This window comes from Chiloscyllium plagiosum, chromosome 30 (genome assembly GCF_004010195.1).
Source record: "Chiloscyllium plagiosum isolate BGI_BamShark_2017 chromosome 30, ASM401019v2, whole genome shotgun sequence".
In the NCBI taxonomy this organism is placed as follows: Eukaryota; Metazoa; Chordata; class Chondrichthyes; order Orectolobiformes; family Hemiscylliidae; genus Chiloscyllium; species Chiloscyllium plagiosum.
In genome coordinates, this window is record NC_057739.1 from 13,624,026 (window position 1) to 13,696,114 (window position 72,089).

A 72,089-nucleotide genomic window follows, 5' to 3' on the forward strand; every position below is an offset into this window, starting at 1 on the left:
AACTGGAATAACATGGAACAAAAACAGAAGCTGCTGGAAAAGCTTAGCAGGTCCAGCAGTGTCTGTGAAGGAAAACCAGAAGATCTGAAATGTTAAATGATTTTTCTTCACAGATACCACCAGACCCACTGAGCCCCATTCAGCAACTCCTGCCCCTGCTTCTGATTTACAGCATCTGCAGTTCCTTCGGTTTTTATTTGACTGGAATAACATGATAGGTGTGAGAGTCGCATGCCGAGGGTCTAACCAAAGTAACTAATTAAGGTATTAAGATCATAACAATTTATCAAGGTGATGGAATAAGAATAGGACAGTAAGGAAAATTTTACACATACAGAACAGTATGGTGTGGTCACATGGAGTGTGACATGAACCAAGATCTCGATTGATGCCATCATCATGGGTATGGAGCTTGGCTATCAGGTTCTGCTCTGTGATTCTGCGTAGTTATGTATCTCAAAGGCTGACTTGGAGGATGCTTACCTGAAGATCAGAGACTGAATGTCCTAAACCACTGAAGTCTTCCCTGACTGGATGGGGACATTCCTGTCTGATGTTTGTTGCACGGTGTCCATTCATCCATTGTTGTAACATCTGCTTGGTCTCGCCAATATACCATGCCTTGGGATATCCTTGTCTGCAGCATATGAAATAGACAATATTGGCCACATCACATGAGTATCTGCCATGTACCTGGTGGGTGGTGTTCCCACGTCTGATGGTAGTATCTATGTTGATGATCTAACACGTCTTGCAAAGGTTGCCATGGTGTTGTGGTCAATGTTGTCCTGAAGGCTGGGTTGTTTGCTACAAGCAATGATCTGTTTAAGGTTTGGCAGTTGTTTGAAGGTGAGAGGTGGGGGTGTAGGAATGGTCTTGAAGAGACGCTTGTTATCATTGATGACATGTTGAAACGTGTGAAGAACATGGCATAGTTTCTCCACTCTGGGCAGCTACTGGAAAATGAAGGATATTCTCTTGGTTATCCTATTGGGCAGACACAGCATGGGTTCATGAAGGACAGGTCATGCTTAATGAATCTACTGGAATTCTAGGAAGACGTTTTGAACATGGTAGCCAACAGGGACTCAGCAGATGTGGTGTATCTAGATTTCCGAAATGTATTTGATAGGTGCCACACAAAAGACTGCTGCATAAGGTAAAGATGCAAGGTGTTATGGGTAATGTATCGACATGGATAGAGGATTGGTTAACCAACAGGAAGCAAAGAGTGGCGATAAATGAGTGCTTTTCTTGTTGGTAGTCAGTGACTAGTAGTGTGCCTCAGGGATCAGTGTTGGGACCATAATTATTTACAATTAACGTAGATGATTTGGAGTTGGGCACCATGTGTCAATGTTTGCCGATGACACTAAGATGAGTGATAGAGCAAAGTGAGCAGAGGACTGTGAAATGTAGCAAAGGGGCATAGATACTTGAAGTGAATGGGCAAACTTCTGGCAGATAGAGTAGTGTTAATAAATGTGAAGTCATCCATTTCGGTAGGAATAACAGTATAAAGGACTATTACTTGAATGGTAAAAAATTGCAGCACGTTGCTGTACAGAGGGACCTGGGTGTCCTTGTGCATAAATCACCGAAGGTTAGCCTGCAGGTGCAACAGGTAATTAAGAAGGCAAATGGAATTTTGTTCTTTATTGCAAAAGGGATTGAGTTTGAAAGCAGAGAGGTTATGTTGTAGCTGTATAGGGTTCTGGTGAGGCCACACCTGGAGTGCTGCGTGCAGTTTTGGTCTCCTGATGTGAGAAAGCATGCATTGGCAATGGAGGAGATGCAGAAGAGGTTCACTTGGTTGATTCTGGAGTTGAGGGGATTTGCTTATGAGGAGAGACTGAGTAGACTGGGATTATATTCATTGGAATTTAGAAGAATGAGAGGGGATCTTATAGAAATATATAAAATTATGAAAGAAATAGATAAGAAAGAAGTAAAGAGGATGTTTCCACTGGCAGGTGAAACTAGGACAAGCGGGCATAGTCTCAAAATTAGGGAGAAAAGATTTAGGACTGAATTGAGGTGGAACTTCTTCATCTTAGAGGAGTGTGAATATATGGAATTCCCTGCCCAGTGAAGTAGTTGAGACTTTCTCAGTAAATGCTTCCAAAGCTAAGATAAATGATTCTTTGAACATTAAAGGAATTAAGAGATATGATGAGTGGGCGGGTAAGTGGAGCTGAGGCCGTGAAAAGATCAGCCATGATCATATTGAATGGTGGAGCAGGCTTGAAGATGGCCTACTCCTGCTCCTAGTTCTTGCATTTTTATGTATTCCATGTCTATCTTCTGAGGAGGTTGTTGCGGTTTTTCACTGTGCCACGTTGGAACTTGCGATTGAGTAGTTGAACATTGTAGTCTATTCTTATGAGGGTACACTTCAAAACCTTCAGGTGTCCATCATCTTCCTCCTTAACTGAGTAGATCCCTGCATAGGGCTTGTCAGTAAGGGATTCCTTCTTTCACATGTTTGGATGGAAGCTAGAGATTGTGAGGTTATCTGTAGTTTTGCGGTACAGTGAGGTACTGAGGTATCCATCCTCGATGGAGATACTTATGTCCAAGAATGAAACTGTAGTACATGGCTAGCCTGATGATGGGATGAAACTTGTTGACATCGCTAAGTAGCCGTTTCAGTGATTCCTCACCATGAATCCAAAGGAAGAAAATGTTGTCGATGTATTTGGTGTGTGGTGTGGGTCAGATGTCCTGCACAGTGAAGAAGTCTTGCTTGAACTTGTGCATGAACATGTTGGCAGATTAGGGTTCACATTTTGTCCCCAAGGGCTATTCTGTATGTTTGGATAAAGAACTGGTTATCGAAGAGAAAGACATTTTAGTCGAGGATGAAGCGGATGGTGTCTGGAAATTGGCAGTTGTTGGTATTGACCACTGAGGTTGTTGCAGTAATGCTGTCATTATGAGGGATGCTAGTGTAGAGTGCGGAAACGTTCTGATAGGAATTGAACGATTCAATATAGGATTCTCAGCCTCTGACCTGGTCTTGTAGTCACAGAATTTTTATGTTTGATCAATTCAATCAGTTCAATTTCTGGTAAATGGTAATCCCCAAGATTCAGTGATTATCATGTCATTGAATGTCAGGAGCTAATGGTTTGTTTCTCCCTTATTGGATTGGGCCATTGCCTGATACTTGTGTGATATAAATCTTTCTTGCCATTTGTCAGCCTGAATAATGTCCACATCTTGCTTCATTTGGACACAGATCGCTTCAGAATCCAGGGAGTTGAGAATGATGCTGAACATTGTGCAATCATTGGTGAACATTCCTCACTCCTGACCTTATGACAGAGTGAAGGTGCTGAAGAAGTTGAAGATGGTTGGGCACAGGGCATCATCCTGAGGAACTCCAGCAGAGATTTCCTGGAGCTGAGATGACCAACCTCCAACAACCACAACCATTTACTTGGGGGCTCAGTATAACTTCTGTCAGTGGAAAATTTTCCCCTGATTTTCCTACTGATTCCTTTCTCCCTTGTGTGCTTAATTGACTTTCTCTTAAATGCATTTATGACTTTAACCACTTATTATAATGAGAAGTTCAACACTGCAGCTGAGGAAGTGCTTGAACTGTTGAAATAAGCACAGCAAATTAGCTCAATAATAATGTTTTATTATACAAAACATCCAAACAAACAGAGTTTACTGGAAAGAAAAAGTATTGAATATATTCTACATAGTGTAACTAGAATTACATTATCTGTGGTTTGCAGGACACCAGTTTTAAGATATCAGCAAACTAAGGCATCAAAGAAAAACTGAAGCTGGAATCCAATCTGCCTGAAACCTTCTTATTTCTAGTTTTAATAAAAGTGATATGGAATGACTAATCCATTCTATGAATATATCATTTATGTACATTAATGAGACTGCATGGCTTCATTTTAAAGTGATTCTACATTAACCACAGCTTGCTGTGGCCGGTTAATGTTTGCACTATCGTAGTTTTTGTTTGTGTTTTATGGAAAAAGTCTTAAAAGGTCCTTCATTCACCTGGAAATTCCTTTCGTTTTAAAAGTTATTGCTGCCCACCGAGATCATAACACTCTCAGGAGGTGGGGAAAGCTGTGTGTTGGGAATGCAAATTCATAAATTTTCCCTTGAAGATTCATAGCCTGGTAGCTGAATAATTTCTGCAAAACAAGATGATATTCTCTTCAGACACACTTAAGTCCATTACTTATACAGTGAAGAATTGAATAGCATATTTATTCCTCTCGGTTTTATGAACAAATGAATCATTTTGAAGATTAATGCTGCTGTCTAAACGCTAACTGCTGCTCCAATTCTCCGTTCAGGAGCACGTGCATTTCGGGTTATGACAGCTTGTGCATTGAAACTGCTCAGCACAAACAGTTAAGACACCATTAATCTCAATATCCCACTGGAATTGAACTATACAGTTTCATTGTCAAAGAGTGGAGAGCATAGGAAAATAAATATAAACAAGCTGGAAGAAAACATTTATCTTTATTACATCCATATTGAACAAATAAATATTGAAGTAACTTAGACAAATAAGACTCTAACAGGCTATCTCCCTCATGAAATACTGTCCACTTGCTTGGATTAGTTCACCAATCATAGAATCATGGAACCCCTACAGTGTGGAAACAGGCGATTTGGCCCAACAAATCGACACCGACCCTCCAAAGAGTAACCCACTCAGACCCACCCCCTTACCCTATTACTCTACATTTACCCCTGACTAATGCACCTAATCTACACATCCCTGAACACTATGGGCAATTTAGCACAGCCAATTCACCTGACCTGCACATCTTTGGATTGTGGGAGGAAACCGGAGCACCCGGAAAAACCAACACTCGAGGTGTTCATCACAGTCCAAGACAAAGCTGTTTGTTTAATTGGAACCTCATTCACCAACTTAAAATGTTGCTTCCACAACCACCACCAGTGGCGCACGGTGTCAGCAGTGCACAACATCACCAAGATGCATTGCAGCAACTCACCAAGCTTTCTAGGACATCACCTTCCATATTCAGGTCTTCTATTATCTCGATGGACAGGGACTGGAGATACGTGGGAACACTATCAATTGCAAGTTTTCCTTCAAACCACAAAACATCCTGACTTGGAATAATATTGCCATGCCGTCACTGTCACTGGATGAATCTCTTGGAACTACCTTCACTATTGGTATATCAAAATCATATAGACCAAAGTGCTCCAAGTCAGCTGCCTTCACGAGGACAGTTACAGATGGGCAATGAATAATAACTAATGCTTGCATGCCCATGAAATAAAAACTCTTGATTGCTGTCTCGGATGGACATCAGATGAAGAAAAGGTCAGCATTAATCCCCTGTCAAAGTAGCAGTGAATCAAGTTGGCTTACTCTTCAAAGAAGTTTCTGCAAGTGACTGGAATGACGCTTAACCTCTGGAACTTCAATTCAAGCACTTTTGCTTTCAAGGGAGGAAAGTCAAGAAATGAAAGTAAGTCCATTACCTTTGAAGCAGATATGATTGTTATCTGCAATACTAATCCTTAACAGTTCATGATATCATTACTCTTTGTAATGTAAATTATAAGCTTTCCCTCAGGAAAGATTGCAACCACTGCGATCTTATCATTTTTGACTAAGCAAGACTGTATGTTTGAAACTTTAAGCTGCAAAATTGAATACATAGAAAATAAAAGTGAAAAGGTCAATATAAAAACCCACTATAACCAATAAATTAGCTCAGGTAAACCTCAAGGTATAATAAGAAGTTATGTTTCTTGATGATAGAATTGCTCACACAAGGAAGGTCAATTAATCCATTGGCATCATGACATTTAAAAAAACTCTGAATCAACACAGTTTGTTGATAACCCACAGACACTAAATTTGATAATAACTGATCAATCTGTTGATATAAATCATTAATTCTGGTACTGTACAGTATAAAAGTAGTAAAGCTCAGAAAGAGGTCCATCAATTAGCTGAGTCTCTGCTCCATCTTTTGTAGAGCTACCCAGTCAGTTCCTTTGCTGGTGTGTATCCACACCATACCTATAATTCTATACCCATTTAGTGTTTAACCTTCTGAAAGCTGTAGTTGAATCTTTATCTGTTCACTACCAGGTAGTGCTTTCCAAATCCTCATGACACTTTAATCTGTTATGGATAATTTATCCTCATGTTATCTCTTGTCTTTCGGTCAAACTTTTTAAATTTATGGTCTTTGGTTATTAAACCTTCAATTATTGGAAGCAGCATCTAGCCAAATTCATCATGGGTTGAATTACTTCTGACAAATCTCTTTTTAATCTTTTCTGCTCTAAAGAGAACACTAGGGGTTAAGTGGAACTGGTTTTGGGAAATGAGCCCAGCCAAGTGAGTGAAGTTTCAGTGGGGGAGCATTTCGGGAGTAGTGACCATAATAAGAGACTCATGGATAGGGATAACAGCAGTTCTCAGGTGAAGATGTTAAATTGGGGGAAGGTAAACTAGAAGAAAGTGAAGACTGCAGATGCTGGAGATCTGAATCGAGAGTGTGGTGCCTAAAAAGCACAGCAGGTCAGCAGCTTCTGAGGAGTAGGACAATCGATGTTTCAGGGATAAGCCCTTCATCAAGAAGCTACAACAATATTAGGCAGGAACTGGACAATTTTAATTGGAGGTGGCTATTTGAAGTTAAATCCACATGAAAGATAGCTAAAGCAAATTACGTGAACCTTGGATGACCAGGGATGTTATAACCTTGGTCAGAAAGACAAACGAAGCATACATAAAGTCTAGGAGGATCGAAATTGTTGAAACCATTGAAGTATATAAGAAAAATAGGAAAGAACTTAAAGAAGGATTAGAAGGGCGAAAAGGGGGCATGAAAAATTGTTAGCAAACAGGATTAAGGAATATCGCATGGCTTTTTATTGACATATCAAAAGCAAGAGGGTAGTTAGGGAAAGAGTTAGCCCACTCAAGGACAAAGGAGGGAATCTATGTGTGGAGACAGAAGAGCTTGGTGTGGTCCTAAATGAATACTTTGTGTCAATATTCACCAAAGATAAGGAATTGGCAGAGAATGATCTCAGGGAAGGCAGTGTGGATTTTCTAAGCCAAGTAGGTATTAAAAAGGAAAAGGTATTGTGCCTCTTAAAAAGTATTAAAGTAGATAAGTTCCAGGTGCTGGTGGGATCAATCTCAGAATATTGAGGGAGGCAAGACAACAAATTGCTGGAGCATTGTCAGACATCTTTGTATCCTCTTTAGCCACAGGTGAGGTCCCAGAGGACTGGAGAATTGTTTAAGAAGGGTGACAGAGATAATCCTGGAAATTACAGGCCTGTGAGTCTCACATCAGTGGTAGGAAAATTATTGGAAAAGATTCTCAGGGATAAGATCTATACGCATTGAGAAGCAAATGGACTTAGTAGCAATAGACATCATGGTTTTGTGCAGGGGAGGTCATGCCTCACTAACCTGATTGAGTTTTTTGAGGAGGTGATGAAGATGAGTGATGAGGGAGAAGTGGTTGGTGTTGTCTATGTGGACTTCAGTAAAGCCTTTGGTCAGGTCCCTCATGGTACAAAAGGTGAAGTCATGTGGTATCAGGAGTGAGTCATCAAGATGGATACAGAACTGTATTAGTCATAGGAGACAAAGGGCAGTGGTGGAAGGATGCTTTTCGGAATGGAGGGTTGTGACTAGTAGTGTTCCACAGAGATCAGTGCTGGGACCTCTGCTGTTCGTGATCTACAGAAATGATTTGAATGAAAACATAACTGGTCTAATTAGTAAGGTTGCAGATGATACAAAGATTAGTGGAGTTGCTGACAGTGAGGACACTGTCGAAAGATACATGGAGATTGACCAGAAATGGTTTAAGCCCTTCATCAAGAAGCTACAACAATATTAGGCAGGAACTGGACAATTTTAATTAGAGGTGGCTATTTGAAGTTAAATCCACATGAAAGATAGCTAAAGCAAATTACGTGAACCTTGGATGACCAGGGATGTTATAACCTTGGTCAGAAAGACAAACGAAGCATACATAAGGTCTAGGAGGATCGAAATTGTTGAAACCATTGAAGTATATAAGAAAAATAGGAAAGAACTCAGGTGATGCATTCTGAAAGGTCAAGTCCAGGTGAAAATTATACAGTGAATGGCAGAACCCTAAGGAACATTGATATAGAGGGATCTGAAAGTGCAACTCCACAGATCACTGAACGTGGCAGCAGAGATAGATAAGGTCATAAAAAAAGCCAGTGGCATTCTTGCCATCATTGGAAGGGGCATTGAGTATAAGAATAGGTCATTTATGCTGCCATTTTATAGAACTTCAACTTGGCCTCACTTGGAATATTGCCTACAGTTCTGGTCACACGCTACCAGAAGGATGTGGATGCTTTGCAGAGGGTACAGAAAATGTTTACCAGGATGTTGACTGGTATAGGAGATTTTAACATGAAGAAAAGTTGAATAGATTGGGTTTGTTTTCACTGGAATGCAGAAGATTGAGGACGACCTGATAGAAGTTTATAAGATTGTGAATGGAATTGTAGAATGGAAAGATTGAGGCTTTTTTTCCCAGGATGGAGAGGTCAATTACGAGGGGATACAGATTCAAGGTGTGAGGAGGGACAGTTAAAAGAGATATGTGAGGCAAGTTTTTTAACACAAAGGGTGGTGAGTGCCTGGAATGCGCTGCTGGAGGAGGTGGTAGAAGCAGACACAATAGCAGCATTCAAGAAACACCTGGATGAATATATGAATAGGAAGGGAATAGAGGGATACAGATCCTGTAAGTGAAGACAGTTTTAGTATGGGAGGTCAGAATGTGTTGGTTGAGGCTTGGTGGGCCAAAGGGCCTGTTCCTGTACTGTATTGTTCTGTGTTCTAATTGCTGATGTATCAATAAACATTTAATGTCTCATTCATGAAACCACATGAATGAATATTTTCTGTATCATCTCCAAAGCATGCCATTCTGAATTGCATGAAATATTCCAAACAGATCCAAACTAGTATTTTATATTAACATAACTTCTTTCTTTTGCTCTCTATGAATAGAATCTTACCAGGAATAGGCTAAACATGTCTCATTATCTATGTATCATGCTCCTATACAGCCCAGTTCATTGTATTTTTTTATTCTGTAAAACCAAATATGCACCCTGCTGCCAGGATATCCTGGTGCCATTTTTGAAACTCAATGATGCCTCCATTCAAGATTCTGGAGTTGTCTTTCACTGTGCACATAGTGAGAGAGCAGCCAGAAAGCAAAGCTCCTCAAGGCACCTAGCTGAAGTTTTCTTGTACATAACAGTGTTCTTCCTACATCTATTGCTATTTAGGGACTAAGCCACACAAGTTTCCCATCCTTAGCTTCATCCCTTTTTACAACCCTGTCTAAGTCAGTGTTACACTTTCCCAATGCTCAATCCAGCTCAGAATCTTCATGTTGTTTAATGTGGGATCTTCATAGACTGGGGAACTCCTTTGAAAAGTTCAAAACATTCACTATTATTGTGCAACCATAAAAACTTATAAATAAAAACAGATAGAAGCTACATTAGCCCCTGGGAACAGAAGCACCCAGCTTCCATTTGCTGGAACTCTGTGTCAGTTATTTTCTTTCTGGGTTGTTGCACTTGATGCTATTGTACTCTGTAACGCAGAAGGTGATGTTCTTCCTTTTCACTGTCCTCCCCTTCCTCCTCAAAAGATGGCTGCCACTTTCCCAGCTCTTTAGCCCGTATCACACCTCCTCTTAGTTCTGCAGCATGTTAGTATTATGGAGCACACTGTGTACTGTGAGGCCCACCCCAGACCAATCAAAGCATTAGAACCTCATCTTCAGGAGGCTTATCATCTCCTCCAGTATGGCTCTGATCAAAGAATGGGTGCATTGCTTTTTAAAAAATATTCAATCACAGGACTAGGGTCTTGCTGACCAGACCAGTACCTTACGGCCACCGCAGAGGGCAGTTAAGAATAAACCACACTACTAGGGGTCTGGAGTCACATGTAGTCCAGACCAGGTAAGAATGGTAGTTCCCTTCCATAAAGGGCCTTAATGAACCAGATGGGTTTCTTTCCCAACAATTGGTAATGGATTTATGGTCATCATTAGACTCTTAATTCCAGTCTTTTTCTTTATTGAGTTCAAATTCCAAAATCTGAGGGCTCAGAAAGTTATTAACAGTCCAGCAGTAATACCTCTAGGCCATCACCTCCCAGGTAAAATAATGAGATAGCAACCTCTCAACTCACAGTAACATCCAACAAGAAGGTTAAAGTTTAAGATTCATGGGCACACCACCATCTGCACTTTTGTCTCCAAGTTGCTCATCCTGACTTGGAAACATATTGTCGTTCCTCTAGATTTCCTCGGTCAAAATCCTGGAATTACCTCGTAACCTCATTTAGGATCTACCTCCAGTACGCAGACTAGAGCAGTTCAAGATGGCTGCTCATCAGCACTTCTCAAGGGCAATCTACACTCTGCTTCAGTCAGGGATTGCCCAATGGAGATACTACCATGGTCACAATCCAAACTACAACATTCTTCCCTTGAAATAGATCAGAAACTTGGGAAGAAAGCAAAAACTCATCAGGTCTGACAGCATCAGCAGACAGAGAAACAGAGTTAACAACTCCAGTGCACTATGACTGTTCTTCGGAACTGAAAGTAGCTGGAAAATTATGTTCTTGTGGTGTAGGCAGAAGTGGTAGGAGGACCGAGTGAAACAGATTTTGAGGATGCCCAGAGCAAAAAATAAAGTCTGTGATGAAGGTGGTAAGGGAGGCATAGATGTGGAAAATAAGTGTAAATGGTAGGTGTGAAAAGCGGAAAATGAATCAATTTGCTTAAAGTAAAGCCAGCAAGACACAAGCAAAACAAGGTCATGGTCCGTCTGTCTTGCCACTTTGAAACTTTGTCACAAACGGTTTGCATTACTCCTCACCACACACTGCATTCATCAATTCATGCACACCCTTTAAACTTGCACTATTTAGGTTGTATTGTCTCCCACTATTCCGCCGGCCAAATTTCACCAGCTGAAACCTTTTTGTGTTGATTCTGCCCATTCCAACAACTTGCAAATGTCCTCATGCAGTCAAGTACCACTTTAGTATCATATGCAAATTTCAAGATTGTGTCTTGTGCCTTCAAATCAGATATGTAGCATTGGTTCAAGTACTGAAACCGGGGAATAGCAGCTGGGAATTGATCTACTTAAAAAAATGCCATTCACCACAACTCTACTTTCTATTCTTTAGCTAATTTTGTATTTGCTATGCTTCTATCACTTAAAATCCCACTGGTTTTAACTTTACTCTTAATAGTACACTAACAACGTGGGGATTTCTGCTAACTATGTCGAATGGAGCTTGTGTCCACAATTTCCTGACTGAGTACCATTAAAATACCCATGGCTGAAAAATACGAATTAAGTCACACCTTATAACCTATGGGAGAGCCACTGTGCGCATTATAGATGAGATGCATGGCAAATTTGGCACAGTGGCTGATATTTAAACGAAACTTGTGCTGGATTAATATAGGAGCATCCTATTATTATTTTGCACCACAGCTAAGTAGGTAAAGGATGCTTGTAGAAGTCTTTAGCTTTCTCTGACATAAATATGTTTCCCTTACAAATGGCAAAATCTCCTTAATGACATATAGATGAGATTTATGTGGCACACTTGCCAGTGTCAGCAATAATACTGCAGGATCTGCAGATAAGAATATTCTTCACAAGATCACAATGTCATGTACTGATTGCATTTGGCACCAGAACAATATGACATGAATGATTCTGTCTTGTAACCCCTTAAGGAACGTAAACAGGAATAAATGTTATCTTGGTTAACAACATCAACCTACGTTCATGTAATACCTTTAACAACGTGAATTGTACCAAGGAGTTTCAAAGCCAAAAACTTACACTGTTCCAAAGGATTCAATATCAAAGGCAATGAATTCCCATCACAATTGATTCCACATTGCCCATCTAGTGGGGAAAAAATGCCTGTAGGATCTGTCTTGATGCCAGTCATCTGGATGCCTGGTAATACTTGCCTCAAACTGTTGTGTTGTGGTCATGGAGTTGGCACTTGTCAGCAACATGGCAATGGGACTTAGTCTCTAAGTGGACAAGGCATCCCATTGGTATAACTGAGCTGCTGGTTGGCTCTGCTGTTTGGTTGGTTGATAGTTAAATGCCATCCCACAGAGTCATAGTTTTAACAGAAGTTTTTTTAATGTCAGGCTAGTAATCTAAATGGAATGGATAATTAAAATGTCAACAGCTTTCTGATCATTACTGACAATAAGTATGGTACTATTTCAGGTCTTTTTTTTTTCTTTATGTTCCATTATATATAAAAATACTCTTTTGCTATGTTAATTAACAAAAACCGAGGTGTGATCATGGGGAATTTAAATAAAGATATTTCTACACAGGTGCAACCACCGAGAGCAACTGCAGAATGATTCACATTGACGCACAAATGGAAAATTATTAGGAACTGGATGCACAATAATAAAGGAAATCATAACAGGCCCTTTTCGAAAATGCTTTATACAAAGAGTAAGACTATCCAATTTTATAGTGATATTCATGACCACACAGATAATAACTGGTTCCCTTCACCTCCTGAAGCAGATTTCATTTAACTTGACACCAGGCTATTAGCAATTGACCATTGATGCATATTAACGAAGGCCAATAAGAAAGGATGTATTTGGAGTTTTGTAACTTGCTGTTTTTCAGTCAACTATGCTGCACTTAATTATGAAAAATAAATCTCAAAAGATGTCCAGAATTTTCACATTAACTTCACGATCATATGATCAATAGGGCTGTAGAATTGAGCAACAATATTACAGTATCTGCAACTTATTGCTTAAAATAGTTTGGTTTAATTTTGCAGGAATGTTTCAATACGAATTGAAAGAGAAAATGTTAATACTCTCAGAAAGTGACAATTATATACAAAATCCCCTATGAATGGTGCCTGCTGAGAGACTGCATTAAGTTTCCTCTGTGTCCATCTGTCTACTAAATCTTTCAGAGGTTTCTGATACAATGCAAAGTAAGTTCTCATAGTTACAAGAAAACTCAAAGTAACCACAGAAAAGCCTGAAACATACTTACCAGTTCACATACGAACTGTGAAGTTTTATTTTTTCAGAATAGTAAGTATGGGACATTTCTCCTGAGAGTAGGTGCTGGTCAGCAGATCTGACTTTTAAATAGTTTAATCACATTGAGTGGTACATGTAATACCAATGGTTTTGCAGAATCTTTGAACAGTGAGTTGTCTGTAGAGGTCCAGCTACCTTTTGGAAATGGTGAAAATTCTCATTTTGGAGATCACAAATGAAAAACATGAGCAGATGGCGAAGTAAAGTGTTAGACAAGGTGTGCATTAAGATAATCCAGACTTTTTGTACTGTAACACTGTAACAATGGTCCAATGTCTTTCTTCACACTGGTTTGGTCACTGTGTCCGGCACCTTTGTTGTTAAACACAGTGTCATCCACTTAGCCTTTGTCTGTCAAATTACACTTTTTACTGGAATTAAGTGACATCATCAGCAGGAGTCAGAATTGTGAATCATAAGTGATCTTTCTTACAGTCCTCTGTGAATATTCAACCCAAATTCATCCCAAAGGTCCTCTCCTCTCAAATTCATTTCACACAGAGCCATATTGACCAGAAAGTAACCAGCTCTGTATTTAGTTTGTATTGAGTTTTCTTTTGTCAGATTAGCAAATGTCTTTAAGTTATGATGTGGAGCTGCTGGTGTTGGACTGGGGTGGACAAAGTTAAAAATCTTATGATCCTACTTCACTTGTTCCCTGATGAAGGAGCAGTGTTATGAAAGCTAGTACCTCCAAATAAACCTGTTGGACTATAACTTGGTGCTGCCTTTAAGTTAGCTCCAGGTTTATAAATTTAACCAGCATTCCCATTTAAACTTTATTGACAAAATGGACAACCACACCAGCAAAATATAGCAAAGGTTCATTTGGGTTTTACAAACTACAAAAGCTCATCAGTTATTTTGGAACTTTTGGACACATATTGTACTGCTCATTAGTAACTGGTTTGAGAATATGAGTGTGTGTGTCTGGTGAGGTGAGTGTGCAGGGCATTTGCCAAGTCTTGATCTTGCTTTATAAAATTCTGAAATTGTGCTCAAGAGCAGAATGTGACATTTAATTGCTAGATATGGCAAAAATGTTTATCTTACATATTGGAAACTCACAATGGTAGCAATGCCCTGCTAATGTTAATTTATCAAAGTCATCTAATTTATCACCATATGGTGAATAAATTCTGTCATCACAACAACTAACTAAAGTTTCATCACTTGTGAGGGAGATTGATAGGATTTAGGTCTCATCTCTGTCATCAGGAATACATGATTAAGAGTGAAATGAACATAATCTAGATCCTCAGGGAAATCGCTCACAGTTTGAAACTATTCCCATTTCACGGTAATTAGGAAGTGAAGCAGAATCATATCTTGATGGGTGATAAATCTTTTTTTGACATTTGACCATATACTGGAAGAGTACTGCATACACATACGTGTGGAAAAGTTCCCAAGTAGCTTATCAGCTCTTGTAGCTTGTAGAATCCAAATTAAAATTAATCATATTTTGTTGATATGGCAGTCCATTCTGTCAACAAAGTTTACATTTAGAAATGATCCCTGCTGATGATGTCACTTGTAAAAAGAGAAGTGTAATTTGATAGACTAAGATTAAGTGGATAGGACTGTGTTACAAACATATGCTAGACACAATGACCAAACCAAAATGAATAAGGATAACAGACAATTGTTTAAGGCAGTGTAATGTTATGCTTCACAAATACTAGCTCACAATTCTTGACTCTGACTTGATGAGATAGTTTCTTCATTCTTTCACTGTATCGGGGGTCACTGGGAAGACCAATATTTGCTCTGAAATTTAAGAGGTATTTCTGAGGACAGTTAAGAGTCACCCACTTTGCTGTGGATCTGGTGTTAAATGTAAGCCATACCAGGTAAGGATGGCAGATTTCCTTCTCTAAAGAATATATTGAATCAGATGGGCTTTTAAGGCATCCTTTCATGGTTACCAATATGGAGACACAACTCAAGGACTGCTATTCCTGAGGCCATGCCGTAAGTTGAAGCTTTTTAAGAGTCAAAGATTCTCCAATTTACCTTACTTTGAGACTCAGTGATAGAAGGCATGTACTTGATAAGGATTGCTATCTATTACAAATAATTAGACCCTAGCTACAGGTAAACAGTTACAAACCATTAGCTTATAACATGCCTAATTAAAATTCTAATCCCCTTATAAATGCTGCCTTCAACACACACACACAGAGAAAATAATAGCTATAGGCTATGATTGGGGGGAACAGATAGTTCAGTGATTCTTGTTCACAAGAGTTACTGAGATAATTAGATTACTTGTGTGGAAACAGGCCCCTCAGCCCAACAAGTCCACACCGACCCTCCGAAGAGCAATCCACCCAGACCCACTCCCCCACATCTACCTCTGCACCTAACACTACAGGCAATTTAGCATTGCCAATTCACCAAACCTGCATATCTTTGGACTGTGAGAGGAAACCAGAGGAAACCCACGCAGACACAGGGAGAATGTGCAAACTCCACACAGGCAGTTGCCCGAAGTGGGAATTGAACCAGGGTCCCTGGTGCTGTGAGACAGCAGTGCTAACCAGTGAGCCACTGTGTCACCCCAAGTTCTGCTGGTCAGAATGCTGTTTCTTAATAACCTTTTCCATATACTTAGTCTGATTTGCAAGAAGTACGGAGTGTTTGTCTCAGTTATTAAAAGCTCTCTGACTTATCAAATAAAAGTCACAGCTTATAGCTACCCCGATAGGAAAGATAAACTAGCTTTCTTCCTGTTTACTGGCTTGCTGCAGAGAATGGAGATAGAGATCCTGACTGCTGAAGGTCTGCACATGTCTTTACCTTGTTCCCAAACCCCAAACTGTTCAGTTATCTGAGAACCAATCACATACTTGTTGGCAGGCAAATGCCTCTGCCACCAATAAGTTGTCACTAGTCCATAGACCAATCAGCTTCTTGTTGCCAACCAAAACTCCATCTGTACACAACCCCTCAGCTCTAGTCATCTATAAACACTGTTATAACTGACAAATGTATAAATCAAATAATAGTTCTCCTCTTGGTCCACAAACGCTCGGGGGGTTGTAAAAACCATGAATATGAACTATAAGATAAAAACAGTTTCAGAGTCTCCACAAAGAGGTAAAGATTGTGAACATTGAACCTAGTGAAACTGAGCTGGGAAATTATTAATGTAAAATAGGCAGACAATTTGATTACATATATTGTATTTGTCTTCAGCATACAGGATACAAATAACATTCCAGAAGGTGCTATTAAGCTGGAAATGAAAGGGAAGGACAATTCAAGAAAAGTTCTGCAGTGATTGTAACAAGGTCAGTCAGGTGGACCTCATAGAAGATGAGTTCGCTGATTGGGGATGTTAATCTGGTTCATTTAGGGAGCCCTGGCTGAGAACTATAAACAGGAGTGTCAGAGGCTCTGTTCACACTGAGAGCTGGTTTGGTGGGAGCTGGATCAGTGTCAAAAGCTCTTCACAGGTAAATAAAGGATGACTTGGTTATGGCACACCAGCCTCTGTAATGATATTTCACTTCTGAGTTGTGAGACATAACACAACAGGTATGATAGCAGCCTTTACTGCTCAAAGCTCACCACCAATAAGATTAGAAGATTCAGTCCTTTAATGCAGAATGTAATTAGCTGAAATCCCAGCACAGAGCCTAATGGCACTCCACTTGTTGCAGCTGACCCACTTGATAATGCTATTATATTCCTGTATTCTGTTTGTGGTGCAATGGTAGTTTCCTGAACTACTGAGCCAGAGGGACTGGGTTCAAGTCTCACCTGCTCCAAAGGTTGATGGAAAATATCTATCTCCATTGACTGCATATTAGCCAATCTTCCATCCAGGGGAATATTTCAGCCCTATTTCCATGAGCACTTTTCTGTATTAACTGTAACACAGTCATTAGCACTACAGCCTCATAATGCTAGGGATCTGGGTTCAATTCTAGCATTGGACAACTGACTGTGTGGAGTTTACACATTCTCCATATCTGTGTAGCTTTCCTTTGAATGCTCTGGTTTCCTCCCACAGTCCAAAGATGTGCAGGTGTAGGTGGGTAGGACATGCTGAATTTGTCTGTAGTGTTCAGCAGTGTGTAGGCTAAGTGGATTAGTCATTGGAAATGTGGAGTTATGGGATATGGTGGGAGCCTATGTCTGGGTGGGATGCTCTTCAGTGGGTCAGTATGGGCTCAATGGCCTCCTTCTGCATTATAGGGATTCTAGTAACTCATTGAATGCCTTAAAGAATTGAAAGTTTTTTTGGGGAAAGGTTATCGCAGACTATCATTGAACAAAGCACTGGATGAAATGGCCTTGCTGACAACACCAAACTAGTCACTGAATTTGCCCTGTATTTTTAATTTCACAGTCACTGCATCCAGAAATTTTCAGCACACAAGTTCTACTCAAGTAACCAACCAATTGAAATATTAGAAATGGATGTTATCTGATGGAATCCTGAAAGCAAGACTTGTTGAATTTCACAGATTGAACTTGGATTCATCCATGTCTTCACAACTCAATCAAAGTTAAAAATCACACAACACCAGATTATATTCCAACAGTTTTATTTGGAAGCACTAGCTTTCAGAGTGTTGCTCCTTCATCAGGTTGTTGTGGAGAATACTCCATTCCTGATGAAGGAGCAGCATTCCAAAAGCTAGTGCTTCCAAACAAACCTCGTGAACAATAACCTGGTGTTGTGTGATTTTAAACTTTGTACACTCCAGTCCAACACCAGCACCTCCACAACGCAACTCAATCAATGATGATATGTTGGAATCTATTGTATCCATTCAGACTTTTTGCTAGGAGGAAAATCTTCATGAGATGTAATGCGTTTGGATGTATTTCTCACTGTCATGTTTTCAAATTGTCTGTCTTTCTCCGAGAATTGCACTTAGTCCTTTTCTTTCCTTCCTCTTTTGTCCTTTCTCCAGCTCTTTTTGTAGTTGAAATTAAAATTAAGTAAAGTAAGGATACCAATTCTTCCAATAAATATTTCATTACAATATAGCAAAGCATATACCCCACTCTCCATCATGCAGTGTGCTCGCCATGTCAAAGTACAGATTTTCTAACAAAACATATTCCCTTGTTTGTTCCATGTTACATTCATGCAAAAAAAAGGCAATAATTTGGCAGCACCAAATAAACTGCTGGCTGACACCTAATTCAATATGCATTGGTGAAGCATTAAGTGAAATTGTTTACAACAATTGTCTGTGACAGGTTTACTTTACTATTATTGTACATTTGCCAGTGAAAAGCCCTTTAGACTACAACTTCAGACAACAATATTAGATTCCTCGCAAAAGATTGCTCAGAAGGGGTTTCTAATGATATCAGCTCTGTCGGCTGACTCGACCGCTTTCAACCATTCAACTAATTTGAATGCCAAAATCTCATCTCCCCATTTACTGCATCCATCTGTCTCCCAGACACTGTCAACCAACCCATCTGCAGTTTTGTGGAGACACATGAGAAAACACCATCTGCATATTGTAGACCTTTTGGCAAAAGGAATGCGGTCACTGCCGGAACTGTGGGCATCTGTGCTAACAAACCATTAGCCCGTATCATTTTCTAGCTGAAAGAGGATTCATCCATTTTGTTACTTGTTCCAAGCTCCCCAGGAGGTGCTACTCTTTCCTGAAACCAAGCTATTTGCTTTTGATCCTTTTCCATTTTAAATAACTGTATCAGCTGTCAACATGATTCCATGGGTCGCCAGTGTTGTTTTATGGAAAGTATAGGTTATACTTTGCTCTTATGCATCTGTTTGATTCAGAAACTGAACAGGTTGTGACACCAGAGGCAGTGCAATAATAAACTGTATTTTCAAGCTATCACGGCTTTAACGAAGCAGTTTATTTAAGCAGGCTGGTAACCAACTGCATGATTTCCATGATGTTATGTTAGTTGTGAGTCTTGGCTGAGTTGAAGCAATCTGATCCCTGAGGCATAAAGTTCCGGGTTCAAGTCCCACTCCAGAAACTTAAGCCCATACTGATACTATGGTGATGTAATGAGAAGGCTCCACACTATTGGTCTTGTCAACTTTCTGATAAGATATGATACCATGTTGCAGCAGTGGTGAGAACAGGTAACTGAGGTGTTTTGGAGAGTGAATTAAACACAGGAGATTGGTGCCCCAGAAATACATATCAAAGACTGTTGGACTTGTCATTTTGATTTTTTTTGTTTTCTTGTTTATACTAAGAAGGACTTTAATGTTAATAATTACCTTATATCTTTATTTTCGACTTATTCTGTGAAGGTGTTTAATGCTTGACGTTTTAACTTTGCTTTTTTAACTACTTTGCACCTGAGTTTTTTGTACCTAGGCACCTTTGTACCTCGGATGGTACTGTGTGTGTTGACATTAAACATTTTTCGCTGTACTCCTATACTTCTATACACTTGACAATAAAATCTAAATCTATTTATCCTGAAAGATTCAGAGGCACTATTTAGAGGAGGGGCATTTTTCTGCTTTTCTCTTCAATTAACAATTGACACAATTCAATTATTTTGAAGGACACAGGAAATATTTTCTGTATTGAAATTACAAAAAAAAAACAATCATGGTCAGCTTTTTTTTGTAATTTCGATACAGAAAATATTTCCTGTGTTCTTCAAAATAATGTAATTGAATTATTTGTGTCAAAGAGGAGGTGAGGCACAGGTTTAACTTCTCATCAGTATGATAGCCCCAGACATTGCAACACTCCTCCAGGACGACACAGGAGTGTCAGCTTAGGACTTCCCCATGTACTAAGGTTTTGAGAATGAGACTGAAAACAGAGATTGGATAGATTTCAAGATGAGACCCAATTTGACACTGAATAAGACTTGCTGGGTTTGGGTTTCCCTTAAAATTTGAGCCTCATGGTGTGTGGTTAAAAAAAACCCTCCAAAATAATATCAAGTCACGTTTAGAACACACGCAGCAGATTTTCTTTAAACGATGGCAAACTCAAAAACTAAAGAGTATGGGCCAAATGCTGGCAAATGGGACTAGCTGGTCGGCATGGATGGGTTGGACTGAAGGGTCTATTTCCATGCTGTTCAACTCTATGAATCTATTTATTACCCTGGATTAGAAGTTTTACTTATATATGAACAAATAGGGGTGCAATACACACCACAGGAACTTAGATTCTCAGCCAACCACACCAAAACGAATTATTAACCTGCATAATTTTGGGTTAACTGAGACATAGATTTTTCTGAGAGGTGTGATAAGTTGCTAAAGGGTAAGTAGGATGGAGCCAGCTGGATGAAACCTTCCTTTGACTCTGTATGGTATTGGCTGACTCAACAGCAGTATTTTACATACACACACAGGATATTTTGTTATGCAATGTTATACTGAGGCTGCTTAAACATGTATAAGTGGGTTTTTTCTTCTTATTGGTGAAGGACATGGAGTGTTTGTTGCATAAAGTGTATGTTTCTGATTAGAATGATTTGGAGATTCTTAATTTCAATGACATTTGTCTAAGCATGCCATGTGATGAACTCAAAGTATTAAGTTTAAGACAAAATATATACTTTTCACTATCAGTGGCGCTCTATGTCATGTCAGTTGCTGAGTCCAGTGCTGACTACATTAGGGAGAAAAAAGTGGTTAAATTATCTCAGAATCAGGCAATTTGCATAGATGTTCTAGAAATCTGATTGATCAAGCTATAATAAAAACTAATTACTTTTTTTCGTTCCATTTTCTAAACTCCCTAAATCAGAGTGTTTTTTGATGAAAATAAAAGACCATGCTCTGCGATTGTCTTGAACTAAATGATGCTAATCTCTTATAACTCTCTTATAACTCTGCCAAAGAAAAACTCATAAAGGCAGATGATCTGAACTTCTGACACATTTCTAATTTAACTTTCAGAACAGATGCAGGCAGTCAGAACAAATTCAGAATCCTATCCTTTTGCTGAAAATACTCATGAGGCTCATTTCTCATGAGACCATGTTGGAGAATCAACATTTCATAATGTACACCGATGAACATAATTCCTATATCTGATCTTTTTAGCACGAGAAAAGTAACTATTTTCCCCAGAAACTACAATTGGATTTGTAGGCAAAAACATTGAAGTAAAATACCCTGATCTTTATGTTTGGTGTGTCCCCAACAAGACATATGAAATATGCCAAGTGTCTCATGGCAATTAACATAGGGAATTCCTTATTTGCCATTGAGTGCAGTTCCATGCATTGTTCATGTTTCCTCAATCCAGTGCAACTATTATGGAAAACAGAAAGGTTTGGAAAGCCCCTGTATGTTCTAATTGTTTATCATGGCATCTCAAAATTTTGGAGAAAGTAGCTCTTCTTTTAAAAGTACAAAAATATCATATTGTTAAGCTTAAGGATTCAAACGTTTACTAGGACAATGGAAAAAAATATCATCAAGGTCCAGCTAGTAATTTAGATCTAGATGCAGGAACCAGTGAATATATTTTATTCTCCCTCTCTCCTTGGAAGAGGTAAGCTGGTATTTATCACATTGCCGCTTCTGTAACCCGGTTGTACTCCTATGTTACAACATGATCGCACAGAAGTCATTTTGGATGTCCTTGACATTGCGAAAGGTGCAAAAGTAATACAAGTGCTTTCCTTCAAGCCTACAACTCTCCGAAGATTTGCACTGCATTTAACAAGCTTTGATATCACCTTTAAAAGATTAGATTAGACTCCCTACAGTGTGGCCCTTGGGCTCAACAAGTCCATACCAACCCTCCGAAGAGCAACCCACCCAGACCTATTCCCCTACATTTGCCCCTGATTAATGTATCTAACACCATGGGCAATTTAGCATGACCAATTCACCTGACCTGCACATCTTGGACTGTGGGAGAAAACCCACACAGACACAGGGAGAATGTGTAAACTCCACACACACAGTTGCCCGAGGTGGGAATTGAACCCGGGTCCCTTTACTGTGAGGCAGCAGTGCTAACCACTGAGCCACCCTGCTGCCTCTGACAGTCACTTAAGTGTAGTCAGGCATGTTGCATGGCCATGCTCGCTCACTACAGCATATGAGTTGCTGCTCATGATGAGCTTTTCTGCTAGCCCCTCTTTAAGTGTAGAACATGTCAGTCCACATAAAGTGTGGTTTAGAAACAATCTCTTCCTGGGCTAAATAGTAATGAACAAGATATCATTTATCGAATACTAGTAACTAGTTTTTCTTAATTCATAGAATCATACAGCATGGCAATAGAGCCTTCAGTCCAATTCATCCATGCCAATCACGTAGTCCAACCTAATCTAGTCTCATTTACCACCACCTGGCCCATATCCCTCCAAACCGTTCCTATTCATATTCCCATCCAGATGCCTTTTAAATGCTGAAATTGTACCAGTCTCCACCACTTTCTCTGGCAGCTCATTCCACACACGCACCACCCTATGTGTGAAAATGTTGCCCCTTAGGTCCCCTTTTACATCTTTCTCCTCTTACCCTCAACCTATGCTCTCTAATTCTGGATTACTCCACACCAGGGAAAAGGCCTTGTATATTTATCCTATCCATGTCTGTCATGATTGTATAAATCTCTATAAGGTCACCCCTCAACCTTCGATGCTCCAGGGACTACAGCCCCAGCCTATTCAGACTCTCCTTATAGCTCAAATGCTCCAACCCTGGCAACATCCTTGTAAATCTTTTCTGAACCATTTCAAGTTTCACAACATCCTTCTGATAGGAAGGAGACCAGAATTGCACACAATGTTCCAAAATGGCCAAACCAATGTCCTATACAACCACAATATGACCTCTTAATGTCTACACTCAATACTCTGGCCAATAAAGGAAAGCATACAAAACGTCTTCTTCACTATCCTATCTACCTGCTACTCCACTTTCAAGGAACTATGAACCTGCACTCCAAGGTCTCTTTGTTCAGCAACACTTCCCAGGACTTTACATTTAAGTGTAAATGTCCTGCTCTGATTTGCCTTTCTAAAATTCCAAAACTCACATTTATCTAAATTAAACTCCCATCTGCCACTTGTCAGCCCATTGGCCCATCTGATCACTCAACCTATGCCCTCTAATTATGGATTACTCCACACCAGGGAAAAGGCCTTGTCTATTTATCCTATCCATGTCTGTCATGCTTGTATAAATCTCTATAAGGTCACCCCTCAGCCTTCGATACTCTAGGGACAACAGCCCCAGCCTATTCAGACTCTCCTTATAGCTCAAATGCTCCAACCTTGGCAACATCCTTGTAAATCTTTTCTGAATCGTTTCAAGTTTCACAGCATCTTTCCGATAGGAAGGAGACCAGAATTGCACACAATGTTCCAAAATGGCCAAACCAATATCCTATACAACCGCAATATAACCTCTCAATGTCTACACTCAATACTCTGGCCAATAAAGGAAAGCATACAAAGCGTCTTCTTCACTATTCTATCTACCTGCTACTCCACTTTCAAGGAACTATGAACCTGCACTCCAAGGTCTCTTTGTTCAGCAACACTTCCCAGGACTTTACATTTAAGTGTAAATGTCCTGCTCTGATTTGCCTTTCTAAAATTCCAAAACTGACATTTATCTAAATTAAACTCCCATCTGCCACTTGTCAGCCCATTGGCCCATCTGATCAATGCTCTGAGGTAACTTTGATCGCTGTCCACTACATCTCCAATTTTGGCATCATTTGCAAACTTACTAATTATACATCCTAGGTTCACAACCAATCATTTATATAAATTACAAAAAACAGTGGGCAGCAGCACTGATCCTTGTGGTATACCACAGTCTGAAAAGCAGCCCTCCACCACCACTCTCTGTCTTCTATCTTCAAGCTAGTTCTGTATCCAAATGGCTAGTTCTCCCTGTATTCCATGAGATCTGACCTTGCAAACCAGTCTACTATGAGTAACCTTGTCGAACACCTTACCAAAGTCCATCTAGATTACATCTACCACCCCCCCTCATCAGTGCTCTTTGTTACTTCTTCAAAAAACTCAATCAGGTTCATAGGTCATGATTTCCCGTGCACAAAGCCATGCTGGCTATCCCTAATCAGTCCTTGCCTTTCCAAATACATATAAATCCTGTCCCTCAGGATTCCCTCCAACAATTCAATGATGTGCAGGTTAGGTGAATTGGCTTTGCTAAATTGCCCATAGTCAGGGGTAAATACAGGGTAGGGTAATGAGTCTGGGTGGGTTACTCTTCAGAGGATCGGTGTGGACTTGTTGGGCTCAAGGGTCTGTTTCCATTCTGTATGGAATCTAAACTAACCTAAAACCTGCCCACCACCGATGTCAGGCTCACTGGCCTATAGTTCCCTGACATTTCCTTACCATCTTTCTTCAATAATGGTACCATATTAGCCAACCTCCAGCCTTCCAACACCTCACCTGTGACTTTCAATGATCCAAATATCTCAGCAAGGGGCCAGCAATCACTTCCCTAGCTTCTCACAGAGTTCAAGGGTACAGCTGATCAGGTCCTGGGGATTCATCTACTTTTGTGCATTTCAAGACATCCAGCACCTCCTCCTCTGTAATATGGACATTTTTCAAGATGTCATCATCTATTTCCCCACATTCTGTATCTTCCATGTCCTTTTCCACAGTTAACACCGATGCAAAATACTTGTTTAGTATCTTCCACATCTCCTGCAGTTCCACACAAAGGCTGTTTCGTTTCTCTTTGAGGGGCCTTATTCTTCTCTAGTTATCCTTTTGTCCTTAATGTAATTGTCAAATCCCTTTATTTGCCAAAGCTATCTCATGTCCCCTTTTTGCCCTCCTGATTTTCCTCTTATACTCCCAGTGCCTTTTTATTCTTCTCAGGATTCACTCAATCTCTGCTGTCTGTACCTGACATATGCTTCCTTCTTCTTCTGAACCAAAACCTCAATTTCTCTAGTCATCCAACATTTCCTACACCTACCAGCCTTGCATTTCATCCTTAACAGGAGTATACTGTCTCTGGACTCTTGTTATCTCATTTTGACAGCTTCTTATTTTCCCGCAGACCCTTTGACTGCGGGCATCTGCTCCCAATCAGCTTTTGAAAGTTTTTGTCTAATACCACCAAAATTAGCCTTCCTCCAATTTAGAACTTCAACTTTTAGATCCGGTCTTTCCTTTTCCATCACTATTATAAAACTAATAGAATTATGGTCGCTGGCCCCGAAGTACTCCCCCACTGACACTTCAGTTACCTGCCCTGCCTTATTTCCCAAGAGTAGGTCAAATTTTGTACCTTCTCTAGTAGGTACATCCACATACTGAATCAGAAAATATCCTTGTACAAACTTAACAAATTCCTCTCCATCTAAAACCTTAACACTGTGGCAGTCCCAGTCTATGTTTGGAAAGTTAAAATCCCCTACCATAACCACTCTATTATTTTTACAGATAACTGAAATCTCCTTGCAAACTTGTTTCTCAATTTCCCACTGACGATTGGGAGGGTCCACAATACAATCCCAATAAGGTGATCATCCCTTTCTTATTTCTCAGTTCCACCCAAATAACATCCCTGGATTTATTCCCAGAAATATCCTCCCTAAGTATAGCAGTAATATTATCCTTTATCAAAAACGCCACTCCCCCTCTTCTCTTTCTCCCTTTTCTATCCTTCCTATTCCATTTGGATCCTGGAACATTAAGCTGCCAGTCCTGCCCATCCCTGAATCATGTTTCTGTAATTGCTATGATATCCCAATCCCACATTCAAACCACGCCCTGAATTCATCTGCCTTCCCTGTTCGGCCCCTTGCATTGAAAGAAATGCAGTTTAATTTATCAGTCTACCTTGTTCTTTGCGTTGTTCCTCCCTGTTCTGACTGTTTTGCTCACTCCTTTTCCCACCTGTACCAGTCTCAGATTGATCTCTTTCCTCACTATTTCCCTGGTTCCCACCCCTTACTAGTTTAAACTCTCCCGAGCAGCTCTAGCAATTCTCCTGAACGTATCTTAGTCCCCTTCTAATTCAGGTGCAATCCGTCCTTCTTGTACAGGTCACATCTACCCCAGAAGAGATTCCAATAATCCAAAAATGTGAATTCTTCACCCCTGTACCAGCTACTCCGCCATGCCATGCATGCACGTGCGTGCGTGTGTGTGTGTGTGTGAGAGAGAGAGAGAGAGAGAAGGGGGAGGCTCAATGACTTACTCCTCAGATGTCACCATGGTATCCTCCCTCAGAGTGAGGGGGACTTCACAAGCCCAGGCTGAAGCGTGCAGTGGTGGCTCTATCCTCCTATTTTGCCACTATGTGTCACTGATGAAAGGGAGTGAATGTTGAAGGTGGTGGATGAAATCCTAATCAAGCCAACTGTTTCTTCTGGGTGGTGTCAAGCAGCTTCAACTTTATTGGAGCTGAACTCATCCAGATAAATGGAGAATACTACGTCACACTCCTTACTTGATGGTGGGCAGGCACTGGGGAAATGAAAGATGAATTACTCTTTGCAGAATTCCTGGACTCTGACCCAGAATTTGTGAAGGAAAACAAGCAATGAGATAGCCACTGAACGTTATCTCCTATTAAACCAATTGATGAATTTATAATGGACGTAAAGTGGAAAGCAGTCTTTGTGAACAAATCTGTGACACATTCAAGTCTCATATTAGATGCTGATGTGACCCAGAACAGGCAAGTTCAGGCAGGATATTTGATTCACTTATCTTCCTTGGAAAAATCTTCAGTAACTGTAACAGAGATAATGAAAAGCAAGAATCAATTCTCAAACAGCAGAACTGAGGAAGAGAACATGGTGCTGAATATGGTGCAGTCAATGGCAAGCTTCCCAGTACTGATTTTCAAATGGAGGGAAGATCATTGATGAAGCAAACTGTCGATGATTGGGCTTATGACACTGCAGTTATGAATTACAATGATACATAGAAGAGATTTAAAAATTTAGGTCTCAATCATTTGATATCATAAGCTGTTCTGTCCACAAATACTAATTTGAACATTATAATGGCCGATGCTGATGACATGCCTCAGTATTAACCCTTTCAGATGAGTTTAGACTGTTGTATTCTAAAATGACACTGCAACAGGATATGATTGCTGGTTCAAACAAGAGAAATATTTATTATACAAGCATACACAGTGGAAACAGCAGTCTGAGTAACTGTTTTGCTGATTGTAACTTATGTCACATTGTTTTATATCTTGCAATCACATTGGTTACATGGACTTCCTGATCATCCTCACAATCAATGATGTGCAGTAATTACATTTACCACAACCCATTTCCCCCAAGCCACTGCCTTTAAAACTAATCAGAAGATTTAGAGGTTTCAATATTCTCCCAGAATACTTTCTCTTCCTACTTGGAAAGCTAATAATTTACTGAGTGAACGACTATTAACTTTGATTCTCTTCCTGATCGTCTGAGGTGGGCAAGACTTTTAAAACTGGAGAATGTTTACATTCTGGCTTTCCTTTGCAGTTCCTTTCCTTCCCTGTTAACACAGGCAATTTCTTCTTTGTGGTGTGTGTTGGTTTTTAAATCTCTTTGATTATCTTCGTAGAAGATATGTTTCTAGCTACAAAGGTATTTTTTACTTTGCAGTATCTTGAATCATTAGGCAGCAGCTATCCCTTCTCAGTGTTAACTTCCATGGAGTTTCATGCACCACAACTTCAGCAAAATTTTATTCTCAATCCATCTGTAGATTCTGAGATATTGATTGGTTTGAACTCTTTTTTTTATCACCTCTTTAATTGCATTATTGCTGAAGTTACCATGTTCTCTTCCTCAGTTCTGCTGTTTGAGAATTGATTCTTGCTTTTCATGATCTCTGTTACAGTTACTGAAGATTTTTCCATGGAAGATAAGTGAATCAAATATCCTGCCTGAACTTGCCTGTTCTGGGTCACATCAGCATCTAATATGAGACTTGAATGTGTCACAGATTTGTTCACAAAGACTGCTTTCCACTTTACGTCCATTATAAATTCATCAATTGGTTTAATAGGAGATAACCTTCAGTGGCTATCTCATTGCTTGTTTTCCTTCACAAATTCTGCTGCATCTCGCAATTAGAGTGGTCTTCAATATTTATAGAGTTGGAAACATTTTTGCTGATCCGGTATGGCCACATCTTCCTATTTCCTTGACAGTATGAAACAAATGTGTTATGCTAACATAGCTAACCTGAATGAATTCTGACTTTTGCTTTGGTTTCAATGTAAATTTATGGAGCCCTATGAAATCTTTTACCAACTGACCTTCAATTAGTTGTTCCTTGAAAGGCTGTTGTCTGGCCTACTGTTCCTCCTGCATTTTGAAGGACACAGTGATCAAAACATGTTTTCTTAATCAGCAGGCAGAACTTTGAATTTTGATTTATGTTTAGTTTTTTTCACTATTTGTCATCTCCTATACTGGAAAGTTGGTTGTAGCTTGTGGCATACCTTTAATCTTAAGTGCTATGCTTTCTGGATCCTACTTGCACTGTTATTAGCCTTAGACCGTGTTTTCTTAACCATTTGATAATATAGTGTGTTTAATATATTATATATATATATATATATATGTGTGTGTATGTGTGTGTAGATAATATATAATACATTTGCCTTGGTGTCTAACTATTAACAAATATCAGTTTGGCAAAATCTCACTCTGGATTACCAATTTCCCATTGGGACATCTTAGGCTTTCTTCTTTTATAGACTATTCTGTATCATTAAATCCCCTTTCAGTAGGTGACCATTTCATTTCTCACTGTTCTGAAACTGCTCCATTTCTGCATATTTTTGAAAGTGACCCATTTTGTAAGTGATTAAGCATACACTTTTAATAGTTGGGCAGCGTTTATTCCTGTGAAGTTTCTTTGTTCCATTGGCACTTGCGATGAATTTATTATCTGGTGTCTTTCTTAATCACATGTGACATTTTGCTGTTCGGTACCCGAGTGAATGAATGGACTATTCTGATCTCCTGTTCCAAGGCTGTTCCTCTCTCTTTAAGATTGATCACTATTGCTTCTAGATTTCTGCTTCTGAGTGACTTTTTCTAGAGTCAGGACTTCTTTAAACTGACACAAATCGAGCAGACTCATCATCAGTTCTTACAAAAATTCCGCTCCTTGTGAATGCGGGGTTGAGGTCATCATTGTTGCATTTTTCCAATACTCTGTAGAGATCATGGATGAAATCATTTGTTCTGGATGCTTACTGTCAAACTTTTATTTATTCAGAGGTTGAGGCAATTGTCAAGAGCTTTTGGTACCTCTTCAAAAATATCTGTTGCTTTTTTCTTAACCTTTGAGTAACATCAGCAGATACACTCCAAATTGTTTACAGAAGTTAATTTAGTTGTTCTTTCTGCTGGACAAAGGATTTTCTCACATTTTCCAACTAAAATTGAGGATTCCTTTCTTTTTTGGGGGGACAGTGGAGCATGGTCTTCACAAAGAAAGTGAAGGATTCCCACCTTTTTGCAGCTTTGTTCCACAATCCTTGCTGCTCAGGGCTTTAATAATTTATCCCTGTTGCTTTAACAGTTTGTTTGAACGATTCCCACTCCTTGTAGTTTAAATAAATTATTCTTGTCTTTATCGCAGCTGTTATGAAAGATCTCCTGAATAGAGTCTCACAAACTTTCTTTCTGTGAGGCCTAATGAGTTTTCAATCTTCCCTTCATAATGTCCTGGGTCTGTAAACCTGGATTAGTATCTCTTTCACAGATCTTTACTTCTGTTTCTGTAAACATACTTCATCCTATTGGGGGCAGGGATGCCCAATCTGAGATGAAAGTATAACTTTTCCAACCTGGATTATCGCATCTTTTTATTTTTTTCTCTGGTTCACCAGAGACATAAGTTTGATTCATGGAACTTTGGATGTCTACTTGCACACTGATAAATTCTGACTTAGAAGTGTTCTCAAAGGCTACTGCCTGGCGATACAGTATTTATTTGTTTAAGTGTCACCATGAGGGTTTTGTCTGTAGAGGTCTTAAATTCTTATCTCTTCTCTGTTGCTAGCTGTATTGTCTGAGCAGGGGACTTAAGACTGAGTCTGAACATCTCTCCCCACTGCTCACCATGTAGTCTGAGCAGTCAAATCAAATCAGCATTGCTGTTCACTGTGTGTTGGATGGAAGTACAGGTAGACAACCCTTTATCCGAAATCCAAAAAGCTCCGAAATCCAAAGGCTTTTGCATAATTTTTTTTCTCATTAACAAGGTTGTTTGGTGTGCAAACAGTTAACCCAACACCACACCCACTCAATGCATGTCACTCAGTTGTGATGTGGAGTGGCGTGGCCCAGCATGGTCTGTTTTACTCACAGTGAGTCTGCTCTTCGGTAAGATTTTAAAAATTTTTTAAAACTGTCACTTATTCTGAAAATTGAAAAATTATGAATTCCGAAAACCAGCTGGTCCCGAGTATTTCGGATAAAGGATTGTACACCTGTACTAACGTACTACACTGTGTGAGTTGTAGTTCATGATTGGAAGCTTTTGCCACCATGCTGTTGTACGTGTAGTGAACTATGTGGCCTTCTTGGTCTAGCATGGCATTAAGCCATAAAATCATAAGACTGATGAGCAAAAGAAAGCTACTCAGCCACTTGAGTGTACTGTGCCATTCAATGAGATCATGACTGATTATAGTAGAGGGAAACTGCCCCCTGGTTGAACTGATAGTTAACAAACATAGTTTATTGCATGTTATCACTGTAATCTGTAGCTCCAGTTATAGAGATGTTGAACCAGACCTCAAGCTCTTCCACTTCAATGTCCATAAGAAATTATCACGGTGGGGGAGTACTCTTGATAATTCTCGCTATTAACCCATTTCGGACCCATATAAAACAAGACAGTCTCATAAACTCTTTGAGGAATATGTTTTAAAAAAGTTAAGAAGATAACTTCTTTATAGAGTAAAGACATTTAGTGCTTTTTTTTTCAATTCCATTCAATTAGAAAACAAGATGTCTGTGGGACATCCATCCACATAATCTTTGATTATTCTAATCACTTGAGGTAGAAGCAAGTAGTGAAATGAAAATCAAGAAATCGTACTGTAAGTATATAGTAAAAAGAATGACTGACATGGGAAGGATGCAACCATTTAATTGAATATTTTAATCCTCTTAATTGCTAAGCATTCAGAAATCTTACTCTTCTACAGCCTCATGAGCTGCTAATGAACAGACCTGGACTTGTAATGCTCAGGGACAGAGATATCACCCCTGTGGATTGTTCAGTTCTCTTCCCCATGATTAAGAGCTTTGTTCAGGGCCAGCAGCCATGCCTGATTTGCATGGAGATTGCTAATGGAATCAAAGCTGATGGTTGTCATGGAGTGCTGGCTACCTGACAGATTTTTCACAGGAGATCTCAATGGCTTAGGGATTAGACAAGCCACCTGCTTCTTTAACAGAAAAGAAAGACTTACAATATCCTCAACGGAGCAAAGCAGATGGGAAACATAATAGAAACCTTGTGCAGGTGTGCGTACGTGCTGCTAATTGAGTTTCGCATTCACAATCAATTTACATCAAGGAAAAAGACAAGTGAGCAAGTCTCGAAATACATTTTAAGGGAATGTAATTGAAAATTACCTTGCAGAAGCCCAGGGGTGAGAAACTGGGATTTAAAAAAAAAAATTGGACATTAAGAGTGCCCAAAGAATTTCAAAAAGATGTCTGCTGTGCAGAAACACAACTTGGGGGTGAAACATGCCAGACGCCATATTGGTAAAGGTGGTAGTGGTGAGCAGCTGGCTAACATGTAATTAACAGGCAGGGCACGGCATCAGTGTGCAATGCTGATTTCATACCAAGAACACAATTTTCCAGTTAAACTCCTTCTTGTAACTTCACATAGTTGAATGACAGATCTGCAATAAGGACACACACTGCATCCAACCCCGCCTCAGCACTGTTATTACTACTTGGGTTCCACTAACGTATAGATTACTTGATAAATTAATTTTTCCTTGCCATTGCTTTGAAGTTCCACATGTTTAATATATATTCTACAGTTGAATTGAAAGAGTCTGGCCTGATATCAAGGGTTTTGCATATGCCAGTTACTTTCTCATCACAGGTGCACCAATGAACCTATTCCTTTGAATACTGCACAAGTTGCATTCTGACAGAGGTCTTGTAGAGCAGGGCAAACTGTCAGAAGCAAGTGGAAAAGGAGAAGGAGGCAAAGAAGATTAAAATAGGAAGTCAAATCCATCCAGCATGGTCAGGGATCTTCTCCCCAGCCTATACCTCAGCAAGTAACAATCTGTGAGACAACTATGCTTCAATAAAGATGGCCTCACTGAAATCTGCAACCGCCACAATGTATTAAAAAAAGGATTGTTAAAAATGATATTAAATGCATTGAGGAGTATGGCGAGAATATGGAAATATGTGTTGAGGTAGAAGATGAGCCATGATCACATTGAATGGTGGTGTAGGCTTTAAGAGTCAAATGGCCTACTCTTGCTTCGAGCTTCTACGTTTGTATGAAGTTTTATTGTGAAATGATCATTCTGGAGCTGAAGATATTTGCAGCACTGTATCATTTACGTATCACTGATGCTGAATACCAGCTTGCTACATTTAGTTTGCTGTTGCTAGTGGAAAGTATGGTTCCATTTTTGAGATGGTCCTGCTGTGTGGACCACCCTGGAGAAGCTGTACTCAACAAAACCAGAATTTATGGTGGTCTGCTGCAGAACATGGAAATCATGAGAGGCTAGCTCTTGTAACCAGCCGTAGAGTGAGCAGTTAGTTTGCAGGAACATGGGGAAGGGTCGAGGCCAGCTAGATAGGCCTTTCCTGCCTGCTAAAATCTCATGCAAATGCAATACAATTAAAAGAGACTGATCAATTAGCAACAGTGGAAATATATTTCATCACAGTCTGAAATGTCATGGCCTTGTATATTCCACATTCTTCAATTATTAACAAGCTAGGGGCCCAACTCTAAATCATGAACAGGCAGGAGCAGCACCAGGCATTCGTAAAAATCAGGTTTTTACCTGTTGACATTACTAACCAGGAGAAAGTGAAGACTGCAGGTGGTGGAGAGTCAGAGTCAAAAATTGTGACACTGGAAAAGCACAGCAGGTCAGGCAGCATCTGAGGAGCAGAAGAATTGATGTTTTGAGCATAAGCCCTTCATCAGGATACTGTCAACTCTTCTGTTCATCGGATGCTGCCTGACCTGCTGTACTTTTCTAGTGCCACACTTTTCAAAATTGCAAACCAGTCCTGCATTCACATTAAATAGCCAATGTGATAGACAGTGTTAATTAATTCCACAACCAATTGATCACATCAAACCTCTGTTTTCTGTTGCACCCAGCCATGAAAGTTAAGGGAAAAATAAACAACTGGCTGGAGAATGACCCTTGTATGTCAATGAAAAAGACAATGCTGCAGCACTTGCAATAATCTTCAGCCAGAAATGTTGAGGCAATGCTCATATTGGCCTTTTCCTGAAATCCCTGGCAATACAGGTACTAATCTTCAGCAAGTCCAATTTACTCCAGGTGATACTAAGAAATGGTTAAAGGGAATGTATACTGCAAGAACTATGGAAGTTGAAAATATTCCAATCACAATATTGAAGATTTGTGCTCCAGGACAAGCCAAGCTCCTACTCAAGCTGTTCCAGAATAGTTATAATAGAGGCAATAAAGAAAATTCTGGATTAGTGGTGCTGGAATTCCTGATGAAGGGCTTTTGCCCGAAACATCGATTTTACTGCTCCTCGGATGCTGCCTGAACTGCTGTGCTCTTCCAGCACCACCGATCCAAAATCTGGTTTCCAGCATCTGCACTCATTGTTTTTACCCATTAAAGAAAATTGTCAAGGTATATCCTTGACAAGCAGCAGGAAAAATCCAACCTGACCAACTACCATTCCATCAGTTGACTCTCGATTATCAATAAAATGATGTGAAGCATCATTCACAGAGCAATCAAGTGAAACTTAATAGCGATAAACTAGCCATCTATGCTTAGTTTGAATTCTGCCAGAGCCTCTCAGCTTCAGAATGCATTGCAGCATTGGTTCACATGGAGAAAAGAGCTAAGAGTTCTCGAGCTGAGGTGACATTGACTACCTTTGACATCAAGTAACATTTGATTGAAGTGGCATCAAGCAGCTGGAATAAAATTGAAATCAATGTGAATCTCTGCTACCTAGTACCAGGAAAGATGGTTATGGTTATTGAAAACTAATCATCTCCACCCCAGGACATCATTTCAGGAGTTCATCATAGTGTCCTAGTCCTAGCTATCATTAGCTGCTTCATCAATGGCCTTTCTCTGTCTTAAAATCAGAAGTGTTCACTGATGATTGCACAATGTTCAGTATCATTTACATTTCCTCAGATTCTGAAGCAGTGCATGCCCATATATAGCAAGATCTGGATACCCTTCAGGCTTGAGTTGATAAGTGTTGTGTAGCATTCATAGCAGACAATTGCCAGACCAAGACCATCTGTAACATGATATAAAAAAATAAGCATCTAACTCTGATATTCAATAGCACATTATCAACATTCTGAGGATTAAAATATGACAGACACTCATCTGGACCTGCCATATAAATACATAGCTACAAGTACAGGTAACAGGATGTGAATTCTGTTGTGAGCAACTCACTTCCTGACTTTCCAAAACCTGTCCACCATCTACAGGGCAAAAATCAAAAGTCTGGAGTTGTTGTATAGGACTTTGGTTAGGCCACAGCTAGAGTACTGTGCAGTTCTGATCTCCATACTATAAGAAAGATATGATTGCGTTGGAGGAGGTGCAGGCGAGATCACTATAATACTACCTGTGATGGACCATTTCAGCCATGTAGAGAGGTTGAATAAACTCCAATTGTTTGCTTTGGAATAGAGGAGGTTAAAGGGGATCCTGATAGAGGTGCATAAGATTATGAGGGGCATGTTGCAGATGAGCAGAAGACAGCTCTTACGTTCTTATAACCCGCAAACACTCCACAACCACTTGATGAAGGAGCAGCGCTCCGAAAGCTAGTGCTTCCAAATAAACCTGTTGGACTATAACCTGGTGTTGTGTGATTTTTAACCTCAGAAGATAGTTTAGGTAGATAACCTCTTAATCTTTAAAAAGAACGTGGGTGATCACTTGAAATATAATATTCACCGGTTTTGGCCTAGTGCTTTTGGCACTACAGACTTGATGGACCTGTGTCCTGATGGATTTAATCATCAAATCAGGGAACAAGTGGCTAGTGAGATAGTTAATACATTTATTTGATGTTTCCAAAACTTCTTTTATTCAGGGAAGGTCCCATTAGTTTGGAAAATAGTAAAAGTAACTCCTTTTTCATAAAGAAGAGAGAAAAAATCAGGAAACTACAGGCCTGTTAACATCTGTAGTTATAAGGTACTGCTAAAGATGTTAGAGCAGGGCACTTAGAAAAGTTCAAGGTTATCAGGCAGAGTCAACATGGTTGGTGAAAGGGTTTTAACCAATCTACTGGGGAAGTGACATGTGTTGATAAATGTGAACCGATGATGCTCTTGTTTAAATTTCCAAAAGACACTTGCAAAGGTGACAGATCAAAGATTACAGTCAAAAATAAAGTATCATAGTACAAGGTGTGGTATATTAGCATGGAGAGAACATTGGCTGACTAACAGGAAATAAAAAGTAGATGTAACTGTTTTTTTTAGCTTGGCAAGATATAAAGAATGGTGTACCAGAGGTATTGGCTGCTAGAGCTGAATTATTTGCAACTCGCATAAATGAATTACATGAAGAGCAGAAGATAAATTATCAAAGTTGCTGATGATACAAAGTTAGATGGGAGCACAAGTTGTGAGGGGGCCATAATCATAGAATCATAAAATCATAGGATTCCTACAGTGTGGAAGCAAGCTATTTGGCCCATTGAGTCCACACCAACCCTCCAAAAAGCATCCCACTAAATCCAGCCCCCTACTCTATTCTGGTAATCTTTCATTTCCCATGGCTAAACCATCTCACCTGCACAAAGAATCTGTCCAGTGTGGAAGCAGGCCATTTGGTCCATCGAGACCACACCAACCCTCCAAAGAACATCCCACTCGGAGCCATCTCATAACCCTGCATTTCCCATGGCCAATCGCCGTAGCCTGCACATCCCTGAACACTACAGGCAATTTAGTCTGACCAATCCACCTAACCTGCATATCTTTGTATACTGTGGGAAGAAACCGGAGCACCAGGAAGAAATCCATGCAGTCAGAGGGAGAACGTGTAAAGTTCACACAGTCACCTGAGGGTGGGATTGAACCTGGTTACCTGGTACTGTGAAGCAGCATGCTTCCCTACTAAGCCACCATGCTGTCCCTACATCTTTGGACGATGGAGGTTAAGGATATAAGGGAACTTCAAAAATATATAGTTAGACAAAGTGAGAAGGTAAAGATGTAGCAAAGTTACTATAATATGAGAAAATGTGAAACTCTCCATTTTGACAAGAGCAATAAAACTGAAGCAAGTTTAAAAAATGGTGAGAGACTGCAGGGTTCTCAGATATAGTGGGATCTAAGTGTCTTTATGAATGAGTCATAAAAGATTAGCATGTGGGGTACAGTAAGCAATTGGAAAGCTAATAGAATGTAATGATTTATAGGAAGGGGAATTGAATACAGAAGTCAGGAAGGTATGCTTCAGCTGCAGGGAATAGATGAGATCAAATTTTGAGTATCATGCACAGTATTGGTATTTTATCTAAGGAAGGATACAAATGCTTTGAAGGCAGCTCAGAGAGGGTTTAATCAGACGAAGACCTAGACTAAGAGGATTATCATATGAGAGTTTGGACAGGCTTGGCTTGTATCTGCTAGAGTTTAGAAGAGAAAGAGGCAACTTGTTGAAAACAAACAAGGTCCTGACAGGTGTTAGAAGTATAATTATGGAGAGAATGTTTCCTCTTATGGAAGAATCTAAACTAGAACCTAAACTGTTTTAAAATTAGGGTTAGCCAACCTAACAAAAAGATCATGAGATTTATTTTTTCCTCTGAGGGTCAGGGGTCTTTGGAACTCTCCTCCTGAAAAAATGGTAGACACAGAGAATTTCAATATTTTGGCAGCCTAGATAGATCAACTCTTGTTAAACAAGAGGATGAGAGTTTAGCAAGGGTAAGATGAGTTGCAAATTTGAGTTTACAATCAGATTAGCCTGATCTTATTGCTTAGCAGAGCAGGGTTATGGGGCCAAATTGTATACTCCTGCTCCAAATTTGTACATCTGTATCTCCAAATATATTGAAAATTTCACAGTGACCGTGAACCCTGTGCAATTCACAGGCTACAGTAACAAAGGCCACTGATACCCGTCATGCTCTGCAGCCAAACATGGGAATGTATGGGCACAAACCCATTCAGTTTTGACAGAAGCTCTTCTCCTTGTGCTATTGATTATTTCTCATGATGAATGGAAATTAGGAAGCTGCATATCACAAGTACTAGTCCACCTTGGAGTATGGTGATCTGTGACTTAGAAATGCTGTATAGAAATCAACATGTTTCTTCCAAAGTGACTCAATGCTTTGCTTCTCCACTCATTTAGAATCATAGAATCCCTACAGTGTGGAGAGAGGCTGCACTGACTACGTCCAAATAGCATCCCATCCTAACCCAATAATCCTCTTAACCACGGCTGAATTACTTAGCCTACACATCCCTGGACACTACGGGGTCCTGAGTTTTGCATGAGCTATTTGAACTCAATGCATTGCTGAGATGCTTTTTTCAGACAAATTTGTTAGTGAGTGCTTCAGCTAACTTCCAGCCATCTCTGGATTTGAATGAGTCACAAGTTCACTGAAATGCTCACCGCATGGGTGCAAAGTGGCTCAGTAGTTAGCACTGCTGCCTGATAGCACTTAGGGACCCAAATTCAATTCCAGCCTCAGGCATCTGTCTATGTAGAGTTTGTATGTTCTCCCCGTGTCTGCAATGGTTTCCTCCGGGTGCTCCCACAGTCCATAGATGTGCTGTTAGGTGGATTGGCCATGCTAAATTGCCCCGTAGTGTCCAGGGATGTGTAGGCTAAGTAATTCAGCCGTGGTTAAGAGGATTATTGGGTTAGGATGGGATGCTATTTGGACGTAGTCAGTGCAGCCTCTCTCCACACTGTAGGGATTCTATGATTCTAAATGAGTGGAGAAGCAAAGCATTGAGTCACTTTGGAAGAAACGTGTTGATTTCTATACAGCATTTCTAAGTCACAGATCACCATACTCCAAGGTGGACTAGTATCATCAGAGTCACTGATGGACAGCAAGGTAAAGACTCAGTGCCTTAGCTTACAAAGAAGATGCCTGCACATGTACAACCAAAGGACTATCAACATGAAGGTAGAAGGGAGCAGTCCTACTGTATGTAGCTGGTCACACATTATAACTGTCATTACTTTGTGAGACAGTTGGACTTGATCAATAAGTATGGATAATGAATCTTAACAGGACGGGTAGGGTCATCCAAAGAGCGCCACTCAGCAGGGGCTGTGTATGTTCAAACAGCAGAAAACGTCATACAAAGGAAGCAAGTAAACCTCATATGATTATGGATTAATTATCAACCACTACTTCCACTGCGACAACTACAATGAGGAACATGATAACACAAGGAAACTTCGGAATTCACACTGTTCAGAGATGAACAGAACATATTCTGGGAAAATATTGTTATGGACGAGTCCAGACCCCCTCAAAACATTTCATGAAAGTAGCCCAAACCCTAACTTTGATAATTGTTTTAGCAGGTCTAACATGGATATTCCAGGAGAGATGCAGTTGCTCAAACCACTTAGTTTTAAACAAAAGATAATTTATTTACAAGATTACTGAATGAAACACAAACAAAAGACCATAGAATACCAAATTACTTAATGTATTCAAAACCCCAACAGATCATCGCAACTTAATAATGCTATTCCAATACTTGTAACAATCCTCATAAACACCCCTTCGCACAAAAGGTAACATCAAACACAGGGTCTTATAGGAGAGAGAGAGAGAGGGAGAGAGGCCAATATGGAGCACCCTCTTCAATGTAGCTGTTTCTTGGATCAGCAGTCTAAAAACCTGCCTGCCTCTTTCAGTGAATAGCCAGACAGCCAAAACCAAATCAATCCAGAGTTAACCTGAGCTGGGAGAACTGGCCACTCCCCTTTCATTGTCAAGTGTCTTTATTAAACCTAAAAGCCCTTTGCCTGAGGCAGTCTCTGTTAGCTATAATCAAATTGGCCTTAAAGCCTTTCAGGGAGGAGAAAGTGAGGACTGCAGATGCTGGAGATTAGAGCTTAAAAATGTGTTGCTGGAAAAGCGCAGCAAGTCAGGCAGCATCAAAGGAACAGGAGCCTTTCAGACTTAGACTTTTCAGAGTCTACGTCTTTTACGACCTCTCTGAAAAAAAGGCCAAGGACAACATAACCTTGTTAAATGAATAGCTCCACACAATAGGTGAAACCTCCAAAATTCAGAACCTGCCTGAATTTGTGAAGTCAAAAAAACTAGGGGAACGGGATTAGTGGCAAGTGTAAATATATACACATATGTATAATACTGATAATGAAAAAAAGAAGGCTTAGCTATGGATGAATGTTTAGGATCCAATGCTGAGTTGTGCCTTAAGCACAAAATATGATGTCAAATGAACTTGTGGGCAAAACAGTTAAAGATCTCAAAGGTGTAAAATTTAATGTGCGAGTCCCCTGCATAGCCTCTGGAACAAGATCAGTCAAAACAACATAACCAGTGACTTGTTGTTAATAAATGAAAAACTATTTGTTTAACAGAAGAACTTCCTAGTTATTCCAATAAGTGCTTTACCTGTTCCCCAGTAGACCAAGTTAGATGTAGACCCCTTTGTTTAAAGAGGATTATGGCTGCAATCTTACCCAAGCATACTCGTCTGCTGTTTCCAATTGTACAGCTTCAAACAATGGTTTTATTTAATTGTGGTGCAATAAATGGAACAGCCCCGTTTGATTAGCTGACAGTGTGTATAAGTTGAGAAATGTAGGTGTGTAGCTTGCAGCTCTGTTAAGTATGGAAGTGTGTGAGGGGAGCAGATGATCTCAGATAAGAGTGATCATTAATAGAGGTGTTTGGGGGGTTAGTGACAAGGGGTGGTATATTGAAGAGTGCCTCTGGTCAGCAGTGTATTTGCATTCACTTACTTTGACTAGATTCCCTACAGTGTGGAGACAGGCCCTTCGGCCCAACAAGTCCACACTGACCCTCCACCTAACCCACCCAGACCCATTTACCTCTAACTAATGCATCTAACACTATGGGCAATTTAGCATGGCTATTTCACATGACCCGTACATCTTTGGATGGTGGGAGGAAATTGGAGCAAACCCACGCAGACACGGGGAAAATGTACAAACTCCACACAGACAGTCTCCCAAGGCTGGAATCGAACCTGGACCTCTGGTGCTATGAGGCAGCAATGCTATGAGGCAGCAGTGCTAACCACTGAGCCATCGTGTCACCCATCTACTCAAGTCAAAATCACCGAACCTCTTCCACCTCTGTAGCCAGGTCCTCAGCTTCACTCCGAGCATTGATGTCCACAAGTGTATGACTCCCTTACTCCTCAGCTTGTGCCAGGGTGACCTCCAATCCTCTGCAGAAATGGAGGATAATTCCTCCTTTCTGCATCTTCCTGCAAGTCTCTAGTGCAACATTCAAAAGATTTGAAGTTTATTTTGCCTATGATCTGCTTTTTCCAATGTTTTGCATGTCAAAATGTTTCTTGCTTGATTACCAGCACCTCTTCCATCACAACGTACCTCTCCTTTAAGAAGAGCAATGTAACTTTAAGCAGCTCAAGGCATTTTTAAGTATTGTAGGCTAGTGATGATATTTGCGTTCTGATGATATGCCCTCCTAATCAGCAGTGGAGTCAACACTGACTGGCTGTTGAAAGCATTGAAATGGGCAGGCAACATGAAGTTGGTGTACTACCTGCACTTCAATGTACAAGTTAATCACACTTCATGAGTATGTGTTACATTGTGCAAAACCCAACATAATCTCAAGGTTGAAAGTCATCCTTCAGTGAGATTGATATAATTGCTTTCCCCTTTTAGTCAGCTTCTATGTATTAGGATTTGCTGTCAATTTATTTATCACTATAAATATATCTGTTCTCACAAAGGCTCTGACTCAAAGGATGATTAATTTCCTAAATTGTTTCTCCAAGTCTGAAAACAAGTTACAATTCAGGAGTTTGTCTAAATCATTACCCACAATTCAACTCAAGTACTTTAGGCTACTTGGGAATGGCTGATTGTGAATCACAAGGTATATTATTATTCTTTTCTTTTTAGAAAATTCACTTAACATTTTGGTCTGGAATCTTAGGAGGACAATATAATGTTTGATAGGTTAAACAGGGAGATCATGTGGAAAGCAGATGTCATCAATGACCGAAGGGAACAATCTCCAGCGTGAATAGTGGAATGTTGTTACCAGAGAGGCCAGACAATAAGTTGTTGGAAGAAGTGACTTGAAACTTGCTTTTCTGGGTCAAGCTAGGTGACTCCTGCCCTTCCTGATCAAGTCATGTGAAAGCCACAGACCCAGTCTAGCAGCTTTGTCTTTTAGGATCACTCAGTCAGTAGTGGGGCTGTTGACCCAGTCTTGGTGGTGGAAGTTGAAGACCTACACAGAGTATATTTTGTGTTCTTGCCAACCTTAATGCTTCCTCCAATTGGTTTTCTACATGGAGTAGTTCTCATTCATCAGCTAAAGAGGGATGGTATGTTCTGCAACCATGAGACCTTATGGGGTCTGCAGACAATATTGAGAACTTCAGCACAACTCCTTTCAGACTAACTGGTGGGGTAGAACATGGATGGTGATAGTAGTGTTTGGTGCATTGCCTGTCTCTAAGGAATAAGTCTGTTTAACTTTATGATTTTTCACAATCTGATAAAGAGAACTAGCTATCAGCTCGGACCGATAAAAAATTTACCTGAAAAGAAGTCAGAACTGTTGGCTTTACTTTATTGATATCATTGTGTTTATGATGTCTGATTTCTCTTGTCCACATCTCAATGTTTATTTGCCAAATATTAAGAGGTGTGTTGTGTTAAAGCCTCCATTATTGATATTTGGAAATTCTGTCTACTGGCATCTTCACAGAATAAAGACAACAGTTTACTTTTCAAATTGTAGATGGGTGTTTCATTTTTTCTTCCTTTCTGTTAGTCATTTCCACACATTCCATTGACACTATTGTCTTCAATGGTGCTGTCCATAGTGTAAACTGAATAACTGGGCATGAGAGAAGAAAGGTATGAGAGGAACATTGGGCTTGATGGAGGGCATGACTTGGCATGGGGCAGGGATATAGAAGTAGGTGATTAAGACATTTGAACATACCTTTCAAATGGTTAATACCAGATCTTGGCTTACAATAACTCCAATCATGAACTAATATAAGTATGGGATATCTGACAATAGTTAAAGTTGAGTGTGCAGTGAATGGGGGTGAATATTCTGGAATATTTGCTAGTTGGAAATAGCTCCAAAATCACTGATGTTTTGAAAATCCAGTTCCATTTTTACTATTGCTGAATCTCATCCAGCATTTGTTTTTCAAAATAATTTCCTTGTTTTCTTAATTCAGGATGGAAATGTTAAACTCCAGATGTTAAAACATAGTTTCTCAAGTGTTCACATCTGTTATTTGCTCCAAAGTAAGAGTGCATCATTTCTTTAACCTGTTGTTTCATGATACCTTTTTCAGAGTTACAAGGTTAAGAGCTCACATTTACATTCAAGCTCTGCACATCCTTCAGATATTCTATCTTTGACTTGTGAAAGGACTATTTGGAAGTGGAGTCATTTTTGTTACATCTACAAATATTTTAATAAAATCTGTCAAACAGTAAATTTGGTAAAGGACAAGTTAATTGCCATGACTTTTGATATTATTAAGCAGTTTTTGGATGTATAACTTTGAAGGTTTATTTTGCCTTGAGACTCCATAGTCTAATGAAGTTGCCTGAAATATCATGGACAATACGGTGAATAATTTTCTTCTCTTTTATGTTTTCATAATGCTGAGGAGAATTCCAGTTTTGATCCTGCATATGAATGAACAATAATATAGTTCCAAGGCAAGTTTGTGGCTACATTGGAGGTGAAATTCCAGGGGAAAAATGAACAATTTCACTGCAAGTTTGAGATGGTAACATAGTGAAATGTCATTAGCTAAGACTAATGTTTTGTATACATGGATTTAAATCTCACCATGGTTGTCATTTAAGGTCATTTAATTAATTTGTGTTTGCAACCTAGCTTCAGTATTGCTGGCAAATGAACTGTATAACTGTTCATTCACTTACAGTATCAAGAATGCAACTCTCTGATAATCAATTTTCATAAAAACTCATCTGAAGAATATTCTGAAGAAAGGTCAGTGGAACAAAATGTTAAGTATGCTTTCACTCCACAGATGCTGCCAGGTCTGTTGAGTTTATCCAGTAAATTTTGTTTTTGTTTCTCATGTCCATCATTTCCAGTTCTTTGGTTCTTTGTGGATTTGCCAAAAAATGGCTGTGCTTTAGAGGGAGAGAGACAGAGAGAGAGTAGCTTTTTAATCGTCATTTCTACCATATACAACTGATACAGTAAAAATGAGACAGGCTTCCTCTTGGACCTTTATTGGTCAGAGTATTGAGTACAGGAATTGGAAGGTAATGTTGCAGCTGTACAGGACATTGGTTAGGCCACTTTTGGAATATTGTGTGCAATTCTGGTCTCCTTCCTATTAGAAGATGCTGTGAAACTTGAAAGGTTCAGAAAAAATATACACGGATTTTGCCAGGGTTGGAGGATTTGAGCTATACAGAGAGGTTGAATAGGCTGGGGCTGTTTTCCCTGGAGCATCGGAGGCTGAGGGGTGAACTTACAGAGGTTTATAAAATCATGAGGGGCATGGCTAGGATAAATAGACAAGTCTTTTCCCTGGGGTCGGGAAGTCCAAAACTAGAGGGCATAGGTTTAGGGTGAGAGGGGAAAGAGACCTAAGGGGCGACGTTTTCACGCAGAGGGTGGTACGTGTATGGAATGAGCTGCCAGAGGAAGTGGTGGAGGCTAATACAATTGCAACATTTAAAAGGCATCTGGATGGGTATATGAATAGGAAGGGTTTGGAGGGATATGGGCCGGGTGCTGGCAGGTGGGACTACATTGGGCTGGGATATCTGGTCGGCATGGACAGGTTGGATGGAACAGTCTGTTTCTGTGCTGGACATCTCTATGACTATGATTTGATGACTGAGGGTGCTATATGGACAGCACAAAGTACACAATCATACACAACATAAAATGCACAAGAAGTGCAAAACACGCAAGTTACAATGTAATAGAAGAACGTTAAATAATAGACTTTTTTCTTCCAGCACTTCAAAGTCATGCAAAGAATCTCAGATGGGAAAGAGTCGATCATACTGTGTTAAGGAGCCTGATGACTTGGGGGAAGAAACTGTTACACAGTCTGGCCATGAGAGACCTGATGCTCTGGTGTTTTCTGCCAGACGGCAGGAAGGAGAAGAGTTTGAGTGAAGGGTGTGTGGAGTCTTCCACAATGCTCTTAGCCTTTCGGATGCAGCATGTGGTGTAAATGTCGGTAATGGAGGCAATAGAGACTCGATGATCCTCTCAGCATCAGTGTGATGCTGTTCCCAAACCTGACTGACTGAGGTCTCCCAGTCAGGAAGTTCAGGATCCAGTTACAAAGTGGGGTATTTAGGCCCAACAGACTCAGCTTTCCAAACAGATGCTGAAGAATGACAGTGTTAAATGTAGAGCTGAAGTCTATGAACAGTAATCTGACAGGGGTGTCCTTCTTCTCCAGGTGGGTCAGGGCCAGATGGAATGTGGTGGAAATGGCATCATCAGTTGGGATAATACATGAACTGCAGGGTGTCCAGTGAGGGGAGCAGCAGCTTCTCAATATGCCTCATCACAAGCCTCTCGAAGCACTTCTTGATGATGAGTGTTAGTGCAATGGTGCAGTAGTCGTTGAGACAGGACGCTGAAGACTTCTTCTGCATGTGGTCAATGGTAGTGGCCTTGAAGTACGATGGAAATACGGTGCATCTCAGGGAGATGATGAAGATCTGTGTGAGAACGTTCGCCAGTACGTCAGAGCATCCTCTGAGCGCTCTGCCTGGGATGGTATCTGGTCCAGCAGCCTTATGTGGATTGACTCTGCATAGGGTTTTCCTCATGTTGGCCGCAGTAAGACATAGTACCTGGTCATTGGAAAGGCAGGGTGGACTTCCTCGATGCCAGATCATTTTGTGCCTCAATCTGTGCATATAAGTTGTTCAACTGACCCGGCAGGGAGGCATCACCAGCACAAGCAGGCTGTTGTGTGGTTGGTGATGGCCTGGATGCCCTTCCACATGCTCTGCATCTCCCCCCTGTCCTGAAGGTGGCTGTGTATTCTCTGTGTGTGTGTGCACGCCTTGCCTCTTTGTTGGCCTGGGTTAGGCTGGCCCTCGCTGTTGTTAGGGCCGCCTTATCATCTGCTCTGAAGACAGAATCACGGGTCCTCAACAGCGCACACACCTTTGAGGTCATCCACGGTTTCTGGTTGCGGCAAGAAGTGATGGCCTTGGACACAGTGACATCGACAATACACTTGCTAATGTAGGAAATCACTGATGCCATGCACTCCTCTCAGTTGATGGAATCACCATTGGTTGCTACCTCCCTGAACACGCTCCAAACAGTGTTGAAGAGCAGAAATGGTTTCTGCCGGTCAGATTTTCACCTGCTTCAGAACCAGTTTGACCTGTCTGACAAACGGTCTGTATGCTGGGATGAGCAGAACAGCGATGTGGTCTAAGGAGCTGAGGTGGGGCGGAGGCTCTGCCCTGTATGCATTGGGGATGTTTGTGGCAACCAGATTGAGTGTATTCTCCCCTCTCATCACAAAGTCCACATGCTGAAGGAATGTAGGGAGCACAGTCGAGTGGTTGAAATCTCCAGCATCAATAAACAGACAGTCAGAATGTGCATTCTGCAGTCCCACTTACTGGAGTACATTAGGAATTATATACAATACAATGTTGCTTTCACTTGGAATAGTATAAAAAAGAAAGTCATGCAGTCAATGTGTTCTGGACTAGGAAGGGCAATTGCTTGATGGCAATATGTTGATTGGCTCCTGACCAGCAAAGATGGCCTGTGTGGGGCCAATGTAAGAGAAACAGCTAGTTCGCAAAGTGAAAATATTGAACAATCTATTTCTGTCTGTCGCAGGAAGTCCCCGAATTCCACTCACTTTGCTCTGCAAATGGAGGAGGTATAAAATGTCTTCAATGATAGTGAATGAATAAATCATAACTAGTGAATGGATGGATTCTCAAAGTGAATGGACGATTTCCCTCCTAGTGAATGAAAGAGAACGTTGGACTTGTGTCAATAATAAACAATAAAAGGAACTGCAAAAAAAAGCTTCATCAAATTTTGTGGTTCAGACCAGTGAGTTGTTTCCTTGGACATTAAAAAAAAATTCAAGTCACTGGGTGTCTATCTGCCATGAAGGGGGGAGTTTTTAAAAATGCAGAGTTTAACTTGGAACTAAAAGTTAGCAATTTATACTTCCCAATTGCTTGTTGAATAACATTCATTCACAATAACTAGTTGAGTGCAGAAACATGGTGAGTGTTTTCTTTCAAACTGAGTTCATCAGTCATATAATTTGGGATCTTTGGATAGTTTAAATCTTTTCATATTTATGATAATTCTGGGCATAGTGGGGCTTAATTTTCAGCAGATAACCCACTAGGTCATGAAATTACCAGTATGAATTCATCAGTATACTTCATACAGGTTGAATGCCAAAGTTTACATTAGTCTTTCAAATGTATGATCTAGTTTTAAGATAATTGTAAACAGTTAAAAAATGGGACTTTTTATCTTTATCATCTAGTTAGCATGCTCCCTATCACTTCTTTTTGAAAGTAAAATATTATGCATAGCATTTAATGTCACAATAGGACAGCTCATGTCCAAATTGCTCCACTCAAATTAATAAGGTCCCAAAGTGGCAAAAACCAAAGTGGCAAGAATAACTTTTTGAAGGAAGAAAGCTAATATGGAGTACAGTAAGGTTTTTGAGTTAGCTTGGGATGGATCTGGTGCTTGGCCCGGAATTGCCATTGCACAGATGACCTAGATCATGCAAATATATTTTTTTCCTTTTGCTTTGTTATCATATGCTGTGGGTGTCACTGGAAAGACTAACATTTGTTTCCCATCCTTAAATGCTCTTTAACAGCATGGTGGCTCAGTGGTTAGCACTGCTGCCTTGATGTGACAGGGACCCAGGTTCAATTCTACCTTTAGGTGACTGTCTGTGTGAAGTCTGCACATTCTCCCCTTGTCTGCGTGGGTTTCCACTGAGTGCTCCAATTTCCTCCCGCAGTCCAAAGATGTGCAGGTTAGGTGGATTGGCCATACTAAATTGTTCATTGCATCCAGGAATGTGCAGATTGGTTGGTTATCCACGGGAAAGGAACAAGTGAGGACTGCAGGTGCTGGAGATCTGAGTTGAGACTGTGGTGCTGGATAAGCACAGCCAGTCAGACAGCATCCGAGGAGCAGGAGAGTTGATGTTTCCGGCATAAATCCTTCTGATAAACCAGCACCCCTTGGATGCTGCCTGACCAATCCATGGGAAATGCAGGGTTAGAGGGATGCGGTAGGAGGGGTTGATCTGGATTGGTTGCTTTTGATGGGCTAAATGGCCTGTTAATACACTGTGAGAATTCTGTGATTCTATGATTAACAGTGTGGTTTTTGAGGGCAATAATCCAGCCTTGTGAACATTACAGTAGACCTTGACTATCATGTTTGGCCAGACTAAGTAAGGATGGCATATTTCCTTTTATAAAGTACATCAATTAACCAGATGGATTTTATGACAATGATAATTTCATAATTGAAATTAATGAGACTAGTTCTTTATTCTATTTCAAAATTACTTCCGAAGTGTAAAGTGCTTTGAGACGTAAAGTGCTAGATCAATACAAATGTTTACTTTCTTTAATATTCGCTAATTTCATGAGACTTTTTGTTTTTCACATTCGAGGTCTTGTTTTTCTCTTATTGTTAGATCTTGACTTTTAACTGAGCTTAAGAAACGTGGAAAACAAAATACTACACATGGTGGAAATCTGTTATAAAAATAGATAGTGTTGAAAATACTCAAATAAAGGCAAAAAGACAGCAAATGTTGGAAATCTGAAACAAACTCAGTGAATGCTGGAAAAACTCAACAGTTCTGGCAGCTTTTGCTTTTGCCACCCTAACAGGCAATGCATTTCAACTCACAAGCATTTACTCTTTAAGTAAAAAAAAACTTTCATCATTTTCCCTTTGATTCTTTTACCAGTTATCTTATACCTGTGTAGTTTGAGAAATAATTTATTCTCATCTACAAAAGGTTTTGCAGTTTGATGCACTTCACTTAATTCTCCCCCGAACTGACTCTGCAATATGGAAAGCAATTCACACCTTCCTTCACTTCTCCCATAAATGAAGGGCTCTATCCCTCATGTCATTTTCGTAAATCAATGCTGCAAACTTTCCAAGATCTAAGCATCCATTCTAAAAATGTGATGCCTAGAACTTGATGCATACATCAGCTGAGGATTAAGCTTCAATTTATAAAGGATTAGTATAACCTGCTCCCTTAACTGTCTATTTTCAATTATTTCAGTGTAGGCTGCTCATGCAGACATCTGTAGAAGAGATTGTTAATATAATAAAGGAATGTAGGAGCATGGAGGATTTCCAGCATTGTGAACTACTCACTAAATCTTAAAATCTTAATACAGTTGGACAATCCTTCTGTGCTGTAAATGTTGATGAATCTATAAAAGTGTTGTGCTGTTGATGTTATGAAAACTACAACTGTGACAGATGTGACATTTGAGCATAACAAGTTAAGCAACAACAGCTACCTAATGGTGTACAGAGGTTTACAATAATTGACTGTGGCAAGCTGCAGAGGTTCCCTTAGGAATTGATAGGTTCAATAAGGCAATCATCTTGTGACTAAAACATGAACTGATATTGATAATGACATGTTTAATGAGGAGCTGATAACCCGTCCTGATAAATAAACATAGAGTACAATGACTTTATCGTTTGATGCTAATAGACTTGGCAATATGATTATGCTGTTTGTATGAAGGTTTTTTTTAAAACTGAAGCAATGGAAATGTTTTCAACATTATGATATTAATATTTCCCCTGAACAGAACACAAATGATATTGTAAACAATTGCAAATCATTAGATTTTCAATATTGTTGTGAGATGCCAGCAGCATCAGAGTGTCTAAGGCTTTTTAGCTGACATCTGTCTTGTGTTCTTGGAACAATTGGTGGTCCCCATTATTTTAAAATAGATGTATGCTACCAATGAGCTAGTTGCTTTCACACGTCTTATTAATTGTGGTTTAAAGAGGTAAAGTTAACTCTTCAATTCAACTCAACTCTACAAAGGACAGATTTATCAGAAAATACAATGAGTTTATTAACATTCCAATGGAGATGGTGGTACAGTGGTAATCCAGAAACTCAGGTTAATTTTTTAGGTACATGTATTCACCATGGCAACTTGAGAAACTTAAGTTTAATTAACAGATTTGGATTTATGAATTGATCTCAGTGCTGATGACCACAAAGCTACCATTCAATTCTGAGATAAATCGATTTGGATCAGTTAATGCCCTTGAGAAAAGGAAATCTGTTATCCTCACTTAGTCCAGCCAACATGTAAATGTCACCTCAGCACAATGTGGTTAACTTTCAACTGTGCTGAGAAATTACCAAGCAAGTCACATAGTTCAAAGGCAGTTAGGGTCAGGCAACAAACGCTCAACTTCCTCTTTTCAACTTTTTTTCAATCCATTGTCCATTTTTGTTTTCTTCAGATCTTCAGCATCTGCAGTTCTTTGTCTTATTTTAGTACATACTTCACTGTCCCATCTCTTCCACGTTTGCCACCTTGAAGACGTTCTGCTTTCCTCATCAGTAAGATTTCCATTTGAATCTTTCCTTCATTTGAAATGATCTCCTACAACCTCTTCCATCAAGCAGAAGAAATAGAAGCCTGAACACACGCACCAGCAGGTTCAGGAGCAGCTTCTTCCCGGCCATTATTAGACTGATGAATAGACTCTCCAGCATCAAATATGCTAATCTTGCTAACATTGATCACACTTAGTGCATGCCCTGTGCAATATAACCTGTATGCCTCTGAGTTATTTTTACAATCTTTGATCTTGCTTATTGTGATCTGTCTGTGCTGCTTGTAAACAAAGTGTTTCACTGCAGTTAGTACATGTGACAATAAATCAATCAATTCTTGTTCACCATCATTACTATCAATTTTGTCATCTCCACCTATCTTCTCACTCCATTTCCCCCACTGTCTGTGTGGGTGTGACCCGTACCTGCATATACCAAAATGGCCCATGTTGGCTTAAACAAAATGGCCGACAAGGGAAGCGTAGATTTAAACAAAGTTAAAAATTACACAGCACCAGGTTATAGTCCAACAGGGTTTATTTGGAATCACTAGCTTTTGGAGTGCTGCTCTTTCATCAGGTGGTTGTGGAGTATAAGATCGTAAGACATAGAATTTATAACAAACGTTTACAGTGTGATGCAACTGAAATTATCTATTGAATAAGACCTGGATTGTTTGTTAAGCCTCTCATATTTTAGAATGACCATGTTGGTGTCAGTTGTTTCATATGTAAGTCTCTGAACTTTTTTTAAAGTTACATTATCAAGTTAACTTTAACTGGAGATGACCCCAGTGCACTACACACACACACACAGACAGACAGACAGACAGACACACACTCCTACAGACCCATACACTCGCGCAACCCCCTCTCGTACACAAGCGGCACGGTGGGCGGCACGGTGGCACAGTGTCAGAGCGCCACACAGCACCAGAGACCCGGGTTCAATTCCCGCCTCAGGCGACTGACTGAAGTTTGCACGTTCTCCCCGTGTCTGCGTGGGTTTCCTCCGGGTGCTCCGGTTTCCTCCCACAGTCCAAAGATGTGCAGGTTCAGTGAATTGGCCATGCTAAATTGCCCGTAGTGTTAGGTAAGGGGTAAATGTAGGGGTATGGGTGGGTTACGCTTCGGCGGGTCGGTGTGGACTTGTTGGGCCGAAGGGCCTGTTTCCACACTGTAATGTAATGTACTGTAATATGTACCATGTCGTCTCAGATAATACATTGAAGGTATGAGGTGCTCAGTGTTCAGTGTTCAGACTGATTCTATTTCTAAAAAAAGTGATTTACAGAATCTTACATGGATTCATGCCATTTTTGAGCAAAACAAAATATAATTCTGCAAGTACAAATTCACCCCACAAACTTATATGTGTGTGTGTGTGTGTGAATGTGTGTGTGTGTGTGGTGGGGGGTGGGGGGAGGTGTTGGGGGGTGGAGGGGATATGACTGTCTGTGAGAAAGTGTGTGCAATTGTATGTATGTGAGGGTGACTGGAAAGGAGTATCAGTCTGTGAGAGGGTGCGTGTGTGAGTGTGAGTGTGGGTGTGTATGTGTGAGTGTATGAGAGAGAGCTTGTATATGAGAGGGGGCTGCGCGAGTGTATGGGTTTGTAGGAGTGTGTGTGTGTGTGTGTCTGTCTGTCTGTGTGTGTGTGTGTGTGTGTAGTGCACTAGGGTCATCTCCAGTGAGACATGAATCTATGGTCCTGGTTGAGGCCATCCCCATGGGTACCGAACTTGTCTATCAGCTTCTGTTTGGCCACTTTGCCTGTCCTGAAGTCTGCCTTGGAGAACAGTCGCCCGAAGGTCTGAGGTCGAAAGTCCCGGACCACTGAAGTGTTCTCCAACTGGGAGGGAACACTTCTGTCTGTTGATTGTTGCGTGGTGTCCATTCATCCGTTGCCATTGCCTCTGCTCGATCTCACCAATTTATCATGCCTCAGAATATCCTTCCCTGCAGTGGAAGGAGATAGACAATGTTGGCTGAGTCACATGAGTTCCTACCACGTACATGGTGGGTGGTATCCCTACGTTTAATGGTGGCGTCCATGTCAACACTCTGACATGACTTGCAGCATCTACCGTGACAAGGTTGTATGGGTATTGTCCTGAAAGCCGGGCAGTTTGCTACGAACAATGATCTGTTTGAGGTTTGGTGGTTGTTTATAGGCAAGAAGTAGAGACGTAGGGAAGGGCTTGGCGTGGTGCTCATCCTCATTGATAATGTGTTGCAGGTCATGAAGAACATGGCGTAGTTTTTCATCTCCTGGGAAGTACTGGACAACGAAGGGTACCCTGTCGGTTGCAGCACGTGTCCGTCTCCTGAGGAGGTTGTTACATTTTCTTGCTGTGGCATGTCAGAACTGGAAGTCGATGAGTTGAGCATCATACCCCGTTCTTATGACAGCATCCTTGACTACTTCCATGTGCCAGTCATGTTCCTCCTCATCTGAACTGATCCTGTGTGTGCACAGGGCTTGTCCATATGGGATGGCTGTTTTAATATGTTTTGGGTGGAAGCTGGAGAAATGCAGCATTGTGAGGTTATCCATGGGTGCTGAGGTGCCCATCCTTGATGGGGGTGCATGTGTCCAAGAATGAGACAGATACTAAAGAGTAGTCCACGGTGAGTTTTATGGTGGGATGAAACTCATTGATATCACTGTGTAGTTGTTTCAGTGACTCCTCACCATGGATCCAGAGGAAGAAAATGTTGTCAATATACTTGGTATATAGTGTTGGTTCATGTCCTGCATAGAGATGAAGTCTTGTTCGAACCTATGCATGGAAATGTTGGCATATTGGATTGTAAATTTGGTCCCCATGGCTGTTCCATGTGTCTGGATGAAGAACTGGTTGTCAATGCGAACATGTTGTGGTCAAGAATAAAGCAGATGAGTTGTCGAATGGTGCTCGGAGATTGGCAGTTGTTGGTGTTGAGTACTGAGGCTATTGTTGAAATGCTGTAATTGTAGGGGAGGCTGGTGTGGAGTGCTGAAACGTCTAATGTGAGGAGGAATGTTCCCGGTTCAACTGGTCCGTGTGTGCTGAGTTTCTGCAAGAAATCTGTACTGTTGTGACAGAAGGTGGGGGTCCCCTGTACAATGAGTTTCAAGATGCCTTTGACATAGCCAGAGAGGTTCTCGCACCCCATTGCCTGATATGATGGGACATCCTGGTGTGTTGGTTTTTGTATCTTCAGAAAGCAGTAGAAGTCACCTACGTGAGAAGTACGTGGGATGAGGGTACATAGGGAGCTCTGAAGGACTGGATCCAAAGTCCGGATCAATGTGTTTATTCATGGGTATATTCTTTGGTAGAATCGGCCAGTAGTTGCCTGTAGTTGCCTGGTTGTTCAGTTGTCAGTGCACTTCCTTGCAGTAATCTGTTCTATCCTGAATGACAATGGCTCCTCCTTTATCTGCTGGTTTGATGACAACGTTGTGATTGATTTTGAGAGCATGGACGGTGTTGAATTGTGACCGGGTGATGTTTTGCTCTACATTGTGGGTGCAGCTAATGAATCTGGCATTTATCTATTTCGTGACAGTTTGAGCATACATGTCAAGCCCAGGGCAGCAGCCCTCTGGTCGGGTCCAAGTTGGCTCCTTCTACAGATCCCTGTGATGACTTTTCCGGTTCCTTGGTGGGCTCATTGGGATCACTACTAGCATCTTGAAAGAATTCCTGGAGTCTCATTCATCTGATGAATTCCTCCGTGTCTGCTGCAAGACCCATGGAGCCCATTTGGTGTTGGGCAGAAATTGAGACTCCTGCTAAGAACTTCAATCTCTTCCGGTTGAAGGGTGTGGCCCGATAAGTTGACGATTAACTTCCCCATGGTGATAATGTTTTCCACTGTGGTGCTGGGGCAAGCTTGGCTATTGCTGGTGGTGATGCCAAGTTTCTCCAGCTTCTTGTTCTTGGTGTGCATGTATGTGGTGTAGTTTTGTCACCTTGCCTGTCTGGCAATGTCCCGTAACTGTACTGCGTATCCTGAGTGTAGGCTGAGAGTGTGGACTCCATCTGAATTTTAAGATTATGGCACCTGCCGTAGAGTTGGGGCACAAGATGATTGAGGAGTTTGCGAGAGGTGCGGTGGCAAAGTCTCTCTGCGCATTCTGTATTGTAGGTTGACTTGAGTGGGTTTATGATCCATAATTCTTTTGGGATATTTCCTCCTTTCCTGCATTTCTGCAGGAACTTGATGTCTGTGTCGATATGTGCGATGTTCTTGGAGATCCTCTCCACTTTGAGCCAGCAGTTCATGGTAGTCGTGATTTGGAGGTGCTGGTGTTAGACTGGGGTTGACAAAGTTAAAAATCACATAACACCAGGTTATAGCCCAAAAGGTTTATTTGGAAGCACTAGCTTTCGGAGTGTTGCTCCTTCATAAGATGGTTGTGGAGTATAAAATTGTAAGACATGGAATTTATACCAAAAGGTTACAGTGTGAAGTAACTGAAAATACATATTAAAAAGATCTGGGTTGATTGTTAAACTTCTCATCTTTTAGAATGACTATGTTGGTTTCAATTCTTTCATATGTAAATCCCTGAACTTTTTTTAAAATTACATTCTCAAGTGAATTTTAACAATAGGTAGGCGAAAGTGAGGACTGCAGATGCTGGATATCAGAGTCAAGATCAGAGTCAAGTGGTGTTGGAAAAGCACAGCAGGTCAGGTAGCATCCGAGGAGAAGGAAAATCTCATCAGGAATTCCTTTTGCCTGAAACATCGATTTTCCTGCTCCTCAGATGCTGCCTAACCTGCTGTGCTTTTCCAGCACCACTCTAATCTTGACTTAACAATAGGTATCATATCGTCTCAGATAATGCATCAACAGTGTGAGGTGCCCTGTGTGAGGCTGTCTGTGCCTCAATGTTCAGACTGATTCTATTTCTAGTAAAGGGTTTTCCAGAATCTTACATTGTTTCATGCAGTTTTTGAGCAAAATAAAATATCTTTCTGCAAGTACAAATTCACCCCACAAACTTATTTGTGTGTGTGTGTGCATGTGTGTGTGTGTAAAGGCGTATCAGTCTGTGAGAGGGTGTGTGTGTGGGTGTGAGTGTGGGTGTGTATGTGTGAGCGTATGAGGGAGAGCTTGTGTATGAGTGAGGGTCTGCGTGAATGTATCCGTCTGTAGGACCATTTCTAACTGAAAACACCAGGATGAGTTTTTTCTTCCCCATAACAATTACAATTTTGTTTTCCATTAATAATGACCTAATTCTGATCCTTTTTCATATATGATACAATACATGATGATGGCCATTTTAGCTACTTTCCAACAGTTTGTAAGGGTTATGATTTATTTGATAATATCTGAACCACAATCTCTCCCACGAAACACTGGAAATTGAACATACTCTGACTAAACTTGGTGTTCTATCAGATCAATGATTGACATTGATCTGATTATCAAAATCGGAGTTTCTATCAGGCATGAGTACTGCCAGCTAAGTTTTGGGCCATTTATCAATAGAAATGACAACAGTTACACCTTGTCACTTTGATTTACCTGCTCTTCTCCATGTTCTTGTTTCCATCTTTTGGATTTTTAAAATTCTTTCACAGAATAAAGATGTTGTGGGGAAAGGTAACATTTATTGCCCACAACCAGCTGCCCTGAACCCGACTGAAATGGCTGAGTAAGCCAATGGGCAGTGTCGGTGAATTATATTTCAATGGACATGGAGTCACACATAGGCCAGATTGGGTAATGATGGCGAGTTTCCTTCCCTAAAGCAGACCAGTGAACCAGATGGGTTTAAATGCTCCATCAAAAGTCTAGCTTCCACATGTTGTTATTGTGGGATTGGATCTGGTGCCTGCAGAACATAGATCTGGGCCTCTGTATTACTCGCCTAATGATGTTAGCACTGCACCAACACTGGCAAATAGCTGTCTACAAATAATTTATTGCCTCACAACCAATATATCGTTGTTTGGAGAGGACAGACTTCTCTGCTGCATTCAACAAAACTTACTTCATCAGTCCTCTGAACCCGAAAGTACAAATAAATCATAACCATTATAAACTACTGGGAAATAAGACCAGAAGACATTATGCTATTTAGTCTGCTCAGTCATTCAATGAAATCCTGGGTAATGCTTTGATAACTTTTGCAGGATTAAAATTTTATTTTTTTTCTGTATCTGGACAAATGTGAAATGTTGTGCTTGAAGTGGTTGATCAGATGCATCCGTCAATAGGCAGCAGATAGCTGACTGCTGCTGCTGCTGATAACTAGCCCAGCAATGAAAATAGAACTGGGAACAGATGGTAGTTAGTAAAATACTTCAAAGTTGTCTGCCTTTCCTCAAGGGATGCTTCAATCTAAAGATTCATCGCAAAACTTTTGTCTTGAAGACGCCATCCCCCTCTTCCTGTGTTGAACATTTCTACTGGCATCTACATTTCAGTCTCACCATGAGAAATCATTACAGAGTGTGACCATGTGTATGATTCGCACCAGCCTTTTTACATTGCTCCTCACCTAACCGCAGGAACATAACCTTCTCTTCCTTTCTCCCTCATGTACTTGTCTAGCCTCACCTTCAGTGCCTCTATGCTACTTCTTTCAACTATTCCTTGTGGTACCAAATCTATATTCTAATCACATTCTCAGTAAAGATGTTTCTCCCGAGTTCCCTATAGCAATATAGTGAATTTATCATATTTATCGCTCTTGTTTCTGTTCATGCCCACAACTAGAAACATTAGCCTGGAGGCAAATTCAGTTTTGAATGACTGTTGTGAGGCAATAAACTATAAGGAATAAGGATCATCTGCAGAGTACAACGGATTGACTCCCTTTCATTTGGGTGGTATTCCCTTGATCAGGGAACCTGGAATCTGCTTCATAGAGAGCAGTTGGTTGGTGTGTGGAAATAAAAAGGATTGCAATGGCAGTTAGGGTTAGGATTTAGCCCTATTGCAGACAGAGAATTGGATGGTGGTACTTTGGCTCTCGATTGTGGGGTAGTTGTTGATTTGGCAGGTCCCTATCATAGTGGAGTGCCTTGAAGTCTCATGGGGGTCAGGGCATCAAATAGTGATTAGGGTGCTGGATGACACTCAGCTGGGAGCAGAAAAAAACAAATAATGGGGTGTGAGTTACATTGAGCAACTTGTTTGACCTAGAGTTACCACTCCTGCTTCTTTTAGTTTAAAGTTTATGGTGTAAAAAAAAATTCCCTTGTGGTTTCTGTTCTGATCACCTTCTTTAAAGTGCTGAATCTCCTCAACAAACCAAATCACCAGTGGTTAAAATACAATGCTCATTAAAATGAAAGCACACAGCCTCACTGTAATCTTTAAATGACCACTACACTCCCTTAAGAGCAGAATGGTCACCCACCCCTTAATTAGAACTGGAAGTCGATAAGCTCAAGGCAGGTTCAGATCCACTCTCCAGTTTTGAATTTAACCACTGATGATGGTGTCCCAACCACCTGGTCTTGGGAATTAAGATGGAGTCCATCTTCAATATGACGGAGCTTGGTGGAATGTCATGAATTAACTACTTTTCTGGCCACAATATAATTAGTTTCAGATTCCAGCATCACAGTAATTTGCCTTTATATAATATTAAAGTATTTTAGTACAGTTAATCAGGTGGCCTAATAAATATCTTATCTGTATCAGCAATTAAATAAAAGACTGATCAATTGGGCTTCATGTATAATTACTGAATTATTCTAAACCCAAATTAATCCATGAAGCTACTGAACTGATTAACATATGCATGCAGTAATGTCAAAGTTTAAATGTATTATTTCCACTAAATAGCTGAAAATGCTTACCAGAGGAATAAGAAAAAGGATCAGATTAAGGATGAGCAAAAAGATTGCTCGATAATGATTGGGCAAAGTGCTTTAGCAGCAAAGCAATATGTTTTAGTACTTTAAAGCGAAAAGATCCCTGGAATATTCATGTCATAATTTGGTTCAGCAGCCTGATGCTCAGAGTGATCACCAGACACATGCAGTTGCTTCTGAAGTCTTGACAGACACAGCTTGCTCAGGAAATACACTATTGAGATATTGTTTTACTCACTGTTCCAGGAGAACAAATGGGTTTCATAGAATCTTGCCAGTACAGAAAGAGGCCATTGAGTCTATGCCGACTAACAAAGAGCATGCTACCCAAACCCAACTTTTCCCTGTGTTTACTTGCAGAAGGACCCACTTGAAAGGACCAAAAGGAGGAATCTAAATCAAAAGCAAACAATCTACTTTCTGCCATTATCACAGTCTTCATAATGCTCACAATCTGATGTGGATGTGTGGACATGTTCATTCAGAAGACAATTTCTAGGGCTTGCTAAATCTGCCATTTTTGTTCGATATGTGCTGAAAACTGTAAGTTACAGAAAGTGTAAGGAGTGGCATCAGCTGTCTTTTATTTTACAGATCTCCTTCATTTTCAGAATGGTCATTGTATGCACTGTAATGTTATTTACCACATTAGGATTGACCTTTAGAAGCATTAATTCCAGGGACAGAATAGTTTATCCCACACTATGGATGCTGGATAAAGTGCTCCTCATTCTGCAAGCCCTGTGTTCTATGCAAAACCTCATGCCAACCAAATGTTACCGCGAATGTAGAAACAGAAAGGGAGCAAAATGCAATGGGCTTGTGTTATTGGTGAACATTTTGGCTGCAGCAGCTTTGCAATAGGCTGGATCCTATATTTCCAGTTTTAAAATAATTTAGTTCATGCTCATCTTTGTAAGTCTATGGTTTGAAGGTGTCTCTTGTATATTTTACAATACAAATTGAATTTGGGTGTCCCAATAAGTTGCCATTTTTATGAGCACAGTTGCTTTCTGCCAACAAATTTTGGATCTGGAGATTTCCTTATCAGCTTATGGAGAATATAAAGCACTTTGAGTGTAAGTAAAGTCAAAATAGTCCCAGAGGGTTGCTCTCTCATTAGAGAGAGATGACTGGTGTTGAGTCTAATCAGAGGATCACCATGCTGCAGGCAAAGGGATGAGTTTGAGAAGGCAGGACCTTAATGGTGACCTTAGCCAGTGCCGGAAATAAATCCATACTGCTGGTGACAGTCTGTATTCCAAACCAGCCAACTTAGTTAACTGACCTCCACTGTGTTAATGTAAGGTAGCTGCATTACCCCTAACTACATTCACAGCAAGATCCAGGAGCAGTATAACTGACACATCATTTATTTGTCCCAAAGATCAAGAAAAAATCTTGAACTCAACTTTTGATTGAAAGTTAATTATTTATTCTTCAGCGATTATCCCTTTTATCATTTTTATTTTAGGATTGGACCACAAATAGCCAAAGAAACAGGCTGGTTCAACAATAGAAAAACGCATTAAACATATAGCATGTGTACATTAGAATTTTGAAATGTTATGATTCATCATTAATATTAAACATCATGATAAGTTTTGTGCACACAAGAAATGTAATTGAGTTGTATTGCTGATTAAAAAGACACTGTTAAAGCTTTTTGCCTTGTGTTCATCAGGACACAATCACAAGAATGCCAAATTTCAAAGAAAGCAACAATTTACATTACATCAGAAGAATGTGCTGAATGATTGGCAAGTGGATGCTAGTATTGCTGACATAGAGAATATACCAAGGAACACGTGATTGCAAAACTTTTGTTTATCAGACCCTAGTTTTGAAAATTTTTGTGACTCGAAACAAAATGAAAATCCTCTCTCTGATATAAAAATTTACTAGGATGCTTTAAGTGAAGTGCAAGTTCACTTAAAATTCTAGTGGCTACATGTTATTTTATGCAAAGTTTTACACTCAAACTGTCTGATGCATGGCAAGTGTCAAGACAGATAATAATAATGTGTGCAACACATGTTTAAGTCTGAGCTTGTGTTCTGCATTCATGAATTTTAGTCTGATTAATTGTAAATCTTCATTTCAAAATACAGGGAAGTTGCAATTTACTTCACTGATGACTGTATTACTTTTGTACCAATTACTTTTTTCTTCTTTTCAGATTACATGTTTAATGAGTAGAATTAGTGTTTGGAAACAGCTAAAAAGTCTCACAACACCAAGTTATAATCCAACAAGTTTATATGGAGTACAAACCTTCGGAGTGCAGTTCCTACATCAGGGAGCTATGATGCAGGATCATAGGACACCAAATTTATAGTAAAAGATCAAAGTGTCATATGACTGATGCAAAGTATTGACCAAGTCTAGATTGCTTCAACCCCAGGGCATCAATGTGGACTTCACCAGTTTCCTCATTTCCCCTTCCCCCACCTCATCCCAGTTCCAAACTTCCATATCTCTCCACCCTGCAGGCATTCTGCCTCTATTCCTGACGAAGGGCTTTTGCCCGAAACATCGATTTACCTGCTCCTCGGATGCTGCCTGAACTGCTGTGCTTTTCCAGCACCACTCTAATCTAGAATCTGGTTTCCAGCATCTGCAGTCCTTGTTTTTACCAAGTCTAGATTGCTGTTAAGTCTTTAATCACTTAGAACGGGGATGCAGGTTGTGAGTGTATACTATGCAAATCTTTTTCCAGCACCACTGTAATCTAGAATCTGGTTTCCAGCATCTGCAATCCTTGTTTTTTACCAAGTTTAGATTGCTGTTAAGTCTTTAATCACTTAGAACGGGGATGCAGGTTGTGAGTGTATACTATGCAAATCTGAGAACTTCTTTTAAGTCACATTCCTGAGATAACATAAGGTTTTAAACAAAAAGGTGACAGCTCAGCTCAGACAATGCATTAAAGATGTGAGGTTAAAGTCTATCTGTATCCCAACCTTGAATCAGAGTGGTTCTATTTCCAAAGTAGGAATTTATAAGATGTCACATGGACTGACTGCCAACAGATTGTGTGCATTTTGAACAAAATAGAATGTATCTGCAAATACATATCTGCAAAATTACCCCATAGAGTTATGTGTGTGTATGTGTATGAGTGTGTGTATGATAGACTGTGCGTGAATGTGACAGAGTATATGCCTGTGAGAGGGTGTATGTGTGAGTGAGTGTGTGTATGTGTGTCTGAGAGAGACCATGTGTATGAGAAAGGGTCTGTTTGAATGTGTGACTGCACACACACACGCGCGTGCGCACACACACACATGTCTACGAGGTGAATTTGCATTTACAGATTTATATCTGCAGATACATTCTGTTTTGTTCAAAAAACACACAATCTGTCGGCAGTCAGTCCTTGTCACATTTTTAAAATTCCTACTTTAGAAATAGAACCAGTCTGACTCAAGATTGCGATACAGGCAGACTCTAACCTCACATCTTTATGCATTGTCTGAGCTGAAATGTCACCTTTTTATTTAATAAAACCTTAAGTTAATCGGGACTGTAACTTGAAAGAAATTCTGGGATTTAAATATTAGTTACTCAAAACCTGCATCCCATTCTAAGTGTTTGAAGACTTAATAGCAGTCTAGATTTGTTCAATTGTTTGCACCAATTGTATGACACTTTGATCTTTTTCTACAAATTTGGTGTCCTATGATCCTGCCCCACTAGCTACCTGATGAAGGAGCAGCACTCCTAAAGCTTGTACTTCCAATAAACCTTTTGGACTATAACCTGGTATTGTGTGATTTTTAACTTTGTCCACTCCAGTCCAACACCAGCACCTCCACATCTTGGAAACAGCGACTATTATCTATTCATTTATGTGCTGTCAGGATCTGCAGTTCTCAGTAGCATGTGACTTATACGTTTTTTGTATTGGATTACTGGTATGAGTGTCAAGCTGATAGTTCTTTCTGCCAACTGCACTTAGTGTTAATGTAAATGAGACAATACAAATGGAAATGATAAATTGTTTGTCTCATATTCTGTTTTTACAGCAGGATAATGCAGCCAACCTTTCAATTTCATTTTGAAGTTGTGTACAGCACACTGCCCTTCTGCTTGAATCGACTAATTGCCCAGTCAGCTCTTTTCAGTTTGTTGAAAAGACACACTGTCAATAAGAAGTCAGCACATTATCTGCAATATTTTATTTTGCATGAGAATTGTTCTCGTTTATTCCCATACAGAGCATTTTGACTCAGATACATTTCATGCTTATTAATATTTGCTGTTGTATTACTTATGGAAACACAGCATTAAGTAGGGGGGTAAAACTTTCTTTACACTGGCCTGTCAGTCTCTCAACAAGCAGCCTCAGGCATTGGATAGACTCTGCTTTTGTCCTGATTTGAACTCCTGAATTGGCGGATGCAGATCCACTGGAATCCCACATTCACAGACTGGGAAAAACATCACATATGTACATTTACATGGAGATATCAACTTCTACTCCCAAACTGTTTGATCATATTTTAAGGGTCTGGACTTTGTCAAGTAATTGAAGAAAAATCTGATGAAGTGCAGTAAATGCCAAAAAGATTTGTTGGACTCTCTGGGCAGTTTTTAAACTAATTCAACCCCATAATGGAATTATTCTTCATGGCGTTTTAAGCTAAAATATCGAATGGTATTTTTAAGGGATGTAACGTGTCTTAGAGTATTCTGAGGAACACTCAACCCGAAATATTAACTCTGATTTCTCTCCACAGATGATGTCAGACCTGCAGAGATTTTCCAGCAATTTCTGTTTGTGTTTCTGATTTTCCGCCTCCAAAGTTCTTTTGGTTTTTCTGTCTTAGGGTGTATTTGATTGTAGGATCCATTAAGACAGTTAAGTTGACAGTTTTTTTTTAAATTGTGATAGCTTGGAAAGAAGAAACATGTATTTAGATAATGACTTTTATATTCTCAAGATGTCCCAACATACAGGTTAGAGACAAAAAGCCTGCAGATGCTGGAATCCAAGGTTAACAACGAGGAGGCTGGAAGAATACAGCAAGCCAAGTAGCATCAGGAGGTGGAGATGTCAACTCAAGATGTTGACTTCTCCACCTCCTGATGCTGCCTGGCTTGCTGTATTCTTCCAGCCTCCTGCTTGTCTACCCAACATACAGATAGCTTTCAATTAACATTCTCCCATTTAACATAATTTCACCTTAATGCCTTTAAGTTAATGGGGCCTGTAATATCATTAAAATTAATCTTCTAGTGCTCAGTGTTGTTCCCCACATGATCCACAAACTCCTTGGCTCTCCAAGTCAATTACTTGTGGTTCCTGGTCCAATTTGTAGTCTCTCTCACTGCCAGATTTTCCAACTAGCGGCTCCTCCCTTCAACTTGTGGCCTTCACAGTGAATGAATTACATTTAAATTGTAGTCACTGTTTTATGACAGAGTAACAGCATTGCATTTGAGTACAGTAGTGAAATAAATCACCTTACTGTGCACCTTCAAGAACAGGTATATCTATTAGCAAACAGTACTCTACAACTGTGCCTTCAGCTCAGCGATTATGTTGCATTCCTGTCTTCCAAGCAAGGCAGGACCTCCATTTAATGTGTCATCCAAAAGATTGCACCATTATCAATCCAGCATTCCCTCTATGTGACATTGTTATGAGCTTGAATGATGAGCTGGAATAGGCCTTTAACCCATGACATTTCCTTGCGGAAGCAAGAATGCTTTCAAACAATGTCAAATTCACAAATATCTTCACACTTAACCCCAACTCAGAAGGCATTCATTTTATATAAATTATACTTTGTCTATTTGGCTTGCCAAACGTCCTTCCCCATTCTCAAAGTGACAATATAAATAGAGCATCAACGGAAAGCATTCAGGGTTCTTGGCTGCTGAATATATACTAAGATGAGACTGACTAAAATCATCTGGACATAATATTTTACCTACATCAGGCTGATTGGATTTAAACTCAGATGAATGTGGTGCAATGACTTTTTACGTGAAATATTTACCTGGCACCTTTGAATCTTCAAGGGACCAGTTGAACTAAACTACAAGTAAATATTTGAGAGTCAGTTTAGAGATGGACAGAAATCTTCAATGATACATTTCAATGCTTTTTGTGTGTGGCTTGTTTATTTCAATGTCTGGTACCTTTATGTTTGCTTGTGAGGCTGCTGTCAGAGGATATTTTGAGCTGTCTGTGTGGAACCTGGATAATATTCGCATGGCTGTGCATGTACACAGGATGTTGACAGCAATAAATACAATATCTCTTGTATAGATTATTGCAATGTCTGTTGCACCTTGGATCTTCTGAACTACACTCTCATAGCACCAAATATATATTGAGGAATTGACAGGAATCTTCTTCATAGAATCCCAACAGTGTGGAAGCAGTCTATTCAGTCTATTGAATCCACACAGCCCCAAGTCTTCTTGTTCCTTGCTTTCCAGGTCTCCTATGGAATCAGTCCGACTGGACTCTAATCGGAAGGTTCACCTCATTTCTTTTCACTTTTTGTTTCAGACTTCTGTATGGAATCTTGTTTGATCCTGTTTTGTAGCAGTTTATTGTAACTCTACTTCTTGCTGAATATTCCCATTCTTCTGTCAAGTAAACACAGTTAGAATTGTCACCATGGGCTATTTCAGAGCAGATAATCTGACAAACTCTCACATTCAAACTGCAAGAGATTAATACTTTTCAAATCTGTCTCCTATACTCAGGAATTAGATATTCCAGACTGCTGTAGGGAAAACCATGACCTGGATACCTCAGAACAAAACCAACTTAGTAGCTATTTTTGTGGGACTCTGAACTTCATTGAAGTTGCATGCTGGACACCATTGTCTCAGTGGGAGAAAGTGAGGACTGCAGATGCTGGAGATTAGAGAGGGCAGAGGAGATGGCCTTGGGGTTTCAGTGAGAGAGAGAGAGACTCACTGAGACCTCTCCAGAGAGAAGAGGAGAACTTCTTCAAGGTAGGTATCCTTGCAAGAGGATTTGCAGTCGGTTAAAATCAACTAGGCGAAAGTGAGAACTGCAGATGCTGGAGATTAGATTTTCCTGCTCCTCGGATGCTGCCTGGCCTACTGTGCTTTTCCAGCACCACTCTAATCTTGACCATTGTCTATGTGCTGAATTCTCAGCTTTGGATTAAAACTTGACTTGTGTTCATTTTTCACTATAAAACTGATAGAAGCCAGGCTCTGATATGAATCCCAGCCTGGGATTGGGTCCATTATATTGTGGCTCAATATTGACTAAATTATTGAGTATTGCTGTGGTCCTATACAATCGCTCTTGAAGTTTGTATAAAACTTAGTTTTGTTGAAAACCTTTCAATCCACTGTAACTTGTGTTTTATGCTGTCAGTTATAACATTCAGCTGGGCAACTGCGGGTGGGCAATAACTGCTGTACCAGCCCCCGAAGCACATCTCCCCTGGATGAGTAGAGAAGGAAAGATGGCCTTTCAAGCAGTTAAAGGGGAAGTGGAGCCTGTCCATCTCTGTGTACCAGCTGCAGTTGTTGTAAATCTCACTGGGGGAGATCTGTCACAGAGGGCAGCCCTGTCAAGTGACAGTGACAAATTGGATTCTCCACAATGACACCAAATCCATCCGGAGCCCATGGTCTCAGCCACCCACAACTTCCAAGGATGAACATAATGTGACTCTCCATCCATTCAGCCCTTTCCCCCATGCTCTACAGAGATTCCTTTAGTGTTCAGCTGAATTGCTTGTAAAACTCTAAATGCTGGAGATCACTCAGGTCAGACAGCACCTATTGAGAGAGAGCAAGATAACATTGAATCTAGATGACTCAGAGCTGAAGTGAAGTGTGGACAGTACAGCATTTATGTTATAGTTTGGGGTGTGGGAAGTGTGGGTGTAGGGTGCCACTGGAGAAAAGATGTCGATTGTTGAGATCAACTGATCGGAATGTGAGAATGGCAGAACAATGGCTTGTCTCCTGCCAGACTTGAAAGAACAGTAAGTGGAATAAGGGGAGGGGAGGACATGATAAACTAAAAGAAAGGGAAGAAATGGGAGATAGTTCACAATTTAAAGATGTTGAACTCAATATTAGGTCCAGGAAGCTGTAAAGTGCCAAAAGATGACATCTTCCTGCAGTTTGCATTGTGATTCACTGGAACACTGCAGCATGCTGAGAACTGACTTGTGAGGCAGAGTCTATCTATGCCCTAAATCTAGGCCACAGCTAACACAGGGAGACTCTGCCCCATGCAGGCCACAGTTCTCTAGGTGGCTTTCAGAAAAAGCCCTGCTCTGCTGCTCTCCAGGACCCTACCGAGCTTCCTGGCCGACTGATCATGCTCCAGAGTTGTTTTCATGGAGGGAGGGCACTCCATCATTTGCTAGTTTCCTGGAAAACCCCCACCTGCAGGTTTCCCTCCAAACCACTCACCATTTCACTGTTCCTTCACTGTCAGTGGGTCTAAATCCTGGAATTTCCTCTTTAAGGGCATATTGGGTCAAACTACAGCACATTGATTAAAGCATTTTGGGACAATGCTCACCACCATGTGCAACTAGGGTCAGTCAGTAAATGCTGGCCAGCCATTGACAGTCACATCAGTTGAAAGAATATTCTATATTCATAGCCTTAAAGACTATCTAGGAGCTCTTCAAAATTATTTTCAATTATCTCTTTCTGATTTGCCGTTGCAAAAGTTAATTTTGAACATCTTGAGAAAACAAAAGTTACTCATTTTCCTATAAGTGTTTCTATTTTTGATTACTGACCACTTGACCTTGCTTGAAAGTATTTCTACATGAGCCCGACTCTGCTGCTATTTTATCTGCTCTTGAATACAATGCTGATACTTAGTGTCTTGCCTTGTGCGGGGAGTTACAGGAAGACTGCTTGTGCATGTGGAAGAGTATATGAGATGCCAGTAACATGCTCCTGACAAAGAAAACAAAATCAGACAAGTTTCATAATATTTGTCGACTTTATGTACACAGTCTGAGGAATGGGAGGAGGAGGAGGTCCTTTAGCTCACGAAGCCTGTTCTCTCATTCAATAAAGACATGGTGGTTCGATCATGCTGTCATCTGTTATTTCCTGCTTGATCCCCATAACCCTGGGATCCCTTGTAGTTGGAAAGCCTCAAATGCGTTTATTGACCCAGACTGCACTGCTATGAGCTAGAGAACTCTCAAGGTTGAAGACTCTGAGGGAAGGACTTCCACCAATGGGAACTCCCTGATTCTGAAACTGTATCTCCGAATTTTCAATTCTCTCATGAGTTTGGACATCCAATTCCCAGATATCAGAACACTTTACATTCAAAATTCTGGAGCTTCATTGAACATATTTCTTAATGGTCTCCTTTAGATTGTTACATATTTTTGAACCAATCTGCTCAGCTATGTTATTAGAAACCTGTGTAGTAGGTAAGATATGAACCCATGCTTTATGGCTCAGAGGTAGGGACATCACCAGTATAACACAAGAACTCTTTGTAGTAGATTGACTGAATTCTGAATTTCCAAACCCAAACCAGGATTTGAGTTGTGGAAATTCCCAGCTTGACAAACTCAACTTGGGAGAATGTGCCCCGCCCACTCTAATTTTGTTTGGAGTGGAATTGGAGGGAACGGGGGTGGGTGGGGAAGAGGGTGTTAAGACTACGTGAAGATCCAGCTTGGTGCTCCAATGCTTTTCCCCAGCTTTTTTTCTAAAATAAAACAGCATTTTATCCCTCACCCATTTCAGATTCCTTACATCTCATCCTTTCCAAATAATATTACCTCACATCCCCTTCTGACACACCCATGGCCCTTTTTACACTCGATGCTGATCTAATTGTCCATGTTCACCCCACTTTCCTTTCATACTTTTCAATTACATGCTATCAACCCTCAAAGCTCTTTAATTGTCTATTTAACAACTTGGTATCAGCTTATGTCAAACCATGCTCTTCACAAACCATTACTTGCCTTGACACGGTAGCTCATCCAGTGACAACCATGGGCAGACTTCAAGGAGGGCCTATGCTGAGATCTAACAAAGTTCCATATTTCTAATGATGAATTCACCAATTAAAAGCAACACTTTTATTGATAAACAAACTATTTACTGAATTGCAATTCCTTCAATAACTTAACCTTTTTTCAAAAACATTTATTATCCTAGCCCAGCAGAGACTTTATAATTACCTGCCATTTTAATCAAACTTTAAACTGACAGGCTCCCAGTGTAATAATAAAACAAAAATCGGCAGATGCTGGAGATCTGAAAAAAAAAACGCTGATGAAACTCAGCAGGTCTGGCAGCATCTGTAGGAAGAAAGCAGAGTTAAAGTTTTGAGTCCATTGGCTCTGCATTAGTTCTGATAAAAAGTCACTGGATTGGAAATGTTAATTCTGCTTTCTTCCCATAGGTGCTGACAGACCTGTTGAGCTTCCCTAGCAATTTCTATTTTTGTTTGGAATAGACCAAACCCCCTCCAAGTATTTTAAGAAGGTAGCCTAGACTTTAAGTTTTTCGTATTTTAAAAGATAGATGTGAAGTGAGTGTTCCTGATGTGATGCAACTGGTCAAACTACTTGACATTAAACAAATCACAATTTATTTAAACATTATGGTTAAAATACAAACAAAAGAAAGAGGAACTTAGAATAACATAACTACTGGAATACGTAACCATCTTATAGCTACAGTATCTATTACTGATTAACTGTTCCAATGTAATAACATCCCATAAACACACCCTTCAGACACAGATTCTTACATGTCGTTTCAACATCAAGAGAGATTTCGGGGAAAGTCACAGTTAGGAATCATTTAGTGCAGCTTTACCTCTTCTGGGACCCAAACAGCTTCTGACTACTACAGCTAAAAAAACCTAAAAAACCTGATCTGGGAGAACTGGTCACTCCCCTTCCATTGTTACAAGTGTTTTATAAAAAAAACTAAAGACCTCTTTACTATTGGCTTAGGCCAGCAACTTTGACACCTCTGCTTTTACAACCTCTTTACGGAAAACCCAGGACAGAATAACATTTTTAAAGTGACAGACTCATCACAGTTTACCCATTATAATAATGTTAAATTGTGCAATGAGTCATGAAGCAAAAGCCTAATAGCCCTAAGAACTTACGCCAACCTATAGATTGAAATAGCAATTATTCTTAAAAACTTTTTGCGGATGATACGAAAGTCGGAGGAGTTGTTGACAGTGAGGAAGGATGTGGCAGGTTACAGCAGGATATAGAGAAGCTGCAGAGCTGGGCAGAAAGTTGGCAAATAGAATTCAATGTAGCTAAGTGCGAGGTGATTCACTTTGGGAAGAATAACAAAAAGATGGGGTACTGGGCTAATGGTCGGATACTTGGTAGTGTGGATGAGCAGAGGGATCTTGGTGTCCATGTACACAGATCTCTGAAAGTTGCCACCCAGGTAAATAGTGCGGTGAGGAAGGCATATGGCGTACTGGCTTTTATTGGTAGAGGAATTGAGTTCCGGACTCCTGAGGTCATGATGCAGTTGTATAAGACTCTGGTACGGCCGCATCTGGAATATTATGTGCAGTTTTGGTCGCCATACTATAGGAAGGATGTGGAGGCACTGGAACGGGTGCAGAGGAGGTTTACCAGGATGTTGCCTGGTATGGAAGAAAGATCGTATGAGGAAAGACTGAGACACCTGGGGCTGTTTTCATTAGAGAAAAGAAGGTGTAGGGGTGACTTGATTGAGGTGTACAAGATGATTAGGGGGTTAGATAGGGACGACAGTATGAACCTTTTCCCGCGTATTGAGTCGGGTATTACAAGGGGGCATAGCTTTAAATTAAGGAGGGGTAGATATAGGACTGAAGTTAGGGGTAGGTTCTCCACTCAGCGAGTCGTAAGTTCATGGAATGCCCTGCCAGCAGCAGTGGTGGACTCTCCCTCTTTATGGGCATTTAAGCGGGCATTGGATAGGTATATGGAGGATAGTGGGTTAGTATAGGTTAGGTGGGCTTGGATCGGCGCAACATCGAGGGCCAAAGGGCCTGTACTGCGCTGTATTCTTCTATGTTCTATGTTCTATGTTCTAAATGTAAATGTCTGATGGTTTAAATGCCTTGAAAGTTTGCTTCTTCTTCTGACAGCTCCAATGAGCTTGCCAGTAGCAATGACTTTAACCATTCAGTGCATACATTCATATTTATTTTTAATAATCCCAAAGAGCAGTTAACCTGCCCCACAGACTTTTTATCTCTTCCAAAAAGATGTATTTAGATTAATTTAAAATGTCCCTAAACTCTCCAAAAGGGGACCTTTCCTCTCCAAAGTACTCTAGCAAGTTTAGACTTTGTCTTTAGAAGTATGCTTTGGATAGCCTGTCAACAAAAAACGTTCAAGGCAGCTACATTTGACATGATGGTGTAAATGGTGGGTTCAGAGTTCAAGAAGGAGATCTCTGAATTGGGCCATGTAGCTGTTGTGGTTACACTGGATACTCTCTCCATTGTTGCAAAACATCAAGCCATTTGGATTCCCCACATAACTGCAGTGCTACAGTTGAATGGCACAACAGGCACAAGGGTTCTGAATAGCAAACCTACAGCACTAAGATACACACATTCACATTCCAATTAGTTCCTGGATCCCTATATATGATATTACAATATAAAGCTTCCTCTCAGCAGCCACCCTGTCTGGACCATTCAGAATCTTGTGTTTTTTCAATAAGATCACCTCATTCTTCAAAACTCAAATTGGAATCAACCAATTTGATCATCAAAATAGCAGACATGTGAGGGGTTGGAACGGGGTGGGGGGAAGGGCTGAAGGTGGCATGTTGCTTGATAGTCTGTCAAAGAGGATGACTTTAGGCAGGTTGCTGAAGATCAGGATCTGATAAGATGCAGATGCTGAGAGAAGTTGCATTTGAGTATTATGACAAGATGTATGAAAGAGGGGAGAAATATTGGAGGAAAAAAAAATCCAAAAATCCAAAAACAATACAAAGATCCAAAGGTTAAATTGTTTGTCATTTGCTATGCAAATTTAGTTTCTCAAAGGTACACCAACATTTTGAAGTAATGGGATCATTACGTTCTTATATACATGATAAATATTTGAATTCTAATAGAGAATATTTTAGGAATAAAAGTTTTATATGACATTTCATATTTTAACATGTCCCTTTATCTAGCTCAGGAGCTATCATTTCCTGCCAACGTTCTGATTTCTTTGGATCTGTTCATATCTCCAGGGAGATGAAATAAAAAAGCAAACACCATTTACTGCTTCAGAAATCTGTCTCATCTTGCACTCATTGTGTTCTATGTAGTCTGCATAAGCAGTTTCAGCATTTTAATGTCTGTTGGATACCAGCTAGGGAGTCTGAATTTGTCTTGTAAAAATCTGGGAAAGGTGTCTCCTGTCTGCTTACCACTGAAATGTCTCTGCTGATGTATCTGCCAGTCTGAATGGCAATGCATGGACCACTATCTCCCCCACATGGCAATAACAATTGGGAGCTGTAAATTTATCATTGCACTTGGCAATGCATTGTCACAGATAATGAACTTCTAATTGGAAAACTCATTCATGAAATAACAAAGCAACATTCTGGAGTGTTACTAGATCAAATGAAAGAGCATGTATTATGGAAGATTCCGTTTTAGTTGTATTAAGGGTTAAATATGATGAAATCAGTCTCCAGACATTGGGAGATAAGGAAACCAGCATTTCGTTGTGGAACGACGCTAGGGTGACATTTAAATTACTGAATAGCACCAACTCTTCTGAAAATTAAGAAGCAGAAGGACAATGGCTCTTTTTGTAATAATATCTGAGATGATAAGTGAAGATTATGAAGGACAAAAGTAGAAACTTAGAAGAGCAACGAGCAGCAATTTAATTAACATGTAAATGCATGAAACGACCAATGCATCTGCTGACATAATTATATATTAGCTGTATATAACTGTGTGCTAACTGCATGTAGTTAAAAGGTATTTACAC